The sequence below is a fragment of the Amphiura filiformis genome, chromosome 1 (genome assembly GCF_039555335.1).
Source record: "Amphiura filiformis chromosome 1, Afil_fr2py, whole genome shotgun sequence".
Classification (NCBI taxonomy): Eukaryota; Metazoa; Echinodermata; class Ophiuroidea; order Amphilepidida; family Amphiuridae; genus Amphiura; species Amphiura filiformis.
Genome location: NC_092628.1, coordinates 71,634,526 through 71,701,953, shown reverse-complemented (window position 1 = coordinate 71,701,953; position 67,428 = coordinate 71,634,526). Strand labels below are relative to the sequence as shown.

Below are 67,428 nucleotides of genomic sequence, written 5' to 3'. Positions count from 1 at the left end.
AGATAATCACCATTATGCACAACTAGAACTCATGTAATATGTTAGCAAGAAAGTTTATTGTAGTGACAAGTAGATTTCATGGATGAACAAAATTCCTCTTTAACCCTATATTTGTGGAAGAAGGGCCCAACTCCATGGAGTTGGGCCTTTCTTCCATGAAAACCATGATTAAGTGTAATGTGGAAGACTATTTAGAGAGTGGATTTTGGCTCATCTTTCACACACAAGGAAGAACAGTTTGCTGGCAATAAAATGCTGGGTCTAACTCATTTTTGTAAAAAATTGGAGTTGGGCCCTTCTTCCACTCAGGTATTCAATTGTATCAGACATAATTCAGGGGTGTGAGAGTTCAGATTAAAATCTGAATTCAGACTTTTTGATCTTGATTTATATCCATTTTTCTTCACTTCCTCTGTACAAAGTATAAGAGCTTTCCAAATTTCAGAGTTTTTCAGACTTTTTATCTGTGGTCACTCACACCCCTGATAATTATGGCTTTCTCATTTGAAGCCATATTATAACATTTCCATAAAAATAGTTCATTTCTTTAACATAAACTAAAACTGTTAGATTTTAAATGTTAGATTTTAATGCCAGATATGTCCCCATTCAATTTGAGCCAAACAACTGAGGTAAAGCAAAGAAAATTAAAATTAATAATAATAAAAAATAATAATAATAAAAAATAATAATAATTAAATTATGTCCCTGCGCTTTATTCAAAATTTTGAATTTTGACAACACTACAGCACCTGACATTTGCAGGGTATGTTTGGTTAATAAAGTACATTACAATTGTGCAAAAAAACCTCACAATTTTTGAAAAATGAAGATGCACTAGGGCAATTACTGCTTCATGTTTTCTTCTATTAGGATTTTTAGGGGTGGGGGCATTCTCCCACGGAAATATTTAGGGGGCATGTCTCCTCCGTCCCCCACTTCCACCGTCTATGCCAGAGTCCTATGCATATGCCATATATGTGAACGAGGGGGGAAAATAGGTAGATCCAGAAGTGAAGAATATAATTAACTGCTGAGTGCCAGAAGTGGGTAAGTGCTATAAATTGCACTGTGAACATTTGGCAATTTACACACAGTATATTGTACTCATCTACACATGGCAGCTCACATGGCAGCTATTGCATTTACCCACTTCTGGCACTAAGCAGACAATATATTGGAAGATTTACAACCACAACCTGACATAACAATCACTGCTCATTTTTTTTATGATTCCCATTGCTCATTTGCTCATACTCATTGCTTCTGTGTGCATTGTTGCATGTAGTCAGGTAGTTCATCAAAAGACATGTTTCTCTCTTCCAATGGTGTATGTTTATGGTCTTCATTTTCAATGGCATCATACTTGTCATACAATGTGAAATCTAACAATTCATCCTTGTAATTCTGCAGCAGGTAGCATAGACATTCATGAATGCCGCCCTCATCTGTGCAGACAGACTCCTTCCCAGAGGTATCTTTGTTAATGTTGTCGCTTTCAGTAACCATGGCAACATGTATTGGTTTTCGACAATACACTGTTGGATGGCCTTCTAAACCATCCAAGAAATTTAACTTCTTTTCATCAACTTGAAATAATTCACCCAAAATTTGCTGTTTGGAAAAGCAAAGAAAGAAACAAAAACAGTTTAGGCAAATATATTCTGATTGCATAAGGAGCAGGGCATGAAAGCTCATTTTAAGACCTATATTCAACTTCATTATAACCAAAATTAATTAGTGATGGGCCTTATTTGTGCAAATTTTCCTGTGCAATTGTTTCAAGGATTGAGAAGGGGGGGCACCACCATTATGTATCTTTAGCACTGGGTGCCATAACCCCTAGCTTTGCCACTGGTTTTAAATAGGTTTTGGTAAACATATTTTAATAACATTAAATATTGGGTTTTATAAAGGCATAATGAAAACATTTTGTACAAAACACATCAACAACATTTCTAAAATGTTATTATTTTGCCAAAAATGTTTGTCAAATATTTCATCAATGCATATATTTTACAGTAAGTTTTCATAAAATGTTTTTGAATGTTACGAAAAAGTTTTATACCCTTTATATACCCTTAAATGTTTCTGGCAATATTTCCTAACCTTTTGCGAATAATGTCAAAAATGTTTTATGTTTGCTGGGTTACCATGATGAAATAAATAAAATGGTAATGGCTTATTTAAAGACAAAAACAGTAAACAATTGAAGAAAACCTTTAATTTACTTACATGTCCATGTCCTGGCTTGTCAAGTACGAACGGTATATTGAATTTAGTTGCTATAACCATTGGCCATTTTTCTACAGTCTTAGCCTCCCCAATAAAGGTGGCTTTCCCAATTTGGTTGGTCATATAGTATTCATGAAAAGGTTGACTGCACTTCAAAGTCCCGTAAACGAATATCAGATGGCTCATGTTGTGTAATTTTACAGACATTCAAAATGCAATGTATTGGTGTTACACACACATACAGTATTAACACATAGTCAAACAGTTCAGTACATGTACCACATGTATAATAATGGTACAATAATATTGATAATCAATGACATGTCAAGCGATGGAAATCCACCACAGCAAATTAACTGTGTGGAAAATAATGCACAAAAAGGCAAGCGCCCACCAGGTAATAATTAAAATGTAGTTTAGCGTGACCAGAAGTTAATTGAATCAAGGTCGTTCCCCCAGTAGTTACTAGTCTAGGGACAAGCTGTTTTGAACGCCCCAGCAACTGTGAGGATGTTTTTCACAGATATATGCCAGTCTGCAATGGTCTAAGGGGCTGTGCAATAAATATCTGTTCCCCAAGGGTGGGCAAGAAGCAAGGGGGAGCCATGGCCAGGCAAAAAAGGGGGAGCAGTAAAGAGATTTATGGCACATATTTATGGCACCTTTTAAATAAAATGTTCTAAAAAGGCTTATGAAAACAATACAGAAACATTTTAAATATGCAAAATTCTCTGCTCGATATCTTATATTATGTACAATCCATTCACTATAAAAAAGCACATGACCTTTGGAAAAGTACACAGGGTCCCCAGCGAAGAAAAAGGTCAAATGGTATAAAACTTTTGGAAAATGTGTGGTAGCTTTAGTGAATGTTGCTACAACTTGAACATGTCCTTTTGTGAAATAAAACTATGAACAAATATACATGGAAAGTGAAGTTGGTCATGTGTAACCTTACTGAATAGAATATAGACCATTTTAATCTTTGCAAATAGGTTTCCAAAAAATTTGCCATGTGCAAAAAAAAAAGGGGGGGGGTGATTTGGCAGACCAAGAGGGGTGAGCATTTTTGGCATGTCAAGATTAGGGGTGGGGCAAGGTGTTCATGCCAAAAGGGGCAAAAGCATTTTGAATTTTGCCCCTTCCCGGACAGATAATCATTGCACAGCCCTAAGAGGGAAGAGGGATACTTTTTTTTATACAGGCTATACCATTCATTATCAATAAATTGAAAGATATTCTAATATCTTAAAAGTTTGATTAGAAATTTTACCAAGTGTCTGGCCGTATCAAAAGGATACATATAAAATAATGTAACTTGGATGGACAGCATTAACACAATTTTGTGAAATGGTTACAAAATTTCAATTTATTTTTGAAATTTGGACTCCAGTTTGATACTGTTTTTTGTTTTGTTTTTGAAAAAATTGAAAAAGTACCCAGTTTTATATCAAAATTGACCTAAAACACCAGAAGTCAAAACATAAGACCCATATTTGCAGCATGTAATCATTTCTATTAAGTGCACCATTCCCACCTGTGTACATGTACAAAAAATTCAACATAATAAATTCATTGCATGGATGGATGAAACAAACACAAGTTTCAATGGGTTTTAATGCATCTTTGAAATCTGAAAGAAAGAAGTTTTATTTCAAAAGTTAAAGCCCTATTTTCAGTGCACTCAGAGGAAATGTCTAAACCGTCCCTTCAAGCTACACTCAGAAACAGGTCAGAAAGTTACACTCAGAGAATATTTCTAGACTGTCCTTTCAAGCCCGGTACATCCAGGTATAGCTGGTGATAGTATGTTGGGGATTCTCGGTTTCGATTATGAATAATTTATCAACCCAGTACAGTAAAAAAAACCCATGGAGATACATTGAGAATTTACTGGTTCCCGATCCCTAGCTTATTTTCAGACTTCCTATCTATGTGTTTCCCTGATGTTTTTAAGCTTTACTAAAAAAAAGGAGTACATTGCTACTAATTCAGGGACTTTTTTTTTATTACTATAAGGCTAATGAAAGTCGATTCAAAGTTTCCCGTTACCCTACTCCGCTCAAAACAAATTGCTGGCCAAATATTTCATTATTTTGAATAAATGTTGATTTCTAACAAACTTTTTAATATACAAATAAATAATTGTGTTTTTAAATTATCATAAATCTCTTTCTGTTGATTTTCAGGGATTTTCTTTGCAGTAGGAGCATGGTATATGGCTAATAATGAATTAATAATGAATACCTACTCAATTCTCTGTCCCGCACTGATCTGCTCTGATCTCATCCCGTAAAAAATATTGTGAAACTTTTGATAAAAGTTGTACAATCACCTTCATGTGGTTGTAAACTACATCTGTAAACTACAAACTGTGATTTATCACATGTATACATGGGCAACTATTGGTTTATGCCTGTAACAGATGCAATAATGAAATGGTGCAAAATAATGAATAATGAAATGGTCACCTACACAGTCATGAAAAATTATGTAACGGGAAACTGGGAATTGACTTTCATTAGCCTAAGCTAAATTTTTACACGGTAAACAGGATGCAAAATGGGCATTTATGATGAAACCTGCATTAATTTCAATCGGGGGAAAGAAGCTGTAGTGGCATACTGGAAATCTTCTCTGGGTCTCACTGCAATGAATATTATTTTAATAAATGATTTGTGCTAATTAGGCCTAAGGTTCATTGCTTCATTACAAATTTTGTCAAATAATCTTTCAGTTCATCCAGGTTCATGTCTATTTCTTCCAGTGGTGTGTAAGCATGGTTTGGATTCCCATAGGCATCATACTTCTCATTGAATGTTAAATCTAACAATTCATCTTTGTAATTCTGCACCACATAAAAGTAACATTCTTGGATGGCGCTGTTGTCCTTTGTATCCATAGACTTTCCACTAGTGTCAGCTTTGTTGGCCACCGTTTCCATGGTAACTGTTAGGCATTTTCTTTGATACCATTCCGGGCAACGTTCTACTTCATCTAAGATATGTAGCATCTCTTCATCAACTCTGTAAACCTCACCCAAAATATGCTGTTTTTAAAAGAATTAAAACAGAATTAATTGCTGCATGAAATAAAAACTTAATGGAACACAAAACTACTGGGGTAAAATGTGTCCTATAAAAGTTTAATTTTCATGTGATTAATTATTTACACATTCACTAAAGAAAAATGATTAAATTTGTGTACATTGTGGAACATTCAACTACGCTTGTTACTCCAAGCGTACAGCGCTACTCTACGCGTCCATATTGCGTACAACAGCTAACTACACACAGCCACGCAAAAGAGTAATTTTTCTATCGTCAAAAACTCATTAGGGGGTAAATTCTATATTAAATTACCTTATTAAGGGGATAAATTTGCTGGTAGGGTAACACTTGTTTAGGGGCGTTTCAAAAATTGGTCATGCATGCGTACACTATCATACTTGAGTAGCTCCCTGGTCCATCACACTCTTCCCACCTATCAGTGATAATAGATATCGCTCATTCTACAAAATCCGGTGCCAATCCACTAAAAAAATAGAAAAAATAAAAGTTGTTCAAAAAGACCTGCTTTTTGTGTTTTTTAAAAGTAAATGTATCACTACTTTCAGATGTAAAAAATTGCCAACACCACTTGCATATTTTTCTTTCAGGAAGTCATGATGTTTTTTATCACTAAAACTCAATGTAAAGGCTGGTTCAAAGTGAATATTCGAAGGCGAATATTCGGCTTCGAATACGTTTTGGGCGTTAAAATATATGCGGCTTCGAATATAAAACTATGAACCGGAGAAAGATATATTTCTACAGTTCATAGCGTTGTCCGACTGTTAACAAGTATTGCCTGTTGACCAAGGTAAGCAAAATTTAGAGAATTTCTTTAACGAAGTTAATAAAATCATAATAGGTAAACTCCATTGAACTATTGTCATGATTTAATGTCTGTATAAACATGATAAATGGGTTTAAATAGGAGCAGTGGCGTAACCAGTGGGGGCAGGGGCACAGTGACATCGCCCCGATATCTTCACGGTAGAAATCGCCATGGTAGGATGAATCCACAGCCACCCATGGCTATTTTATTCGGACCTTATGAGATGTATAATTAGCGAAGTGACCTGACTAAGGCTACTGACAATAGAAGGGGTAATTGATTTCTCGCTGTGTGAGTAAGCTTTTATACGACATTGCGGTCAATGGTTATACTGTCTCCACTTGAGTGAGTGCCGCTATAGCCTGCTGCGCGCTGTAGTCCATACAGCTCTGATACAGGACCAACGCAATATAAAATTAGAGTTTTGGTCAAATTTTGAGTTCAAAGCGCACGGCCAATTTTCAAAGCGCACGCTAACGACTATCATATCTGTTCAACACGTATTTTCAAGTGTATGAGACCACATCTGGTTTCTTGAGAAAAATTCATTTACGGAGATATTCATCATTTTCTAACCCAGTATCCGAAGATTTTCGTCTGATATCAAAATCGTGCATAGCAATTCACGTGTATCGATCCCGTGTATTCATTTTAATGTAAGCTGCCCCCCGGACACACAAAAACCTGGAAGAAGAGTCAAAAATTGGGAAGGGGGAAAGAGAGAAAAGAGGAAGGAAAAGAGGGAAGAGAAAGGGAAAGAAGAGAAAAATGGGAAGGAGAAGAGAAAAAGGGAAAACAGAGGGAAGAGAAAGGGGAAAGAAGAAAAGAAAAAGAGGGAAGAAAAGGGGAAGAGAGAAGAGAAAAGGGAAGGGACTCAAGGGAGAAGAGAAAAGGGAAAGAAAGAGAGAAGATCTATAGGCCTACCATACTGCAGTTACTGTCCGTTTTCCTATACACAATACAAAGTGCTCTCACCATTGACGTGTGACCTCAACAAATGATGTATGTTGGGAGAATGGACACTTGCCTAGTTAACATCACTGTGTGAAAAATAACCAGCCAATATTTTATTTATTCTCCAAAACTTCTAGCAAATATATTTCTCTAACATGACCTAAAATTACAGCTAGGTTAGATGTTCAGAAATGGTCGTACTTTTGTAAAATATGAGTGAGGGCAAGGCATAGCTAGCCAACTCCCGTGTTAATTGAATGGAGATTTGACCGAAAATATTGGTATCGGACCGCTCACTTCTGAAGGATGCCACAAAAAACCGTAAAAAGCTACATTTAAATTAGTCTAAATAGGTTATAGAAAATAAAGTTTTGTAACATGTCCTAAATTTTAGCTAATTTAGATGTTTGGAAAGGGTCGTACTTTTGTGTTTTAGGAAGGATATGTAAACGACAGATAACACCAAAAATATGAAGAAATTATTTCCAAACTGTGTTAAGTCAACAATCATTATGTTGCTCATTTTGAAGAATGCTGGTTAACAAAAAGCAGTTCTTTGTGTCATTTCGTGAACAATGGTACACATACCAATGTTTCCTTTCGTTTCCTTTATAATCGGTTACCCAACTGAAGCTGTAATACCAGCTTTATTGCGATGTCGCACATTGAAAACAGACACTTGTACACAACCAGAGAAGATCTGATTTAATCAGTTGAGCTGCTTCAATGAGTGTTATCTTGGTTTAATAGCTTTTAATGGGGTTTAAGTCCTGCAAAGGTCGAGATGAATTCTACTGTAGACATGACTGCATCATGCTACTTTCATTGTGAAATTTGTACTCTGAAACACTGATATTTTCTAATATGCCAAAAACCGGGAGCTTCATGGCGCTCAGCCCCCTTGACCCCCGCCTGGGCTTTGCCCCTGGACCCCACCGACTCCACCCGCTTAACGCTTCGTGTGCGCGTTCTCTCGAATATAAATACTAAAACTTTTGATCAGAAATTGGGAAATTTTTAAATCTTGCCCCCCCCCCCATGAAGGTAAGGTCTGGTTAAGCCCCTGACCTGAATAGGAGTCAAAAGATTTGCTTTTCGGGCATTTACGACCTGCCTGTAACAGGCGCGGAGGTTGACCCATACCTTCTTGTAGGTTTCAACTGCAAAGCAAATCAAGAAATGAATAAGTAATAGATAAATAAATAAATAAAATAAATAAATAAATAAATAAAAAATAAATAAATAAGTCAATAAATAAGTCAATCAATCAATCAATCAATAAATAAATAAATAAATAAATAAATAAATAAATAAATAAATAAATAAATAAATAAATAAATAAATAAATAAATAAATAAATAAATATATATAAATAAATAAATAAATAAATAAATAAATAAATAAATAAATAAATAAATAAATAAATAAATAAATAAATAAATAAATAAATAAATTAATTAATATAAATAAATAAAGAAATAAATAAATAAATATATAAATAAATATATAAATATCATAAGATATGATTGAAGCGACGACAAATATGACAGCCCTCACAAGTGTTATATATGAGACCACCCACGGTGACCCACCAAATATATATCTGTCTAGTTCAACAAAATTCAACTCCCACAAATATATTTCAGGTGAATACTTTTTTCATTGGCTGATATCCACTTGAGATCGGTATCATCAAAGTAGTATTGCTCTCATTTCATGATTCATTGAGCAATCAATTTTGGCATTTGACCAAATACGCGCGTCAAAAGATAAAAAGTCTCGTTCGAACTTGTGTAGGCCTACATTGCTAGGGCCTAAGTGTGTTTTAATGCCTGATTCACAAATTATAGAAATAAACAAGAATTTATTTTAAAAGAACACGCAATGATAGGGAACCAACGCTCGTGGTTTTGGTTGTTCTGCATAGTTTATGAAGAGATTCATTGCAAAGCGCTATATATCCATTCCTACATATTACTTATTTTGCCCTCTTAATTATTAATTATAATTATGAATTTGACTGATAACAACGCATTACATCTTTATTCGGCCCAATAATAACAAAAATGGGTGAACTTCCATGGCAAACGCATTTTTATACCAATGATTTACCACCCCGGACCCTCACACGCCCTCTGCCAGGGGCAGATGCATATGGGGACCTAGAACTGGGGCCAAACATTATTTATGTAAAACCGGGTGGAGGCATAAATCTGCATCAGTCGATTTAAATAGAGCTACGTTAATATGGAAACATTCACTTGTACATTTAGGTTATGTTTGTAAGCCTAAATATCATATTATTTGCTTAAAACATTACTAATCATATAAAAATGGGTACTCTTGTACCGCACTAATAAGACTTATTAATCAAAAAGAGTGGCGAATTATAGCTTAAATAAAAGTGGAAAGCCTATACATAAATTTGAGTCACCAAAAAGTAGCATTTTATAATTATTGAGAAAATAGGTCCGCTGAATTAAAAAATGGCAGAATCGGGTTTGCAGTCATGAGAGCATGTCAAAAACAGTGAGGGTGCTGTTCGCGGCCTCGTAGCGGGAAAACGAGGTGGAAGGACCCCTATACATTGAAACATATGTTAAACGTAAATTTCATCGATTTACAATCGACTGGTCATCATAAAAAAATTTTAAACGAGAAAACCGGTGTTTTTACACGTATTTCAATGGGAAGATTATTTAGTGGTGTGCGCCCAAAGCATTTTCTTTCAGTTCGTTATCAGCCCTGTTGGAACTATCCAGGCGTATTTGACAACTGGGCAGGTTAAGGGATGGGGTATGAACGTTTGGACAGTAGGTCTATTTATTGTGGGACATTGGAGCACATCAGACATATCGAATAGGATTCAGAATACGAAGAATGTCCTTCTGATATCAAATAATTTTGATTTTTTGAAATTCGCAATGAAATACACATTTTATGGCAAATGATTACAAATTGATATTTTTGATATTTAACAGTACTCGGTTTAGGATATGGATTCTCTTCAAACTTACATACAATGTCAAATATTGTCCCCTTTATCAATCTATGTGAGAAAACGGGAACAATTTCAGCATAAATGTGAATAATTAGCATATTAGCAAGCCAATACACTGGTACGCGTGAATTGCATTCTGGTTAGGCCCCGGGTCAGGCATCCCGAAACAACAGCCGAGCGCATGTCCCCAGGACCGCGACACTCCGGCACTTGTTGGAAGACATCTAGTACAGCAGACAGTACATGTACAATGTGATTCTTTCATTTATAATTAGGATTACGTCATTGCCAGAGCTTGTTTATTTGTTCATTAGAATGATTGACAGCGGTGGGCGGACTTATACGCTTTGTACCGCTCACAAAACAAAGCTCTGGCAATGACGTAATCCTAATTATAAATGAGAGAATCACATTGTACTGTCTGCTCACTCTGCTGTATTAGATGTCTTCAACTGCCGTATAGCATGGTATAGGCAGTTTGTACAGAGTGTCGCTTCTCTATCTTTTTTTCTCGGATGTCCCGGTGGAAACAGGAAGTGTTCGCCTTGGCACTGAAAACCGGCTCGCCCCTGTACACTTTTATACCCTCTATTCGTACTGATTAATCTTAAAAAACATTACATATCACTGCGCTCATTATCATTCTTGACAAGATAGACCATGCTGTATTTACTTCGCTTAATTATTTCTTTATTTTTAGCTATATGATGCACATTTTCACATATTTATGATTTTTCTTTGTTTTATTTTTTAACTAATTTTTAATGGGGGGGAGGTGCTCTCATAATTTTTTTTATATTCCTCGTATCATGCTTGACAATATAGGTCATGTTTCCTTATTTATTTCGCCTCTTATGTATTTCTTTATTTTTGTTTTTGTTTTATATCATTATAGCGCCATCTATAGTTTGACATTAGGGGGCCTATTTGATGTATTTTTGCTGACGAATTGGTACTGGGGTGAAGTCGTCCGAATCTATTCCGATTTTATTCTATGACTACCCAAAACTCCCGTGTCGTGTAAAATGCGAACAACTGGTAGCCTGTAAAAACCGATGTGTTTCATGATTTCTCCGGAAATACATCGACTTGGAGCATCAAATTTCAGGATAGTAATGAGAAAAATAGTATCTATCATGTGATACCAAAACCTCATCAACAATAAAAAAATCGGGGGGGATGATGCTGTCGATCGGGTTACGGACCTTTAACAGTAACTTAATAAATCTGATGATTTATACTTATAGTGTATGTAGGTGGGATGAAAAGCCGACAATCAAGTGACAATTTTGACCTTTCGTATTGAAGATATGGATTTTTTCCCCAAAACACCAAAAAAAATTAGGTCTTTTTGGGAAAAAATCCATATCTTCAATATGAAAGGGCAAAATTTTCAATTGATCGCCGGCTTTTCCTCCCAGCTACATACACTTTAAGAAAATATCATTAGATTTATACTATTTACTTCGAGGACTGTTATATATCAATATGTGAAAAATACCGCTCACAAAACAAAGCTCTGGCAATGACGTAATCCTAATTATAAATGAGAGAATCACATTGCACATGTACTGTCTGCTCACTCTGCTGTATTAGATGTCTTCAACTGCCGTATAGCATGGTATAGGCAGTTTGTACAGAGTGTCGCTTCTCTATCTTTTTTTCTCGGATGTCCCGGTGGAAACAGGAAGTGTTCGCCTTTGGCACTGAAAACCGGCTCGCCCTGTACACTTTTATACCCTCTATTCGTACTGATTAATCTTAAAAAACATTACATATCACTGCGCTCATTATCATTCTTGACAAGATAGACCATGCTGTATTTACTTCGCTTAATTATTTCTTTATTTTTAGCTATATGATGCACATTTTCACATATTTATGATTTTTCTTTGTTTTATTTTTTAACTAATTTTTTAATGGGGGGGGAGGTGCTCTCATAATTTTTTTCATATTCCTCGTATCATGCTTGACAATATAGGTCATGTTTCCTTATTTATTTCGCCTCTTATGTATTTCTTTATTTTTGTTTTTTGTTTTATATCATTATAGCGCCATCTATAGTTTGACATTAGGGGCCTATTTGATGTATTTTTATGACTAATTGGTACTGGGGTGAAGTCTTCCGAATCTATTCCGATTTCATTCTATGACTACCCAAAACTCCCGTGTCGTGTAAAATGCGAACAACTGGTAGCCTGTAAAACCGATGTGTTTCATGATTTCTCCGAAATACATCGACTTGGAGCATCAAATTTCAGGATAGTAATGAGAAAAATAGTATCTATCATGTGATACCAAAACCTCATCAACAATAAAAAAATCGGGGGGATGATGCTGTCGATCGGGTTACGGACCTTTAACAGTAACTTAATAAATCTGATGATTTATACTTATAGTGTATGTAGGTGGGATGAAAAGCCGACAATCAAGTGACAATTTTGACCTTTCGTATTGAAGATATGGATTTTTTCCCCAAAACACCAAAAAAAATTAGGTCTTTTTGGGAAAAAATCCATATCTTCAATATGAAAGGGCAAAATTTTCAATTGATCGCCGGCTTTTCCTCCCAGCTACATACACTTTTTAAGAAAATATCATTAGATTTATACTATTTACTTCGAGGACTGTTATATATCAATATGTGAAAAATATCACATTCTAATAATTTGTCATAAAATTTGTATTATATCGTGAATGTCAAAAAATGAAAATTATTTGATATCAGAAAGACATTCTTCGTATTCATAATGTAATTCGATATGTCTGATGTGCTCTCATGTCCCACAAAAATACTGTAGAAACGCTCAAAACGCTCATTCCAGATCCTTTAATTTTCATTGGGGATTTTTGAAATCATCGTTCGTCGAACGATATTCAGGTGACCTCGAGCCTTTCATATAAATCAATAGTATCTCGCTATCAGTTGCGCGATATTTAATCCGTTCAACTCATATTTTATTTGTTGCCGTGTATATTTTGACGTCACAAAAAGTATTCGAAGCCGAATATTCGTCTTCGAATATGCACTATGAACCGACCCTAATGTGAGCTACGTTACCGACTATAAATGGGCTGGTTTTACTCAATCCAAGGTCATAAAAAGCAAATTAAAGATCACTTGAGTGAAATGTAAAACAGATTTCACCATTTCATAGAAGTTTTGAAGATGCTTAAATGAGTGTGTAACGAGCTCACATGTAACGTAGTTCACTGGTTTTAATGTTTTTAATGTGATTTATAACGTTAGAACGTTATGTCGGTTAATTCTAATATAAATGGGGTTCGACCACTGGTAGCTTTCACATATTATTAGGAAGTACATGTAATACAAGTGCATACTATAGAATCCTGGTAACGTAGCTCACCAATCTTAACATGGTCGGTCGAAATTTCAATGTTTACAACATTTCTATGCCAAAAATGCTACAGTATCACGATTTTTACTGTGTTTTTTAAAAACCGCAAATTACATTGATACCTCTGTTTTACTTCTTTCCAATAACGTGTGTTAAAAAGGGGTAACGTAGCTCACAGCGTTTTGGTGGAAAGTGCAATTTATTTTAGAATTACACAAAGACATTTTAATCACTAAAAAATAATGTTGATAAACAATATGATGGTGCGTTATCTAATTAAAAAACAACAAATATGTAAAGAAATCGCATTTATTCAAAGAAAATATTCAGGGCTAGATGTGACACTTAAGCTGTGGAAACGCATTTTTAGCGATTTTTGAGCCTTTGCAAGGGTTAATCAGGCTGAAGAAAGCATTTAAAGTATGGAAAACTATATATGTCCGTGTAGATCTCGTTGAGTTCTACCAGAAAAACAACATATTTGATGCCCCAAATGCTCGACAAAGTTTTTGTGGACCAAAGAATGGAAAAAAAGCTATCGGCACCGGATTTTGTAGAATGAGCGATATGTGACTCCTCGGCACAACTGAGCCCGGATGTCGCCAGTGCCACTATTGAGATATGCTCCATCGAACTTAACAATAAACAATAGGAAACAAAGGATTTATTGACTGTTTTATTGATTTTTCACTACTTATATGTCAAGTACTATAGACATGATATACATCATTTTAAAGCTAATTTCAAGCAGAATATTTTGGTTGAATATCTCAAAAATGATGATTGGCGACTTCAGGGCTCAGTTGTGCCGAGGGGTCACATATAATTTATCAATTACAAATTTGCAGCTAATTTTCAAGGGACTATAACTGACTAAGTTACTTACATGTCCAACTCCAGGTTTATCAAGCACAAAAGGAATGTTGAACTCTGAAGCTACCACCAAAGGCCATTTCTCTACAGTCTTGGCTTCCCCAACAAATGTGGCATGACCTTTTTCTGACTTGGTCATCAGCTCATGATTTGGCTGGCCATTCTTAAGCGTTCCATACGTAAATACAAGGTGGCTCATGTTGTTGAATTCAGTACCTTATTCCAGTTATTTGTTCACTATACAGTATGTATGCCAGCAGGTAAGCTTATTTGCCAAGTGAAGCGTGCTGGTAGCTGCTGATCATTGAGTGGTTGCAGATAATTATATGTGTTACATGACTAGTCATCGGTGAATAATAAGCCAGGGATATATGAAAGAACCCCAGGTTAAACACACATTTATATAGAAAACAGGCAAAGGCTAGCACAGCAAAACCAAATGGAAATTGATCAGGGATGAATCTTAGCAGTGGTTAGTATTTTCACTGGCAGATTTTGCTGTATGTAGCCAGCTCTCCAGACTATAACTTATAGCACAGTAAACTTATAACTCATTCACTAACCTTTTGATCTGGTGTACTGTGCAATGATACTCTGGCGCCTTAAGGAGGCTGTGTACTCTCAGACATGCATGTAGTAAAAGTGCCATAACTTTGCAATTATTCATGCAAGACACATAAAAGTATACATTTTTATAAAGGCAAGACATCAATGAATCTCAATATAAATACAGATTTGGTGTAAGCAACAGTTATGAAGAAAATCACAAAAAAAGTGATTTTTTAGCCATTTTTGTTCGGTACATCATAAGGGGTGGTGCAATAATTATGTGTACCCCCGGGGTGGTGAATTATAGGGGGGGCAAAGGTTTTTTGGCAGGCCAAAAGGGGGGGGCAAGCATTTTTGGCAGGTTGAAAGGGGGGGTGAAGCAATTTTTGGCAGGTCGAAAGGGGGGGGGGGGGAAAGCGATTTTTGGCACAGATATTTTGGACACCGTTTCTATATTACGCCCTAAAAAGATGTAGGAAAACATTAGGAACACATTCAAATATGCAAAATTTCCTGCTCGCTGCGCTCGCATTATATGATAAGAAAATTTAAGGTTTTAAATTCAGGTTCCCCAAAATCTTGAATGTGTAAGGGGGGGGGGGGGGCAAAGTTTATTTGGCATGGCAAAAGGGGGGGGGCAAAGATTTTTGGCACGGCCAGAGGGGGGGGGCAAGCGATTTTTGGCAGACCATTTTGAGAATTCACCACCCCGGGGGTACACATAATTATTGCACCACCCCTAACAAAAAAATGCTCTTTCCAAAAATGTTTTTTGTTGTTATTTTCTTAGTCTTGAGGCACCATTCCAAAAACAGTTTTTTTATTTTTTTGATATTGGCCTTATGTTTTGAGATATTGACCATATAAGGCATCAAAATGGACTTTTTAAAATTCACAAACGCCTATTTACACAAAATGATGCCTAAAATCGGAAATAGACCAAAATATAAAAAATGAGAAAAAAGTCGATCATGCTTTTTATGATGGGCATAATTGCTTACCTATACTGTATTTATTGAGTTATCGTGTACCTAAATCGTCATTTTATCGAGAAAATGAACATTGAAATAAAGGCTGTTGAAGTTTAAAGTGGTCACATTTTGCACTTTGATCGAAGCTCACAGTAGAATGCGACATTTCTCGTTTTTCTACCTTACATTACGTGAACATCGAGTAAATCCACAGCCCCTTGAGAAGTTTGGGCGAAATCTTTTCATATCTTTATGTTTAAATCGGGGGAAAGAAGTTGAAAAAATTCACATTTTATCAGCTAAAACGGAGCCATTTGACCGCTAGATTTTTGTGAAATCAGCGTTGCGTATGCGTAGCGTATGTGTGCGTTAACAAATTGCGCGACTACAAAACGCGAAGCGTTGTTGCGCGTGTGTACCCCGATGATACAACAAAGATTTTCTTTCCTTTTAAATTGTGGAAATGAGTGAAATAGTGAAATAAAATCCATAAAATAGAGCAGTTAGAGTTAACAAATCTGGATTTTCTTTTCTTGTATAAAAAACATAACAAAGTAAACACCTTTCAAAAGAGCTCAATTTCGCGAAAGAAACAATGTCTAGAGTACACAGCCACGTTAATATGAGTGGCCAAGTGAGTGTTGGTACATATGTGAGCCTATGTGGGATGAAATTCTCATGCAATATGTTTTCCCAAATTGAAATTGTGCATCTTGTTATGCCGCTTTAGATGTGATTTTGTTTTGGTCTTAAGTTTTACTACAGAACAGAAACTTCTCCTTAATGTTTGTACTCATTCTCTGATATATAACACTAACACGTATAAATGTTACAAAATCTTACAAGGAAAACCACTGCGCATGCATGCATTTCATTGTGCAAGCACCCTAAGTCATTTATGGGCACCAAATCGATGGCCGGACAAGCCACTCCCCCGTGGCATGAGGTCGGTGATCGTGTGCATGGCATTCGAGGGGTCCCAGGGTCAATTCCTGGGGTTGCCAAGTGAAATCTTTCATCTTCTCTCCTTTTTTGTTCCTTCTCTGCCTTGCTTCCGATAGCAAAAAAGCATGTTCCTTGTTAGGGTTAATGCCTTTTTATATGGGCATTCTATGACCTTTAATTTTTTTGTCATATTTTACAAAGTGCCCCCAGAAACACCACGATAAGTGTTCCCTAGTAAGTGCCCCTTAATAAGCACCCCAATAAGCACCCTTATAGTTTGATCAGCTCTTAAATACCTATTCAGTGATCCCAGCGCAAGTGTAAAAAAAAATTAAAATTGTTTATAAATTGTTTAAAAGTGAAGGATATGTCATTCAAATTGTCATTTGGTATTTTTGAAATGACAAATTTGGCAAAAAACCAAGAAAACAGCAGTACTGACGAAGTTGAAGCCCCATTCAAATACATGTAGCTAATTTAGATACTGTCAGTATCTAAATTACATATTCGTGTAAAATGTATTATTTTGTCTTAAATACACGGCTTTCGGCTGAACCACTCACAGGCTATGTTAGCACATCTATGACAATGACAAAGGTACAAAAATCTGAATGTTGATGATTTTTACGATTGTCCGGATGAGCAAATCACTGAATGGGCCTTTAATCGGCGGACCTTAATCATCGCAGATTAATGTCAATATATTTTATTTGGAGAATTGTCTTGTGACATCTCGCCAGAAATATCACAAATTATTAATTGAAGTCCTATAGGCCCACTTTGTGTACTTTTAACATGCAACATATAGACCACACAGATCAACTACATCACTCTTAACGAAGGTCTACTTTTCGGCGTAGTGGTAAAAGCCTAATAATTCCCGCCGATTATAAGCTGATCAAAGTATAATACATGTTTATCAGTTTCAAGATTCTAATGTTACACTGGTCCATATTTATGTGACACTTTATAGACTGGGGCTGCCTAGCAAACACAAAAACGTTTTAAAAACGTTTTAAATAAGTTATATTTTGGGTTTTGGTTTAGGTAAAACGTTTTAATAACATTAAAATGTCGGGTTATATAAAGGTCATGAAATCGTTTTAAAACGCTTTTGTATGAAAACACACTACAACAATATTTTTAAAATGTTTTCGAAATGTCATTGTAAACTATTTTTGCAAACATTTTTGGCCAAATATTTTGTCAACACTTAAATTACATTATGTTAAAATATTTGCACCCAGCAAACACAGAAATGTTCTTAAAATGTTTTTTACAAAACGTTTTAATAACATTTAAATGTCGGGTTATATAAAGGTCGTGAAAGCATTTTAAAACCGTTATTGTAAATATTTTGGGCAAACATGGTGAACAAAATATTTTTTCAACGCCAAACTAACATTCTGTTAAGAAAGATTTGTACCAAGTTTTCAAAAATGTTTTTGGAATGTTATTAAAACGTTTATATACCATTTATATAACCCAACATTTAAATGTTTTCTGTAAAACATTTGTGTTAGCTGTGCAGTAAATTACCAACAAATGTTATTTACTGTTATGAAAACGTTTTATACCATTAATGTACCCTTTATATAACCCGACATTTAAACGTTTTCTGACAACCTTTTATAACTTTCCAAAGCTGTGTTATAACATTTCTATAAACAATAATTTGGTATTTCTTTTCCATAAAATGTTAGCTTTTAACTGTCAGATATGTCCTCTTTTAATTTTGAGCCAGACAACTGAGGTAAAGCAAAGAAAACTGATATTTACTACCAGCGCAGATGTCACCAATGCATGTCGCTCTTTCAGTTTTGCTACTGCACGGGCCATTGATGTGTGTGTACCACTCTGCACGCCGTGTAGTACTGTGATGTAAACCGCATCATGTACGTGTTCGACTAATATTTCCATCGTAATATGCCTAATAAAACAACGGTTCCTGCGTTTTATTCAAAATCATGAATTTTGACAAAACTACAGCACCTAAAATCTTGATTTTTGCAGTACAGGACATGTTAGTTAAACAAAGTATATTACAATCGTGTAAAAAAACAGAATTTTGAAAAACATTGAGGGCGTTCTCCTCAGCAAATGTTATAATATGGCTTTAACTTTGCACAATTGGGCATATGTAATTTATATCTTTGGCCTTGCTTTCAGTTTTCCTCTCTGCTAACTCCAGCCTAATTGGAGTTAGCAGAGCCAAACGCCACAATGGCAACAAAGTAGATTACGAAAAAGGTGAATAATGTGAGTATACACAAAAATGACAATAGAGAGTTTGTACAAGTTGGTTGAAAAAGGAGGTGAGACATGATCAAATCTCTCCAGGTAACAAAATGTAATGTGCTGGCCTTTGGGCACAGCACATGATTGGCCCCGGCTCTTTGGATCAAAGTGTTACCCATCCGGTCAACCACTGTAACCTAACATTTTCGAAGCCTGTTTGATAGAAAAGTGCTGGAAACCCCGTCATAATTAGACTTGTTTTAGAGATATGGCCATTTCAGTTTTGCTCAGATCAATAAAATACAATGAAAGTCCAATATATCCTGACATCCGACTTATTATTTTATTTGATCATATGCACAGAGTTCTATGCTGGCTGGTGCATTAATTTGTTGGCAGATTTTGCTATAGCAGCTCTCCAGGCTATAAAAAATAACTTACTACTAACCATGCTAACTCACTAACCTTTTGGTCTGAAGTAGGGGAGAGTGGGGTAAGTTGAGCCACTTTTTACATTTACTTTTACTACGCTCAAATAAATAAAGCAGGACCCAAATGCAGTGTTACATATGAAACATATGTATGTTTACTTGGTTATGATACCACAAAATTGTAATCAATATTTTGCACTTTCGCACAGTGAGACGCCAAAAATCATTTGCAAATTGGCTCAACTTACCCCAATGGTGGGGTAAGTTGAGCCAGTCGCGGGGGCAAGTTGAGCCACCATAGAAATGCACAGTATATGCCATAGCTGTGCAATTCAATTTTGCCTTTTTTTCAATTGCTGTTTTCAGGTATTTATGTCGAAAAATAGTTTGATATAGAAGTAGTTTGATCTAAATATTGCATACAAGTAATTTCTGACAAGATTTTACTTTGAATAAAAAAATTGGGGAAATTTCTGCAGGTTTTTCCTATGCTCAACTTGCCCCATGTGACCCTTTTTGTCAACAACCAAGCCTCCCGCCTGACTAAAGCTTGTTACAGTTGTAAATAGTTTTCTACAATAGTGTTCATATATCACATCCTCAATACCCAGAATGCTATCATTTTAGCCTTTTTCTTTCTGGGTGAAACATGACAAAAATTGGTTTTTGCCAAAAGTTCAAAAAAAGTGCGAAAAATGAACTTTCTAATGCAGCTTTCTTACCCTATGTGCAAATGATTCCATATTACACTTGAGAAGCCTCTGTTATGTCATATACAAATAAGTGGAACTGCAAAGTAAGATAAGTTTTAAATTTTCTTTCTAGAGGGGGTGGCTCAACTTACCCCCTGGCTCAACTTACCCCACTCTCCCCTACTACTACTGTGCAATACCGGAATATCCTGGCAAGTATTATGAGTGACTTTTAAAATGCTACCAAGTGAGCAAGGGCGGATTCAGGACTGCTTTCCCCCCGGGGCGCTTTAAGAAAAATATTGTATGTGGCCTTTGGGCACAGCACATGATTGGCCCCGGCTCTTTGGATCAAAGTGTTACCCATCCGGCCAACCTCTGTAACCTAACTTTTTTCCAAGCCTGCTTGATAGAAAATGAGTCAATAATCTCATTTATATTTCCATGGATCTATTTTATAGAACCCATACCATTGTCAACTTTTATTTTGTCTTAATATTAGAAATGCAAACACCTAGGGACCGTTCAAAAACACTTGTTGGGGGGTGGTGGCTGATGCAAATTGGGGGCCCTTAAATGTTTTGACCCTCCTAAAGAAGGAGGGGGCTTGAACAAATTGACCACACATTTCCTGGGAAAATTGAGTTTATATGCTTTTCTATGGGGTTGACCCATAATTTTCATGTCACAAAGGGGGGGGGACTCAAATTTTTGAGATCTGAAAGGGGGGCAAAACATTTTCGCGATGAATTTTTTTTACATCAGGTCCCCCCTAACAAGTGTTTGTGAACGGTCCCTATAGTTTGAATATTAACTCTGTTTGCAAAGATAGATGATTTAAAATTAATGATTCAAGAATGCAAACCTGATATCATAGCTCTTATGGAGACCAAAATTAATTACACAATATGTTCATCAGAATTATCAATCATGGGTTACGATTTCCATCGAAGGGACAGAACACGCGATGGCGGGGTGTTGCAGTTTACATAAACAGCCAGCTTCCATACACCATGCTTGAACCCGATTTACCACCATCATCCGAGACTCTGTGTATAAAGCTTTCATTACCAAATACAAGACCGATTTTAATTGGAGTGATCTACCGTTCGCAAATTGAAACAGATTTTTGTGAGACTTTTAGTTCAATATTACATGAATTATTAGAACCATTGAACAAGGGAAGAAATCCATGTGAAATTATATGTGTAGGGGACTTTAATTATGATCAGTTTGAAACCAATAATGCTAATTGGAGAGAATTTGAAAAAACAATGAGTAATTTTAGGATGCAGCAAATTATAACAAAAGCTACTCGTGTCACAAGTAATAGCTCAACTTGTATTGACCATGTTTGGACAAATAGACCACACATGTATATTAACAATGGGGTGATCAGTTGTGCGTACAGTGATCATAGATTTATTTATACCAGCAGAAAAGGCATAAGAACAAAACGGGATCCAAAAATCATTGAAGCCCGCTCTTTTCGTCAGTTTGACGAGAACTCATTTGTCGATGATCTTTCCAATATTAATTGGGATGAAGTTTACAGTGCCAGCTCACCTGATCATGGATGGGATTTGTTCTTAAAGCTTTTTTTGCCATTTTGTGATAAACATGTACCAACAAAAAAGATCAAAGTCTCAAATCAACAGCCTAGGTGGATCACTGATGAATATCTTGATTTGCGACGTCAGAGCCAAAAGTCCCGTGAAATTGCAGAAAAGACCAAATTAGATGCAGACTGGGTCAAATCTAAAATGCTGCGACGAAGAGTAGCAAACTCAGGGGATAAGTTAAAGGCCAAAGACCTCCACCAGCAAATCAATGAAAACAAAAGTGATCCTCGTAGATTGTGGCAGACTTTGAAATCTGTTTTACCTGGCAAAAGTCATAGTGATATTACATCTTTGAAAAGTGAAAATGGCATAGTAAATGACAAGCTTGTGATTGCAAACACTTTAAATAATTTTTTCTCCACTGTAGGAGAAAATCTCGCCAAAAAGTTTGGTCCATCAAATGATTTTCAAAAATCTGATACATGTTCTAGTAATTTCAAATTTGTCAAAATTACAAATGATCAGGTTTTAAATCTCTTCAAACTTTAGATGACAGGAAGGCGACAGGTTTAGATGGTGTGAGTAGTCGTCTGTTAAAAGCAGGGGCTGGTCCCCTAACACCTGCTTTGACCCACTTGTTTAACTTTAGTCTTTCTATGGGACAGGTTCCCCAACCTTGGAAAACGAGTAGAGTTACTCCTCTTTTTAAAGAGGGTTCTAGATCTGAGGTAAATAACTACCGCCCAATATCCGTCCTTCCTGTTGTCATGAAGATTTTTGAGAGACTGATCCATAATCAACTTTATTCATACTTGAGTGAAAACAACCTTCTTTCTTCAAACCAATCTGGTTTCAGACCAAAACATTCCACACTCACCACCTTAGTTGAGGTTTCTGACTACATCCTTACAAACATGGATGCAGGTCATCTTGTTGGAGGCATTTTTATTGATCTCAAGAAGGCCTTCGACACAGTCAGCCATTCTATTCTGCTTCACAAACTCAAATCTTTTGGAATTGCAGGTCTGGAGCTGGATTGGTTTAGTTCATATTTGTATGATAGGAAGCAAGCCACTAAAGTTGGAAATGTTGTTTCTGAATTTGAAATAGTCCAGTATGGGGTGCCTCAAGGATCAATACTTGGCCCTCTCCTTTTCACAATGTATATAAATGATCTCTCCCTTGTTGTTTCTAAGGAAACAAAAATCAACCTTTATGCTGATGACACTGCCATATTTTTCGCTTCCAAAGATGTTCATAACATTAATGATCATCTCAATTCTGACCTTTCTCAAATTGCATTGTGGATGGAAAGAAATAAACTCACTCTTAAGGAGGCACACAGGATCACTAATTATCCATTATTATTCACCTCATAACTCGAAAACTATTTATGTAAAGTATATAAAAGTATACATTTTTTGAACGGAAATGAGCTCATAAATCCATTTAAAATGTCAGTTTTGGGTCAAAAAGTACAATTTTCGAAAAAATCCCAAAAACAGCTTTTTTTGACCAAAAATTTTGGTCCGCCATAAAAAAAAATTTGAAAATCAAAAACTGTAAAACATGAATTTTATTAATTTAGACAAATAAATCTAGAAAGTGTTTTTTTTTTTTTTTTAAATTTTGCTTAGTTTTTAAAATATATGCAAAAAATCAGTAAAAACGTGTGACCCGTGTTCAAATTTTTGAATCATGGGTGATAAAAAAGTTTTAGGCCCTAATTTAAAAAATGAAAAAACACTATCTAGATTTTGGCCATATCTAAACGCTTGACTTAAAAACTTACCTCAGTGATGCTTCATTTAGACGCTATGGCGGACCAAAAATGGTTAAAAGTGGTCAAAAGTGAACTTGCCGAAAATCGCGATTTAGAAAAATACAGCCGATTTTAGGTCCATTTTGAAGATTATTCCATAAATATATAATCCGTGACTTGTGACGCTTTGGTCAAGTTAGAAAATGAGAAGGGCGTCCAACTGCAGCAGATTGGCATTTTTTTGGTGATTTAGAAGGTTAAATATACAATATGACAAAATTATCCGTGCACATTCGGCAGATGTTTATCCACATGGTGCAGCCATTTTATTTACTGCAGTCTTGTTTCCATGGTGCAGCAGAGCTTCCGCAAGGTCGCGATGTCGCGTCGGCGTTTGAGGAGCGACAGGGCGCATGGGACAGACAGACAGGTTACGCGAATAAGTTGCACAGTGCATGGTCGTGTTGTCATGAATCGAAACCATGATTATTTTTGCACAATTTTGTCCTGTTCCGATAAAAAAAAAGATCATGCTCTGTATTAAAATTTATGGACATCAGAACATTAAAATTAGCATAGAATAACTTACAAGCAATTATTTTAGCAGATAATCAGGAAGTTTTATGAAATGAAGAATAAATTGAGACATAATCATGATAATTGCGATTTCTGTTTTGTACTAATTTTCATAATTTTGTTTTAAAAATGCAATGTTTTTGGTGATTTTCTTTCTTTTTTTTGTTTTTTTTGGTGTTGACAAATTACTACTGTTGCTTTTTCTTTTTAGTTGGTGCTTGAGAGGCACCACAGCGGCCCGTCGCCGCCAAAGATAAAGCTAAAGCTAGGCCTACACCACAGGAATCCCAAGTAAAATTTTAAAAGATTCTGATGGGTCGCTTTACTCAATATTACGTTTTTGCTATTGTAATTGTTTGTTACGGAATATCAAAGTTGTAAAATATTTTGTACCGCATAAAAAGTGAATAAAATACAAAAAAAAAAAAGTGTCTGTTGTTGTTTTCAATCAAATAAACGTGTAAAAAGTGGGGTAAAAGTTGTAATATGTCTTGAATAAACTTCTTGTAAAACGAACAAAAAGTAGGCCTATATATATATGTTAAACGGGCAAAACACGGAGAGGTCACAAGAAAACTGAAAAACACGGAAATTTACATAGCCTAACAAAACCGAATTTCAAAAGTAGAAAACGGAACACTTATGGCTTTAAATTAGATTGTGGTTTATGCAGTAGGCCTACCGTGAGGCCTATATAGGCATCATGCTATAAAGAGCGCTTTTAAAACACTGCATGAAAACATTCACGCAAAAGCATGCAGAAAACGTGAAAGTTGAAAGCCAGACAAACATTGCAAATAAAAAGGCATTCGCCAAAACATTCGCAAAAAGTGTTGTAAAACCAAAAGGTCAGTTATCACAATCATGGCATGGTAGACCTAATAGGCATACTAATGGAAATGTAGTTAAAATGGGTTATGAAAAAAAAGCACGAATAATTTGCGTTTTCGATTATATTTCTCGCTTGAAATTATTATTTAGCATTAAAACATTCATGAAAATGCTTTCATAAACGCTATGTGCTCGCTATGCCGATTTCAAATATCGACATTTTTGACATAGAGTTAGGCCTAGCCCTATGCCTAGATGGTCAACATGATGTAGGCCTATTGAAATGTCAACGTTTTTGACATTGCGTTAATGGTCAATCAGGAGTAGAGAACGTTTGAAAACGAATCTTAAATCCGTGTTTTAATAACACTTTGAAACATTATTCGGGTCCTTTTGGTATCTAATATAGGCCTACCGGTAGTAGGCCCTAACTGCTTGCCTATTTTTTATGGTCTTCAAAATGAAGACGATACTGAACGACCGCAGAGGCTCCCGAACCAAGGCTGGGACTGCATAAAATATAAGCTAATATAATAGGCCTATTATTGTCCAACTACACCAACTTGGTAAATCAAATACTAACAATGAAATGAATGAATGAATGAATGAATGAATGAATGAATGAAACTTGAAAAACAAATTAAACAAAAACAAACAAAAAATTCACTATATGTTCATATAAAAAAATTGGCCACTCCAGCGCCTCAATCAGTAATCACCTCGCCCATCCAGTTTACCACCGTCCACCACGTGTGCGTGTCTTTGCTAGCTGTACGCCGCAGTACGCCAGCGTTACGAGAACGCGATCTATTGCGGGAAAACAATGATTTATTTGCTTTTGCATTTTGACGAATTTTTAATAAAAAAGGGTCTTTAAAATAGCTTTTCTTATGGTTCAAATTTTAAGATTTCTTTAAAATCTATTAATGACAACATAAAATACGGTTTGAAGATGACATTAGTGATGAAAACTAAATTTTGGCCATGTAACACTTCAGTGATCCTGTGTGCATCCTTAATGCAAAAAAGACCAAAGCCATGCTCTTTTGCTCAAGTCGTAATGTTAGTAAATCTGATGATCTTAGTTTATTTTTGAATAATGATGTCTTGGAAACTGTAAATAAATGTAAATACTTAGGCCTCACTATGGATCAAAAAATGTGCTGGGAGCCTCACATAAATCAAATTTGTTGTAATGTTTCAAAATATATTGGTCTTCTATATAGAATTAGAGAGTGGCTATCAGCTGACAATTTAAATACAATTTACAAAGCTCTTGTGCTTCCCAGACTCAGTTATTGTGACATTGTATGGGGTAACTGCAATTATACTCTCCAGAACAGGATAGAACGTCTTCAGAATCGGGCTGGGAGAGCTATACTCAGGGTCCCTGTTCGCACACCTTCTTCATTTATTAGGGACAGGCTTGGCTGGAAGCTCCTAAGTGATCGTGAGACATGATAACTTATGTATCACTGTCTTTAAATGCCTAGCCGGGCTTGTTCCTGAAGGCCTAAATGATGTTTTTACTCTTATTAGAGACAATCATGGCCATAATACAAGAGGTAGCTCTCACGGTAATATAGCTCTCAATTTTAAACCCAGAACTGAAGCTGGAAGACGTTCTTTCCTGTTCAGGGGGCCAAAGCATGGAATAATCTGAAATCTGATCTGAAATATCCAATACCAACCAATACTTCCATTTTCAAAAACAGGTATTTAAGTGTGTAATAATATTTGCAATATTTAATAGTGTAATATGACCATTTGTGTAATTAAGTAGCAAACCTTTAAAAAATTTTTTTGTGAACATGGCCTTAGGCTTGTATTTGGCCAATGTTGCAATCAAAATTTTAGTTTTCAAATGTGTATAATAATTGAAATGCCGTTAAAATTTCTTACTGTATCAATTTTAGTGTGTTAAAAGTCTTCGATTGTTTTATAATTTGAGAAATATGTTTATTTAATTCAAATACTAAATTTTCTTGTTATGTAAATTCTATTGTGTCACAAATCTCAAACCGTGTAAATTATTTAGTTTCCAAAACATGTCTTTTATGCTGTATTTTGGCAAGTATAATGGAAATCTGAAATCTGAAATTTCTTTCTTGAAAAAATTATGAATTCTGAATTCTATATTTGATAAAAACAATTTGTTGTTAAATTTGATGCGCTGTGTTGGTTATGTATTTTAAAATTATGTATTTTATAATATGTAAAATATGGGTTAGTTTCCCCATTTTAAATTTATGATTGTGTATGCTTATATATTTATGTATCCTATGTATTTAAATATTTTGTTTCATTATTTTGATGTATTTTAATGTATATTTTTATGTGACCCCTGGGCCTCATGGAAGAACAGAGGATACCTTAAAACATCCACTGAATGAGTAACCCAGGCAAAAGAAGAAATAAAACAAACAAACAAAACAAACAAGTGCTTGGCCATGCTCCCCTCTGGACCACTTCAAGTTCAAGAATAATTATTATGAATAAAGATTAGACTGTAATAATGATTTACTTCATGACAGTGTCAATAAGGCTTATTGTTTCAATACAGTTTTTTTCATATGATCAAGTCGGTCATCCTGGTTCAAGTCAGTGTTTTTTCGTAGTGTGTAAGCTTGGTTTGGATTTCCATAAGCGTCAAATTTCTCAATGAATGTTAAATCCAATAATTCATCTTTGTAATTCTGCACCACATAACATTCTTGGATGGCGCTGTTGTCCTTTGTATAGAATCTGTAGACTTTCCACTGGTGTACACGGTAAACAGGATGCAAAATGGGTATTTTGGATGGAAACCTGCATTTCAATGAACATCGGGGGATAAAAGCTGCAGGGAGTGGCATACTGGAAATCTTCTCTGGGTTTCACTGTAATGAATATTATTTTAATTTAATGATTTGTGCTAATTAAGGCTTATTGCTTCAATACAAATTTTGTCAAATAATCTTTCAGTTCATCCATGTTCATGTCTATTTTTTCCAGTGGTGTGCGTGCATGGTTTGGATTTCCATAGGCATCATACTTCTCATAAAATGTTAAATTTAACAATTCATCTTTGTAATTCTGCAATGCATAGAAGTAACATTCTTGGATGGCGTTGTTATCCTTTGTATCCATAGACTTTCCACTGGTGTCAGCTTTGTTGACCACCGTTTCCATGGTAACTGTTAGGCATTTTCTTTGATACAATGTTGGGCAACGTTCAAATGCATCTAAGAAATGTAGCATCTCTTCATCAACTCTGTAAACCTCACCCAAAATATGCTGTTTTTGAAAGAATTAAAACAAAATCAATTGTTGTATGAAAGAAAAGCTTAAAAGGAACACAAAACTATTACTGGGTAAAATGTGTCCTATAAAAGTGTTAATTTTCATGTGGGCTACAACAATTTGAACATTTTTGCAGAATGAAACCAATTTTAATCAAGAAAGCACTGAGGGACTCAGGTACCAATCTAAGCCTGTCAAATCACACTATCACTTTAAGACTTTATTTTTGTCAAATTGCAATTTTCAAACCTTTGCCGTACATATATAAATGGTCTAATAAAGATCTTTTATCTCAGGTTTGGTCATCTCCAACAAAGACTGCCATGTCAAAATTTTGTTTACACCCAAAGTTAAAAGAACTACCATTTGGATCTTAATTCCCCTCATCCTTATAATCTTGTATCTGCGTTAGAAATCAGGTGTGCTCTCAGGCCAAAGCCTGCGAAAATCATGTGCAGACCTGCTGTTAAATTTTGTTACCAAAGTCATAAGATGAACTCAATGCTCACTATTGGGATTATCATCGTTGATTTATTAGGCTGAAGTCTTACCAAGAGTTATAAATGTAGTTAATGGTGCCCATAGACTATGCCACAGTCGAATTTTGTTAAAAAATATGTTATTATTAATAATGATGAACGCATTCCGTTGAACTCAAAATTATACTGATGTTTATTAGAATTAAAGTGTTCAATAGTAAAATGGTCATAAAGAGTTTATATAATTAGATGATTAGTGACAATAAGTTATATTGAATGAAACATATCTTGCATAATTATAATTGCTCACTTCATATGGAAAAATTCTGATTTTGGAATCTACCAGTTTATTGATCGCAAAAGCCCGAGTAAAAAATCCGACTATGTACTTTGACTTTTAAGCAGAACATTATCCCAGGACTTTGCTCTCTAAAACACACTGTCAATCATACGTGATTTATTAATCCAATTTAACCGCAAGTACCAAGCATGGTAGTAAGATGTGCTAAACATGCCGCAAATTCCATAGATTGCTTTGTATGATGTAGTTTATGGTAATGGCACGTGCCCGGAGGATTTAAACCATAGCGAGATCTAGGCGACCGATCACAAGCCAGATCCATTTAAAGATGCATTATTGTACATCATGGCCAATTTTAGTTAGGCCAGAAATTGGCCTAACTCTCCATAGAGTCCCGTGTTAAGAATCTTAACCGCAACCCAAAGTAAGTAGTCCACTTGCGAAGCTAACAAACAGAGGGAGTACAGTGACTGAAAATATCAGATGTGAAAATCTATCAATTGTTCACGTCACAAATTAATACAAATCAGCATTTTATGCTCAAATGTAATAGCCAGAGTATGCAAAATGGGCAAGTGGACTAAGGAGAAGTCTATGATGCCCATAGAGTTTTTCTAAACCTAAGGGCCCAAGCCCCTGAAAATATTTCTTATTTCTAACACTGCCTTGCCTGGTACCACCGTGCACTCTTCCATCTATCATACTCTCCCATCACCTATCAGTGATAATAGATATAATATAATATTATCAATTATAAATTAGCTAATTTTCAAGGGACTATAACTGACTATAACTCATAAGTTACTTACATGTCCAACTCCAGGTTTATCAAGCACAAAAGGAACATTGAACTCCGAAGCTACCACTAAAGGCCATTTCTCTATGGTCTTGGCTTCCCCAACGAATGTGGCATGACCCTTTTCTGACTTGGTCATCAGCTCATGATTTGGTTGGCCATTCTTAAGGGTTCCATACAAAAATACCAGGTTGCTCATGTTGTTGAATTTCATGTATAGTATTCCAGTTAAGTTATTTGTACACTACACAGATGCCAGCAAATAAGCTTTTTTCACAGTGAAACCTGCTTGGTATTAGAAATGGTTGTTATAATTGTTCCTACCCATGCACACACGCAGTGCGTTTTCCTCAGCCATCTGAGGCAGCACTTATAAGGAAGGAAGGAAGGAAGGAAGATAATTATGTATTACATGAATTTAAGCCACAGATAATATCATGAGGTTAAACACACAAGGCAGGGCAATGGCACAGCAAAACCAAACAGCGATTGATTAGGGATGAATCATTAGGCAATTTATCATTCCAATAAGTATCAGCTCATAATTTTTTATTAACAAGCTGCATGTACCAGTACATCTACATGATGCGATCAAGCTAAAATGAGTCCGATGTCGATCAAAATTAAAATTCAGTTCTAAATTTCATTACATGAGAGCTTTATTTTGCTGGTAATCCCATCATAATTAGACTTGTTCCAGAGATATGGCCATTTTAGCTTTGCTTGGAACAATAAAATACAAAGAAAGTTGAATATTTTCAATGGCTATATCCAATACTTCCTGACATCCGACTTATTAGTTTATTTGATCATATGCACAGAGTTGTATGCTTTTAGTCAAGGCTGCTGGCTGGTGCATTAATTTGTTGGCAGATTTTGGTGTATCCTTCATGTAAGAGAATACCAAACAAATCCCAACTCTAATCCTAACCCTAACCTAAATCCTAACCCTAATCCTAACTCTAATCCTATTAGTATTTTGTGCTCTCTTACACTAAGGATAACCCCAGATTTTGCTGTAGCCAGCTCTCAAACATATAACTTACTAACTCACTAACCTTTTGGTCTGGCGTACTACTACTGTGCAATACCGGAATACACTGGCGAGTATTATGAGGGGCTTTTGAATGTTACCAAGTGAGTGCTGGTACATGTGAGTGTGGGATGAAATTCTCATGCAATATGTTTTCCCAAATTGAAATTGAGCATCTTAACTTGTTATGTTTAGATGCAATTTTGTTTGGTCTTAAATTTCACTACAGAAATAATTTCTCCTTAATGTTTGTACTCATTAAAAGGGCATTCTCTGATATTAATGCCTTTTTATATGGGCATTCTATAATTGTTTTTTTCATATTTTGTTTTTAAAAAAATCAGATTGCACCCAGAGTAGTGCCCCTAATAAGTGCCCCCAGAAGCACCCCAATAAGTGCTCCCTAGTAAGTGCCCCTAATAAGCACCCCAATAAGCACCCTTAATACATGTTATCAGTTTCAAGATTCTAATGTTACACTGGTCCATATTTAAGTGACACTTTATAAATAGCCTGGGGCTGGTTGCATAATTGGGCGTATGTAATGTAATTTATATCTGTGGCCTTGCTTTCAGTTTTCCACTCTGGCCTAATTGGAGTTAGCAGAGCCAAATGCTCCCAATGGAAACGAAGTAGTTATTTACGAAAAAGGTGGATATTGAGCATACACAAAAGGGAGTTTGTACATGACAAGTTGAGTGCTATGAGCGATGTTGCTGTCACTATACTCTCACTACTTTTCACCAGGGCCAGATTTATCTTTTGCTGGCCTTCGGGGCACAGCAACATGATTGACCCACTGCTCTTTGGATCAAAGTGTTGCCCAACCACTGTAACCTAGGTTTTTTTGCAAGCCCGGTTAATAGAAAATGAGTCAAGGAAGCCAATAATCTCATTTTATATTTTTATAGATCTACTTTAACCCATATCATTCCTTTTGTCAGCTTTTATTTTGTCTGAATAGGCCTATAAGAAATGCAAATTAACACCTAGTGCTTGGCCATGCTCCTCTCTGGCCCAATTCAAGTTCAAGAATAATTTATTATGAATAAAGATTAGACAGTAATATTAACAGGCCTGTAGCCAAGATTTTTTGTGGGGGTGCTGATTTTGAAAAAGTGGACTTTTTTCCAGGGGGAGGGGACAATTTTGTGAAAAGTGGAATTGCTTCTCCAAATTTGGACTTTTTTGACCAAAAAAGCTTTGAAAATCTGATTTTTTGGCTTGCTACGCCCGCAAATTCTTAAATTTTGTGATTTTTTTGTATACTTGCAAATTGGGGGGAGGGGGAGTTGTGCATCCTCCCAGGCTACAGCTCTGAATATTAATGATTTACTTCATGACAGTGTCAATAAGGCTCATTGTTTCAATACAGTTTTTTTCAAATGATCAAGTCGGTCATCTTGGTTCAAGTCCTTGTTTTTTCGTGGTGTGTAAGCTTGGTTTGGATTTCCATAAGCGTCAAATTTCTCAATGAGTGTTAAATCCAATAATTCAACTTTGTAATTCTGCACCACATAAAAGTAACATTCTTGGATTGTGTTGTTGTCCTTTGTATCCATAGGACCAGTGGACTTTCCACTGGTGTCAGCTCTGCAATACATAGAAATTGTCTTTTATAAATTTGCAGCAAAATTAATATTCAAGGGACTAAGTTACTGACATGTCTGACTCCAGGTTTATCAAGCACAAAAGGAATATTGAACTCTGAAGCTACCACCAAAGGCCATTTCTCTACGGTCTTGGCTTCCCCAGCAAATGTAGACTACCCCGTAGTCCACTTGCCCATTGTGCATACTCTGGATATTGTATTTAAGCTTAAAATTAATTGATTTAATTAATGTGTGCACAATTGATAGATTTTCACATCTGATCAGTCACCCTACTCCCTCTGTTTGTTAGCTTCCCAAGTGGACTACTGACATTGCCTTGCGGTTAAGATTTTTAACACGGGACTCTATGGAGAGTTAGGCCAATTTCTGGCCTAACTAAAATTGGGCATGATGTAATGCATCTTTAAATGGATCTGCCTTGTGATTGGTCGCCCATACCTCGTTATGGTTTAAATCGTCTGGGCCCATGCCATTACCATTAACTACACCGTAAACAACTGTCTGTGGTATTTGCGGCGCTTTTGTGTAGACGCGAAAGTTAATCTCTCATCAAACATCTAGCGCGTACTTGTGGTTAATGGACTGATAAACAAGTATGCTTGACAGTGTGTTTTTAGAGAGCAAAGTCCAGGGGGTAAAGTTCTGCTTACAATTCAAAGTTCATAGTCGAAATTTTGGGGTTCGCTATCAATAAACTGGTAGATTCCAAAATCAGAATTGTTCAGTATTAAAGTGAGCCGTTATAATTATGCAAGATAATGTTGCATTCAATTACTTTTATTGTCACTAATCGCCTGATATTTTTAACTCTTTATGACCATTTTACTATTGAATACTTTAATTTTAATAAACATCAGTATAATTTTGAGTTCAACGAAATGGGTTCATCATGACTAATAATAACATATTTCTAATAAAATTCGACTATGGCATAGTCTTCAACAAATGTGGCATGACCTTTTTCTGACTTGGTCATCAGCTCATGATAGGGCTGACCATTCAGAAGGGTGCCATACGTAAATACCAGGTGGCTCATGTTGTTGAATTTCATGTATTCCAGCAAAGTTATTTGTAAACTACATAATGTTTGTATGCATGCCAGCAATTTTTTAATAAGCTTCATTACACATAGGCCTATATTATACACAAGTGCACTAGAAATTCTGTATCATTTTTGACACAGAAAACAGCTAGCTTTTCTTTAATGTTCACCGAGGTATGGCAAGCTAGCACATGTGGCCTTCAACACATAAAATCAAGCACAAATCACATGGTACTAACCACTGCCGGGGTTTCAACCCACAACCTCTCGCACCATAGTCGAACACTTTATCGATTGAGCTTAGTGTAGTGTATTTGAAAATGGATGCGAGATATTTGAACCAAAACTATTTTAAAGATATTGATGTACAAATCAGAAAATTGACAACTCAGGTAAGCAACTACTTCAATTTTTTTTAATGTGTGATTTAATTTGTAAAATCTTTCATGTAGAAAATTTTCTTACGTGCATTATCACCAGTGCTAATTAAAAGAGGGTTACTGTAATCAACCCAATTAGCACCTGGGACACTTACGTCAATTACTGGGAGGGGGGGGGCACTTATTACAATGATGAAATGCAAGTTAAAATTTGGATTTGCACAATAATCAATAAAAATGCTATGTATCCGAAGGCAAAATCATCATAATTTAAGCCAGAAATTTAAGATGGCAATTTTATTTCGATATTTTACAGAATTTAATTGTACAGGTGTGTTGAATAGAGGAATTATTAAACAGTTGTCACTTGCAAAAACTTCATAGGCGCTTATTAGGGGATGGTGCTAATAGGTTGAATACGGTGCATTATTTTCCTTCTTTATTATTACTGATCATGGATCCACATTATATGTGAATTTTATTTCGATATTTTAAAGAATTTAATTGTACAGGTGTGTTGAATAGAGGAATGATTAAACAGTTGTCACTTGCAAAACTTCATAGGCGCTTATTAGGGGATGGTGCTAATAGGTTGAATACGGTGCATTATTTTCCTTCTTTATTATTACTGATCATGGATCCACATTATATGTGAATTTTATTTCGATATTTTAAAGAATTTAATTGTACAGGTGTGTTGAATAGAGGAATGATTAAACAGTTGTCACTTGCAAAACTTCATAGGCGCTTATTAGGGGATGGTGCTAATAGGTTGAATACGGTGCATTATTTTCCTTCTTTATTATTACTGATCATGGATCCACATTATATGTAAATTAAATATTAAAGCGGCGGTCTAGAGGCACTGGCCTCTTGAGTTCCTCCCTAAGACGTCTCCAAAACAAATACTGTCCATACCCATCACCTGGCCATTTAAAATACTGTACTCTACAGAATAATTGTCTTAATAACAGAGTCATCTTGTTATCTGGGACTTCTTCTAGGATGATAATAATCATCACATTGCGGTTCTCTTCTAGTACTCGATGATGCGCCATATTCAATTCAAAATAACACCAGTTATTTTCAACAAATCGCGGTGAGAGTATCACAAGAATTTTGCGACTTCTCATTATATGAAGAGATAATTCACTAAAAATTGGCCTCCCAGCGCGTATATCTCGACTCCGTAGACAAAGTCTGAAAGGTTCCTCACCTTCCTCAATATTGGGTAGAAGTTCTCCATCTACCCAGTCTTCATCTTCTATATGGTAGGGGACATAGGCATCATATCGAGGGATGCCATTCTCTTCATCATCAATCTGTTCATCATCGTCATTGACAAGGTAGTATTGCTGTCGCCGTCTTCTGTTGAACATCAGGAAAAATCTGTACCGAATATGCCAGCGATAATGTACTATTACAATTACCAAAATGAGTACAACTACTGCACAAGTAACGCCAATGGAAATGGACTTCCATAAATGTGATTTACAATCTAAATTGATCTGAGTTATGCTATAACCTTTTCTTGAATCTGGTGAAAAACATTGATAATCATGGAATGAGTAATACTGTTCTAGGTAAACCATAATATCTGTGAGTATCCAGTTCCTAAATGATTCCACATTGCAATCACATTGGAATGGATTCTTACATAAATCTAAATAGCTTATATTAGAATGGCCTAACATTGCCTCGGGAACTATTTTAATTGCATTGTCAGAAAGCTTTATTGATCTTATATTGTGTAAATGCTGCAAATTGCTTACTGATGTCAGCTTGTTGTTGCTTAGATCCAGAAATGTTAAATTACTAAAATACTCAGCAAGTTTATCATCAATTATTGGAATCTCATTACTGTTTAAATCAAGGTGTCGTAACTTAGGTGCTTTGAAGATATACAGTATATTGGTAATATCAGAATAAAACACATGAATATTGCGTAAGACCATGTATTGCAAGCCAGGTAAGTACATGCAAACATTATCCTGGTCATAATAAAAAGAGCACTCTGACAAAATTAGAGTTGCAAGATGCGGACAAGTACAATTATTTGGGAAGACCACCGTTGATGCACTTATATCAAAAAATTGCAATTGAGTTGCAACCTCACATAAATTTGCACTAAAACCCATCTTTTTCCTTGGGTACCCTATGTCCAATAATTTCAAATATGGTGGAGAGCATGACCAATATATATCTTGATAATCAGTGCCTAATTCAGTATATGGCATGACTATATTTTCAAGGTTTGGCATATTACACAACTGCCCCCAGAATATTTCAAAACCAATACTCTGCAGATTGTATGACGGATTCAACATTGTTAAAGAGTTATTCAGAACACTGTATGAAGAAAAGTCAGTAGCGATGCCAGGTAATTTTTCATTTGAAGGTGGTTTTAACTCTTTGAATGCATTTCTAGACAAGGTGCCATCTGGTACATACACATGTCTAAGATCTAGAAGCTGTAAATCAGTAAATAATTCAAAAGCTGCACCTTCAAACTCATATTCATTAGCAAATAATGTCAACACTTGTAAAGATGCTTTCCAATTTCCCCACGAGGCAAATGTTGTTGAACTTAAGGAGACTAATCTTGGGTTATATATCTGAAGTGTTAGATTTCGAAGAGGTGAATCTAGCATGTTTAAGGCCTCAATGACTGCATATATGTCAACCTTAAGGTCTAAGTGGAGACTGGTGAGATTGAAGAGGAGCTCAAATGCTGGAAGACTGGTGGTAGTATTATACCACTGTTCAAATTCAAGATGTTTCAAAGGAATCACTCTGCTACATTTGTGACTTGCATTCAAGACATGGGGGTATTCTTCATATGATGAGCAAAACATAATATCAGGACACGATCCACCAACTGTCATGTAAAGGTACTGCAGGCTATGTAACCCAGTAAAAATCTTGTTAGTATTATCACAGTCATACATATGACTATCAATATGCAGTTCATGTAAAGACAGAAGTGAAGCTAGAGGTGTATCAGTTATTTTGTCAGATCCATCAGCAAATGAAATCCACAAAATTTCGACATTTTCTAACCCTAAAAGCGAAGTAGTGCTTAGACTTGTCATATTTTGCCAACTGAGTTTAAGTGTCTGCAGTGAGATGAGATCTTGAAATGGGAAACCAGCTACAGTTCCTAAGTAGTTTCGATCCAAGTTAAGGTTTGTAAGTTTGCCTAGGTTGCTGAAGGCTTTTCCAGATATGAAGGATATTAAGTTGTCATCCAAGTTCAAATTCAGTAGATTAAGAAGCCCAGTAAATGCACCATCATGCAAGGATGAAATGAGGTTTCCAGCTAAGCCTAAAGTTAATAAATCATACAGTTCAGCAAATGCATCATCATGCAAGACCGATATATGGTTATTCATAAGATCCAACTCTTGCAACCCTTTCAGGCTACTAAATATATTAGCTTGTATGAAAGGTACAGAGCTGTCAGTCAAGAACAAGGTTAACAGTTTCTGAAGTCCTCTAAATGCATCATCACCCAAGGATGATATTATGTTGAAAGAAAGATCCAAATATCGCAACATTTGAAGTCCATGAAATACATTATCAGAGATAACACTGAGTTGATTCCAACTTAGATCAAGTGATTGTATTGAAGAAGTATGGTGTAATGGTGGAATGCAAACTAGATGTCTCCCACTACAATCCATATTGGTATAATTCCACATTTTACAAGCAAAACTTCCTTGTGGGTAACATGATTTGGCCTGCTCTGATGGTTGTCCATTTGAGGGATGTACAGAATACAGCACTTGATACATGAGAATAGCACTCAGCAGTACAGAAGCCATGATGCCAGAAAGATTTGCTGCACAGCAAGAAAATCCGCATAAAAAAGGAAGTGAAATGCTTGTTGACACTTTCTGTTTTTAATTGCTTGTTAACACTGAAACTGAACTAAACCTTTATAATGTTATATTTTTTTAGCTTAGTTCCCTCGTTATGTACAGTGTTACCAGAATTTTTCAGGAAAAATGTAACTAATGGAAACAATTGAGTTGGCAATATATGCCAATTTGCAGTCCATGAAGAAATGAACCAAAGCACCAAAAATGTCAAATGCATTTAATTTAATTTAGCAAAAGATCACTTGTCTGTACATGCTAGGATTGAAATAGAGCCCAATTGTGTATGAATTGTAACCCAGTGTGGCAACACTGAAAGCACTTTTCATTAATTCAAAGCCAATGAACTGTGAATATACTTTTATTGTAGTTACGTCCACTTTTATATGCTTCTATTTTTTTGTATACCATTATTTCCTCAAAGTGTATGAAATTTATTTGGGAAAAACCCACATGTATTCAAGAAAGTGTCATCATTTTAAAGGAAAGATAATTTTCACTTATGATTTCACATTTGAGAGAAATGATTGTGTGCTCACACCAAAAAAAATAAAAATAATTAGGACAGTAACAACTCAGCCATGTGTACATTTGTGTAAATGTATTCACACAAACCCCAACTTGTAAAGACCTGCAAACAATGACTTTCATCTATCTTGGGGACCACAAACACTTGCAGCTATGCTCAAAACTTTTTACTATTCAAACGTTACATGACTTTACACCTGGAAACAGATGTTATCTTATATTTTTACATTGTTTGCAATATGCTGGTAGGGAAAGGGAACTGTGGATGTCCTCTGTTGCTGGGTGTCCTCAGTTATCATGATATATTACATATAATTGCATCCCCTACATAGGCACACACCTTACACAAACACATACACACAGATGGAATACATTATCACAATGTCCCCCTTTACAGCTAAAGCCAGGGTCACATTAATATCTTCTTTTCTGTTCATACAACAACTGCAGTATTAATACAAACAACACAATAATCCAAGTAGCATTAATTAGAACAATCTGTATTTCAGCCTCATTTCTCATGAATTGGCAAGGTACTGTCATCATTGATAATATAAATGATTGATGATAGCACTAGCAATAATAATACAAAAATATACATGTTTAAAAGGCACTTATTACAAAAAACAAGGCGGTTCTCGAACCACGAGTCTCGCCTGCTTTCGCGACCACCTGCTTTTGCGATTATTTTGGTAGAGGTAAATGAATTTAGCGGTTATCGGCTGGGCACGATTATCTGGCTGATGGTGACTGTACCCACCAAGTTTCATGCCCATGCAACAGTTTTTACTAATTTGACCTCAGATGACCCCTGGTGACCCTGAAATGACCTTCCGAAAATTTGGCTCTAAATGTTGACTGTACCCACCAAATTTCATGCCTATCTGAAATTTTTTACTAATTTGACCTCAGATGACCCCTGGTGGCCTCGAAATGACCTTCCAAAAATTTGGCTTTAAAATGTTGACTGTACCCACCAAGTTTCATGCTCATACAACAGTTTTTACTAATTTGACCTCAGATGACCCCTGGTGACCTCGAAATGACCTTCCAAAAATTTGGCTTTAAATGTTGACTACCCACCAAGATTCATGCCCGTTACAACAGTTTTTACTAATTTGACCTCAGATGACCCCTGGTGACCTCGAAATGACCTTCCAAAAATTGGGCTTTAAATGTTGACTGTACCCACCAAGTTTCATGCCCGTACAACAGTTTTTACTAAATTTGACCTCAGATGACCCCTGGTGACCTTGAAAAGACCTTCCAAACATTTGGCTTTAAATGTTGACTGTACCCACCAAGTTTCATGCCCGTACAACAGTTTTTACTAATGTGACCTCAGATGACCCTGGTGACCTCGAAATGACCTTCCAAAAATTTGGCTTTAAATGTTGACTGTACCCACCAAGTTTCATGCCCATACAACAGTTTTTACTAATTTGACCTCAGATGACCCCTGGTGACCTTGAAATGACCTTCCAAAAATTTGGCTTTAAATGTTGACTGTACCAACCAAGTTTCATGCCCATACAACAGTTTTTACTCATTTAACCTCAGATGACCCCTACATGACCTCAGTGACCTTGACCCACTAACCAATACAAACCGGTTCTGTCTTGGGTCAAGATGCACCCACCCACCAAGTTTGAGGAATGTGCGACTCCTAGTGTGCGAGAAAATAGGCGGAAAGCAAACTTTAACCAAAACTTTAACCAAATTTGTCACATACACACACACATACACACATACACACATACACACATACATACGGAAAAGTGATTATATAGTCTCCTGCCTTATCAGGCGAGACAATAATCTGTACACCAAGGGCAAATGATTAATTTACACTCTCATTAATTAAATTAACATCCTTAAAAAACAATAAGGAATAGTCTGTAATATATAAGTTCCAATGTATGAGATGAGATACCGACCCCACTGTAACCCTAACATTAATCTCAAGTTTCAAACTATCTCCTGACCTTATCCTACTAATCCTAACCCTAAACTTAATCCCAGAACCCTATCACTAATCTTTAACTCTTACTTAGGGTGGTGTCCCTTATTCCAAGTCTTGTCAAGACATGCCCTAAAAGTAGTGCAGTACAAGCACGCCTAGTATGTATACAAGCAAGTCTTCCAGATAGTCAATGCATTGCTGATATGTACACAACTAACTGCCAACATCGTCATAAAAAACAGTTTCTCATTATTTTACCCTGATTTAAGTAGCTGATAAAGATGATTGGACACACAGTATTAATTTTTAACTCTTCTCTATATATATTTCATATATAAATTTTGTTAGGACACACTGTCTATTATCAGTACTGTGATTGTTTTTGGGAATTTAAACTTTTCCATATCAAATAGCTCTACACCTTACATTATTATTAATGTCACTTTCATTATTGGATATAAATTATTCTCAATTTATAAGAAGTCCACAGGTGAAATCAGTTCAACAACACAAATTGATGGCTTAAAAAAAATCATTTTGGTAAATTTTGACAAATAAAAGTTGACAGTAGATAATTTAAGATGGCTATACTTAATTGAATTGCACTATACTCATTTTGATGACATTACTCAAATTATTCATGATCAATGTATTACAACAAATAAAATCCTTCAGTCAACTGATGATGATGATATGATGATGATTATAAGATGATGATGATGATGATGATGATAATGATGAATCAAAAACAATATGAGCCATGTAGCTGCTCAAAAATGTGATGTAATCAAGCATAAAGGAATCAGATGTCAAGTTAATTTCCAGATACGGACAAAACAAGAATACTGGTCTTTTCCACTCCAAAATGTTCATGTCTCTTCTGAAAAAAACTTCCATTTTGATAGCAGTTCCAGCTATGTAGCATTCCAAAGTGTAATTTAAAAATAATATGAAAGACAAAATCAAATCTATATCCAATTCACTTTGCTTGATTGCATTACACACACTAATTACCGCTACTCGTAAATATTCATGAGTGATGTCACTGTAATTGCATTTTGAATATCTGTTGTTGTTGTTGACTCCCATGCATAAAATACCACAATCACTGCCGATTCCACCATAACAAAGCCGTTGTCTGAAAAGCGCCCTCGTATACCAGGTGTCTCTAGCCAAGTGAATGGTGTGACATGGTCTGTTGTTAGGTGGATAGTGAATACATTGGGTGACTTCTGAGCTACTTTTGCCTGGAAAATCAAATTAAAGGAAAATAAATCAGTTATGGCTTCAGAACATCACACAACTTTGAGATCCATCTTAAAAGTTACAATGTCACTTGATGCGTTATACAAATATTGAATGTTTATGAGTACAATGGTAAGATTATTTTCATGAGGTGAAATATGGACTGTTCCATTCAACGAGGCTTTGCTGAGTTGAATGGAACAGTTCATATTTCACCTAATGAAAATATTCTTTCCATTGAACGAATAAAAACATTCAATATTTGTTTTATATAACTCATATAAAAATTCTTTTTCTTCCATTTAATTTTATAAATCACCAGGAATACAAAATAAATTACATAAATATTACAAACTGTATTTAACCCTTATGTCCCAGTTGCTTTTTGGCGAGGAGGAAGGAAAGAAGGAGGAAAGAAAGAAAGACAAAGAAGAGAAAACTTTTTTTCTCGGGTGCAGTTTTGAACCCCCGACCCTTTGGGTGCGACACCCGTGCACTGGCCTACCTTGCCACGGGGGAGTAGCTTGCCCGGCCAAGCTTTCCGTCCCCATATGACTGTTCGCATGATGACGCAATAGCATCACATGGGATATCTGTTTGTGCCTACGCTTTCTGAATTGAGGTTTTTTGATGTTTAGTAAGGTTAGGGTTAATTAATAATACCCACACCTATAATTGGCGAGTCAATTTCACAGGGCTAAAAAATGAAAAATGATTTGATTTTAATTAAACTGGTCTCAAATTTGTCATCATATAAATATAGATATACCAAATAAGTAATGGTTTGCATTGTTTAGAATATAACAAGAAATAAATTTATTGCATCCAGTTCCTTGCACACACAAAACTTCCATAGTATGTGGTATGTGTGTTATGTAAATTCTAATTCTAATCATAATTTGGCAATTGTACAAGCTCAACAGTAATGTAGGTTGTTTATGTCATTTTGTGGGAAAAATCAACATGACCCATTAGGGCTCATATTGAAATTCCCTTACACAGGAAGGTGTGCGCCATCCTGCAGCTTTCCTGTGCAGGGTGTATCACTGATGCATATAATCCATCCGTTTTATGACTGAGCTTTCTGAGGTGCGCTGGCTGCTGCGCGCGCTTAGCGAGGGAATCCTGCCTTCTTTCTGTGTGAAAACGTGGTAGGGTATTTCAATATGAGCCCTTATTATTTTAATACAAATATGTGACACGATCAAGGGAAATGAGTCGGATGTCGCTAATATTGATTTTGAGATATTGGCAAAGAAAGTGTTAAAATTCTTTTGTTTTATATTGTTTTCAGCGATTGATAAATTGGCGTAACTTCAGAAGGAAAAGTCATTATCAACATGGGGTTTTCAGTTTCTGAAAGCTCTAAATGTCCTCTTTAAAAACATGTGTAAAACTCATTTTCGACCAGGGCCGACATGTGACTCATTCCCCTTGATCATGTGGTGGAAGCTCTATAGTCGGACGGTTCTTTATTCCGACGGTTCTTTATTCCGAAGGTTCTTTAATCCGACGGTTCTTTATTACGAAGGTTCTTTATTCCGACGGCTCTTTATTTCGAAAGTTCTATAGTCCGAATTTTAAAAAAGGTTCCCTAATCCGAATATTAAAAGAGGTTCTTTAATCCGAATTTAAAAAACGGTTCTTTAGTCCGAATATGAAAATAGGCTCTATAGTCCAAATTTAAAAAAAGGTTCTCTAGTCCGAATATACAAATAGGTTCTCTAATCCGAATTTGAAAAAAGGTTCTCTAGTCCGAAATTGCAAAACGGTTCTATAGTCCGAAGCGGATACCGTGTTCTTTAGTCCGAATTGGTAAACGGGTTCTATTGTCCGAATTTTATTTTTATCATTTGTTTCAGTTTCAAATCATCACTTGTTAAATACAAATCCGCTGAAGTTCAACATGGTTGGTTTCTCTGGATATTTTTCGTAGCATACATTAACGTTCACCTTTATTCTGGTGATATTTTCTTCATTTTTATCCATTTTTCATTCCATTATAATATTATATACTACGACTATTCGGGAATTAAAATTCGGACTAACGAATGCTATGAACACGTGTTCGGACTAGCGAACCTTCGGACTAGCGAACCTTCGGATTATAGAACCTTCGGATTATAGAGCAGTCCCCGATCATGTCACATATTCAAAACATTCAACTTACCATAAAACGTGGCTTTGCCAATCCACTTGCTTCATTGAATGAATACAAGAACAGTGAATTCACAGGGGAAATGACTTCAGAAGTTGACGATAAAACTTCAAATGTTAGAAAGCAATCCTTTGTCTTGTCGGAGCAGCCGCTTAGCTTGATTAGGTCATCTAAACTATTCTTATATTGCACTATTGCTGATTGATGAGACTGGAAAAATGATGGAAAAAGACATAAAATTAAGTGTGTTGATTAAAATTAGGTATGGCAAGGCATTAGTGGAATGCTGTGAACTTCAAATAATTCTGTAAGATCCACAAGGTGAATGCAATATTTATGTCATATATTTTGGCAGTTACAACTGAGAGTATTAAATTGTGAGAGGCAAAATTTATTTATTTATTTTATTATTTATAACACTCTGATCGCAAAATTGAGGACAGTGTCAGAGCTGGAAGAACTGGACAGTATAAGAGTCTTTTCTTGACTTCTTCAGCTGATCTAATAATGAATCTCTTCCGTCAGTCAGAATTAATAGGTAAATTTTCACGGGAAAATTTCCTGGACATGTGACATCTATGGGCGCAGACATATTAGCATTATGGAATGTGACCCCGAGCGCAGCGGTTGGTCTACCAATGTATTTGAATAGGAAGAATTCCTCCTTTGATGCAAAATAAGTAACTTGTTGTAAGTTAATAATATTATGGTAAGCGTTTCCGTAGATAAATATTTTTTTCCGTAGGTAGATATTTTTGATGATATTGTGAAGAAAGTAAGATCGCATGATATTTAATAAATATGCAAGACACAAATTTCTATCGAAATTGCAGCCAAGAATACTATTCCAATTCAAAATTACTAAGACTTGAATAGCGAGGTCACCGCCGGGGGTCAGAGATCAGGCTTGAGGTCACACTTACATTGATACACATTGGTCACGTGTCCAGAAAATTTTCCTGTGAAAATATACCCATTAATGTTGACTGTCCGTAGGTTATTACATTACCTTTAAGAAATAAAATGTGTTATAGAGACGCCTATTTAGATTTTTTAAACATTCTTATCACTGATTATCTGTGGTATCTTCTCAAGTTCTCATTGTACGGTCATTTTGTGACTCGACTTCCTCCTAATGGGTATAGGCATTTTGCAAAGAGTGTTGTGGGCCTGGTTACACTCAAACCCAGGAGTGTACATCTCATTTTCTTGTGGGTCAGTTTCAGCTTCAGGGAGGTAAACACTACAGTGAGCTAAACTTTCCATCTCCTTAGCAAGAGCAACATTGACAGATTCACATTTTTTTGAATGATTACAAAAGCTTTTATTCAAAGTAATTATTGTTTAATTTGAGAACACAGTGGCTCAGTGGTTATGGCCTTGGAATCATATCTGAGAGATTGCTCGACGTGCGTGGGTTCGAGTCCCTGTCCCACCACCATGTTGTGCCCTTGGGCAAGGTGCTTTGCCTTGCTTGCCTCACACCACCCAGGTGCAATGGGAAGCTATTAGGGGTAGTCACAGTCACTGTACTGATGAACCCTGCGCCGTTTGTAGACAGCAAACGTGGTTCCTACATATTCTAATGATGGCGAAATAAATGTAAAGTGCTTTGAGGCGCTATATAAATATTTTAAAAAAATAAATAAAAAATAAATTCCTCCTATGTTATAATTCTAAGTTCAGCAAAACTGCCCACTTTAGAAGTAGTAATAATCTCACCTGGTTAAATTGTTGAGTTGTTATTGTGTCCATAGGTTTGTCTAGCGTATCCCATTTGTGGATGTTTATTCTCAGCTTACAATTTTGTAAATCCTGTACATCGGTTATCACATAAACATAGAGTTGTTTATCCTGAACCATGCCAGATGCTAGAACAGGTGCAAAGAAATTCTTGGCATAGTAGTGAAGCATTTTCCATTTACCACCATATTCTGTGTGGAGAGATACAAAAAGAGAAGAATGCCTTTTGATAAAACTAGATTTTTTTAGATTCTTGAGCGTCGTCCTGGCTAAAAAATTGTGGTCTGCAATTCACAATTTTATTAGGCAAAAAATATTTCCATCGGCAAAATATGCTGTACACCTCCCCAATCCGATTGGTCTAGCAACGCCCCTGACTAGTGATAAAATTGGTTTTGAATTGTATGCAGTGTTAGAAAAAACCTGGTAGGCCATTTGGTCAAAAGCATGCGGACACTACTGTCTGGAATTACTGCGAGCCTGCTGATATGCTATCTTATGGGCCTGTGATTTGTTTACCATAGTCAGCAAGGTAGACTTACGGGCGCAAAAGTTATTGCTGACTGCAACAGTTCCCTGCTATTTGGCACCTGTTGTTGACTTGTGGGTATGAAATACCAAAAAAGCACCTTTGTGACTCAAAATCTTACTGTGAAATTTCTTGTATCCCGTTAACTTTGGTATCAAAATGTAGAGAGATTAATTATCTTTTAAATGATAGCAATTGCATTATGATCATGTATTGATTTTGAAAGTTATGATCAAAATATTGCAGTATGTGGAAGTGGGGATCATTTTGGAAGCCATTTTGGATTTAGAGGTGACTGAAGTAAACAGGTAAATGCGCAAGAGTACACATACACCAAGCAAATATTGTGTCATAAGCAATAAGCAAGAGAATAAATGAGGTGTACTTAGTTTGTACGCATGGTGCAATGGGACACAAAATCTGAGCACGTTTTTGAGGATCGATTATGTTGTAATGAAGTATTGCTCTTTTTAAGTTTCCTTGTTTTGTCCTATATTAGAAAGTGTCACAAAAAGTGGACCAATATAACATTAAAATCTACAAATTGCTAAACATATTAAGTGTCAAATTTACAATTGACTTTGATACAAGGGCCTCAATTTGTCTTATTTCTAAACTAAAATAAATCAGACCTGCAACATGTTCATTTTTTAAATAAATAAGCTAACACCATATGTGTACATCCATATCAAAATGATGCACTTGTCGGCTGCTACATGTGTCTCATTTCAGATAATAGCTAGGAATAAATACCAGACTCATCTCCAAAGTAGAGGTCACTTTAAATCATCCCTAAGTCACATAGTTTAGGAATACAGAGAACATTCCTTAACTACATGTATGTGACTTGGGCATGATTTTGAAGTGACCTCCACTTCGGAGATGAGTCTGGTATTTATTTCCAGCTACTATGTGAAATGAGACACATGTAGCAGCCGACAAGTGCATCGTTTTGATATGGATGTACACATATATGTTTTTGTACCATGTATAATTTTGAATAATGAAGCAATGAAATTTTCCAATTACACAGCACTTTTATAGGCAAAATTTCACCAATTGTATGACATGTATCACAAAGCCTTGATCTCAGAATTAGATCTGCCCACATCGACTGGTCTCATAGAAAGGATCAAACATTAGAATTTATAGAACATCTAAATATGATTAAAAAACTCAAACATTTCCATTTTACATTGGCTGTATACAACATTTCATTTTTTATCCTCACCGATTGAAGCCCATGTTGGTGCCTGCCATATGTCATTGAGTTGCCAGTATAGCGCCCCCATGGTATGTCCTTCTCCATCAACGATTGTGCTCTGCAAGCGACGATAATGCTCTGTTTCTGACTTGATGCACATAGCCTGGGATATCTGTGGTCAAATTGGACACATAAAATTATCATTAGTCTTTTAGACTTAATAATGTGGATGTCAGTTGGGTGTCAATATACTTCAGATTACCAATTTAGAACTAATAATACACAGTTTATTTGCTATTTTTCTGGATAAACCCATCTCTCCTCATATATGAACCAACAAAACTGCTCCATTGACACTGTAATGAATTTCGATTGGCAATCTGGGCATCCATACTTTGAAATTTGCATAGCTAACAAAAATTTGGCCAATGCATATGGATCCTGGCCAATGCATATCGATTCCGCTGCAAGGTACTTGACAGTGCTGTCTGCTGAATTCATAATAGGGCTCTCAAGTTGCCCAGTACCAAGTGCTTGGATTTTCCCAAAAATCCATGAAGCGAAGACATCATTACGATCTGCCTTATTTAGCTTATGATTTACCAGTTTTGTATGTGATATGTAACACATACATTTTATGATAGGGTTCCTTGGAACTAAAATGAAATGTTGATGTTATAGATCAATTACTTTTAACAAATATATGTGACACGATCAAGGGAAATGAGTCGGATGTCGCTAATATTGATTTTGAGATATTGGCAAAGAAAGTGTTAAAATTTTTTTGTTTTATATTGTTTTCATTGATTGAAAAATTGACGTAACTTCAAAAAGAAAAGTCGTATCAACATGGGGTTCTCAGTTTCTGAAAGCACTAAATGTCCTCCTTAAAAACCTATATAAAACTCATTTTCGATCAGGGACGACATGTGACTCATTCCCCTTGATCATGTCACATATGTCACTTTTATTTGAGCACAGAAAACAAACAGGGTAACATCCTTTTCTTTTTCTTTAAATTGTGCCATGTACAAAAGATGAGGTTTGTATTTTATTTCATAATCATAACATCAGAGCTACATTTCATTGAAAAAATGTAAAATGAAAATGTAGCTACAGTGCTGACAATCCATGCTATATTATGGGATTTTATTATGTGAGCTTAAAAGCTTCAATTGGATGTCACGATCATGCAATACAACAAAAACCTTATATACTGTGCATGGCACAATTTAAAGTAAGGGATCAGATGATTATGATCTTTAGGCTTTTTCAGAAGGTGTAAACTCTGTATTCTTTGTAATAGCCTAGAAGGGGACACTATTACAAACAATACCAATACACCTTCAGCAAAAGTCTAAAGAAAGCCCTGACACTGAAACATGTGTTTAGTGGAAAATGTGACTGTTGGATGACACCATTATTCTTTGCAGCAACAGTACAATTCTGGTTTACCCTGCATACCCTATTTATTAGGGTTAGGATTAGGATTAGGGTTATACTTGTGCACAGGGTATACCAAAATTATTCTGCAGCAACAATCCAACCAACAGCCATAGTACCATAAAAACTCAATGGTTAACATATGTGCTTACTATCGTGCACTTTTTCAAAGGCACTTGATAGCAAGCACATATGTGACTCCTCGCCACAACTGAGCCCGGATGTCGCCAATCATCATTTTTGAGATATTCAACCAAAATATTCTGCTTGAAATTAGCTTTAAAATGATGTATATCATGTCTATAGTACTTGACATTTAAGTAGTGAAAATCAATAAAACAGTCAATAAATCCTTTCTTTCCTATTGTTTATTGTTAAGTTCGATGGAGAAAATCTCAATAGTGGCACTATCGACATCCGGGCTCAGTTGTGGCGAGGAGTCACATATGTGATGTGATCAAGCAAAATCAGTCGGAACTCAGATATATTAAATTTTCAGTTTCTTATATGAAAGTAAACAGCATTTACAAAGCTGCATTTTGCAGAAAACCCCATTGAAATTGAACAATCAGTTCCAACGATATGAGCAATTAAAGAGTTTCCAAAACAAGAGGAAACAAAAGGAAATATTTTCTTTGTTTGGCTATATCTCAAAATCAATATGTCCGAGTTCCTACTGATTTTGCTTGATCGCATCACATATGCTAACTAGCGAGTTTTTACGGTATATACAATGGAAGTGGCTATTTACCTGTGTTAAATAAAGGGTATCTTTGTACATCTGTAGAGGATCAGTGCTTGATGGCAAATTGAAATGTTTCTGGGCCAGGGCAGTCATCTCCTGATTACCTGCAAGAAATTGGGAAAAAATCTTTCTTAAAAGCAGTCCGATTGTAATTTTGACATATGTATAAGAAAAATGCACACATATCATTGTTTTCATGGGTATTATTCAAATGTTACCAGAACAGGTATTTTTCTGTCAACATATCGTCATGGGCACAACTTAACTAAAGATGGATATCTTGCTCATTATTAGAAATGGTAATTGCTAATTGTGAATATCTTTGTGTGACAAGACAGCTTAAGAAATCTATTGTTGATGGGGGTAGGGCATTGTCCACAGATTCTTATCCATAGGTTTTGCTTTTAAAAGGGCATTTCATGATCCACAGCATTATCCCCCCCACTTTTCTCAAAAAAAGTTGCGATTTTTATATCACATAATGTTTATGTACAAAAATTTCTTGCAGATTAATTTGTTTAGCAAAGATATCGTGGAATTTGAATTTCATTCTGGTATACCAGAACACAGAACAAAATAATAACACATTGTCTATGGAGCAGTGTAATACACATAATCTTGCATAACTCACAATGCAAAATCGTAATCAACCAAAATTTTGGGAATAAGATTTCTTCTTGGATATCTACTGAAAAATGTCATAAAGAGAGGATGCTAGGATCACGAAATACTCGTGTCATAAGAAATATTTGTGTCATAAGAAATATTTAAAATCAACACAATTGTCAAAGAAGTATTTGGAATCAAACACTTTGCACATTCAACAAAAAATAGATATCTGCAGTTTCATTGTAATTTTCAGCCATGCCATGTCAATTCAGATTTCATACAATGGAGGCGGAGATTGGCCATAAAAAAAAATAAAAAAATGTTGGTATTTATACAGCGCCTTTCACATGTGAACATGTACCAAAGCGCTTTACATTTATTCCGCCGTCGTTAGAATATGTCAGCTGCCATACAATGCCCAAGGCATGCTCATACCTTTAGGCGGCGCCAATGGACAGTATTCATAACAGCTCCCATTTCACACCTGGGTGGAGAGGAGTAATCAAGATAAAGTGCCTTACTCAAGGGCACAACACGATGGCGTCACCGGGGCTCGAACCCACAACCTTCCGATTATGAGTCGTAGCCCGTTCCGCTCGGCCACTGTGCTCCCTATATTAAAGTGTATGCCGAGTAGGAAATGTTACTCAAAATACTCTAGTAACTCACCTAGCAAATGATGCTGTCTATGCTCACTGAAATTACTGCTATATGACCAGTCTGATTTCTCCGATACCTTGGCAAGAGTTTCAAATGATGCCCATGATTGGTAGCCATATTCTGAAGCAAACCGTGGCTTTGGGAAGGTACTAACATCCCAACAATCTGCACCATAGTTGTAATAATGGACTACAAAAGAAAAATATCATAATTAGTGGTGTGTTTGTATGTATACATTTGTGTATGGTGTGGGATGTGGTGTGCTTGTGCATGTGCATATGTGACCTGCTACCACGAAATCAGCGTAAAGTCGCAAGGCGTTAGTCACTTAAAATGCCCTGGCTACTGCGTTGGTGTTCACTCACCTGTTAAAGCCACTAAATATGTCTGTATGTCCATTGTGAATGGGGGCACAATGGGCCATTCATGAAGGATAATACTACTGGCTTGTACAGGTGGCGGCAAACAAAGAACATCAACTTAGTCAGACCAAATATCTCCAAACTACCAACTCAACAAAATGAGTATAAAGTCGCATCGACTTTACGCTGATTTTGTGGTAGCAGGTCACATAATGTACACATGCCTTGTGGATTTCATGTTGTCCAAGCTTTGTCCTTTGCCTCCAATTCACTTGAATATAATGACACAAGTGTTGGACTAACAAGTCAAATATTTACTATATTATCTTTCTATTATTGGGCTTAAACCTCAACAACTACTTCAATTAATTGCCCAAGCTCCCAAAACCTCTTCCCTCTCACATGATAATGTCAAAATCAATCATTAACATATTCATAACCTCATAAATATATGTGATGCACAAGACCCAACCAAACTTATTTATTTGCCAAAAATAATGAAAGCGATGTGCGGTTACTAATTAACAACAACAGTGGACCCCCCCCCACGTAACATTAGTAACTTCAGTGTGCATATTCTATATTACGCACACGCAACTACAGTACTTGTACATTGCACGATTAAGCACTGTGGGCTATGTGATTTTTAAAATGCAAATGATAGGTAAAGTTGAAATTGTATTTTGTTTTTACAACAAATATGATAATATTAATCAGAGGGAATCACACAAATTGGAAAGTGATGGTTATGAAAGAGGTTAATGACTTTGCATCAGTTATTTTTTGGGTATTGTGAAAAAATTTAAACATTTTGCTTGGACTTCGGAATATCCTTCCAGTCTATGCCCCTCAGGATATTCCTCGATTCCAAAGGCAAACGTTTAGATTTTTCGCAATACCTTCAAAACAACTGACGAACAGTTATTAACCTCTAAATCTCCTGCACATAAAGAAAAATAAACGTTCCAAGAAGCTTTGACGTTAATCCACCATTAATGGTTATCTCACAAAGTAAACACTTACCATCCCCATAGTGAGTGTCTTGTGGATTCCAAGCTACCCAGTCTTCTTTCTCCGTCTCCAATCCATTTAGATGGACTAGATACTAGAAACACTTACCATCCCCATAGAGAGTGTCTTATGGATTCCAGGCTACCCAGTCTTCTTTCTCCGTCTCCAATCCATTTAGATGGACTAGATACTAGAAACACTTACCATCCCTATAGTGAGTGTCTTGTGGATTCCAGGCTACCCAGTATTCTTTCTCTGTCTTCAATCCATTAGATGATCTATAGATACTAGAAACACTTACCATCTCCATAGTGAGTGTCTTGTGGATTCCAGGCTACCTAGTCTTCTTTCTCTGTCTTCAATCCATTAGATGGACTAGATACTAGAAACACTTACCATCTCCATAGTGAGTGTCTTGTGGATTCCAGGCTACCTAGTCTTCTTTCTCTGTCTCCAATCCATTTGATGGACTAGATACTAGAAACACTTACCATCTCCAAAGTGAGTGTCTTGTGGATTCCAAGCTACCCAGTCTTCTTTCTCTGTCTCCAATCCATTAGATGGACTAGATACTAGAAACACTTACCATCTCCATAGTGAGTGTCTTGTGGATTCCAGGCTACCCAGTCTTCTTTCTCTGTCTCCAATCCATTTAGATGGACTAGATACTAGAAACACTTACCATCACCATAGTGAGTGTCTTGTGGATTCCAGGCTACCCAGTCTTCTTCCTCCGTCTCCAATCCATTTAGATGGACTAGATACTAGAAACACTTACCATCCCCATAGAGAGTGTCTTATGGATTCCAGGCTACCCAGTCTTCTTTCTCCGTCTCCAATCCATTTAGATGGACTAGATACTAGAAACACTTACCATCCCTATAGTGAGTGTCTTGTGGATTCCAGGCTACCCAGTATTCTTTCTCTGTCTTCAATCCATTAGATGATCTATAGATACTAGAAACACTTACCATCTCCATAGTGAGTGTCTTGTGGATTCCAGGCTACCTAGTCTTCTTTCTCTGTCTCCAATCCATTTGATGGACTAGATACTAGAAACACTTACCATCTCCATAGTGAGTGTCTTGTGGATTCCAAGCTACCCAGTCTTCTTTCTCTGTCTCCAATCCATTAGATGGACTAGATACTAGAAACACTTACCATCTCCATAGTGAGTTTCTTGTGGATTCCAGGCTACCCAGTCTTCTTTCTCTGTCTCCAATCCATTTGATGGACTAGATACTAGAAACACTTACCATCTCCATAGTGAGTGTCTTGTGGATTCCAGGCTACCCAGTCTTCTTTCTCTGTCTCTAATCCATTTGATGGACTAGATACTAGAAACACTTACCATCTCCATAGTGAGTGTCTTGTGGATTCCAGGCTACCCAGTCTTCTTTCTCTGTCTCCAATCCATTTGATGGACTTGATGATACAAATGGCCTTCTCTCATTAGGATCATGTAGTAACACCTGTTCTCTTATTGTGTCAATGTATAGCTTCACATAGTCATCTCTATAGAGGGAGTAGCTCACATTGGTCCCATACCTGTGACAAATGAGATTTTATGTAAATATAATGTATTGCATCCATTATTGTTTGATCCCTTTTACTTGACTTAGAAATACTACATATTTAAACCAAGAATCAGGTTAATGTTTTCATTGGCTTAATTGGTGGGTATGAAATAGGTTAATAAATGCGTATCACTTATTATTATACAAAATAATGCACTTCTACTGAGATGTTGATGCATCTAATACACCCCCCTTAGGGGATCGTGTATTAGATGCATCTCAGTGCATTTGCATTATTTTGTACAATTTCACTCCCAACAAGTGATACACATTTATTAACCTATAAATGGTGTGTTGGCATGTTGCATCTTGGCTAACACCTTCAATAACTCCTTGACTGAATAAATAAGAGAGTGCAAACTAGATACAACTTGCTCCTGACATGGAGTGCAGTTGTCTCTATCAGAGACAACTGCATGTAAGGAGCAAGCTGCATCTAGTTTACAGGACTGACTCAACAAGTTGACATAAACCAGGATCGTCTACTACTAGCTGAGACTATTATAGTCTCAGCTACTAGCTACACTTTTATCCTGTACATATCCTAAATATGTCGATGCAATTAAAGCCATTTCAGCAAACCATACCCTACCATGGTTTAATCTCTCCCTATAGGCATGTATATAGCATATTGAGTGAAATTGTTTTATACACTAACAATACATTGTACATACCAGTCTTGTTGCAAAGCACCTTCATTTTCATTATTTCCAGCCCAAATCAGTATACTAGGGTGACTGCTAAGACGACGAATCTGAACAAAACAAACAAACAAAAAGAAATCAGTATACTAGGGCGACTGCTGGGATGACATATCTAAAAGAAACAAATAAAACAAACAATAACAAGATTCAAATAAATTTAAAAAGCTGGCGATAACATTAATACTGAAACTGATATCAACACCAAATACTGAAAAACTAAAATTGAAAATCTAAATAAACATGGTACCTGCTGTGCAGCTTCTAGTTGAACACTCTTCAAGAATGCATCATCAGTAGGGTACATAGCACATCCAAACATGAAATCCTGCCAAATCAGGATACCTATAAAATAATTAAGTAAATAAGGCTTTGTTGTCTTATGTACAGCAAAATACAGATTTACATGTGACCATCCAGCACAACTGAGCCCTGAAGTCGCCAATCATCATTTTTGAGATATTCAACCAAAATATTCTGCTTGAAATTAGCTTTAAAATGATGTATATCATGTTTATAGTACTAGTAGTGAAAAATCAATAAAACAGTCAATAAATCCTTTGTTTCCTATTGTTTATTGTTAAGTTCAATGGAGCATATCTCAATAGTGGCACTGGAGACATCCGGGCTCAGTTGTGGTGGATGGTCACAAATGTAAAATTTGGGCTTAACCCTAATGCCCGGATCTTGCTTTTGCCTTTCATCAAAAAACCCTCATATAGAGGCATATATATGCTTGTAAATGGAATTCTACGATATGAATATTTACGCAATTTCGTACTAATTAGCATAAATGTGCATATATTATTATGTTACACACATTGTACGGAGTGTCATCTCTCCAAGGATGGTACACAACTTACAATATGTCGTCATAAGGTATGCGGTCGTGTGTCTTGAGCTCGCCACCAAAAAAAGGTGGCAGCGTTACATTTTGCCAAAGTCGACTCAAAACAAATGATGATATCTCTGTCAAGCAAGAAGGTATTGTCAAGCTTGTGGTCTCATTTTATTGCTAAATAAAATGCACTTTCAACCCTGTAAAAAGAAATACTTGAACTTTTTTAATACTGACACTGTGCTTCATAGAATTCAGAATGGGCAGGGTGGCGGTGGTGGGGGCTGTGGTGTGGTACACACAAACTCTATGGGATTGGTATTTTTAGTGCGTAATCTGCTTCTGTAAAGGCGGTAAATTGGATTTGGACTCTATTTAGCATCTAAAACACTCATGGCCTTACAGCTAAATAATTCTACTAATTGTTTTTAATAATTTATGATTGGTTTAGTCTAGAAAATACAAACTTTTCCATACAAAACTACCCGTTGTCATATTAAACACTGTAGTAAGTAATGCAGATGTCTTCAAAATCTAAAAATTACTGTAAAATTTTAATTACTTATCCTATCATAGTCAAAGTATAGATTTTCTAAAGGGAAATTTGACAAGGAATCTAAATATGGACATATTTTTTCTGTATGGGTTAGGGGAAAATGATTAGGTTCAAAACATGTTGAATTGTAAAAAAATCTAACATACTTTGGGACACCCTATATTCCGAGATTACCAAACAGCTGTGATTTTGGTTTCTTCCAAAGTCAGTTGGCTCTCCATATCCTCTAACCAAATGAATGTTGTTTACTTCCAGTTTATTACTGTATGTTGGTAATAAGCAATGCATTGAGTGACCCATTTTTATCAAAATCTTTTTATTCCACCCAGTATAACTTGCAGGTCACCCTGTATAATGAGTTGAAATGTATATATTTGAATTGCTTATGCCTTCAGCTTTCCAAAAATGTATACTTTTGCTAGTTTAGGGTTGATGATTGTCGAGATAATCTAATTAGAAACCCGGTTGGTGTAAAAATTCATAATATTTTTCATGTACAGCTCAACTGATCATACTTTTCCTACATTCGACCTTGCATGATTTTTGAGTTGACACAGTCATGAAAATAACTATAGATACTTGACAGACCATTAGTAGCCCAGTTCTGAACCTTTTCATTGATCATTCATAACAATAGGTATCTGATGGATCAGTGAAGATAAGAAGGGATTATAATATATCCATAACCTTGATATTATAGTACATCTCGAGGAAAAAGTGCAATGGACATGTTTTCATTTTATGTTGCAAATATCCGTATGAAAATTGAGTATTTAACCCAAAATGGAAAATTTATTGGAAATCTGTTTAACAGATTTTTTTGACATCTTTTTCTGCACTGTATTATACCTAAATTAAGAAATTTGATAAATATTCAAAGAAAATATAGGTCATCCAAAAATTTTTGATTTTTACACATTTTGGGGCAAAAAAGGAAAAATAAGCAAAAATATCAAAATCTGTTTTAACAGCTTCATTCATCAAGTCATAACAACGGCCTACATGCTTAATTTCTAATAAAATATTGAAATTGTGAAAAATATAGGTATTTATTGATTTTCATGTTTTTTCTTGCAAATATGCTAATAATATGCAAATTATGAAATTACAAAATAAAGTTTCTACATAGCATACATCTTTCAAGTGTGATGTTCAAAATGACAGACATCAAAAAGAGATTCGATAAAATGTAAAGGTGTAGTAACAATTTTGGCATGGACTGTCTGGTTAGGAAAAGTACGGTAAGTTGAGCTGTAACGCTAAGGGTGGCGAGTTCAGGACACACGGCCATGCAGTTTCATACACACAAACATACCCTCTCATAAACATACACCTGAAATACTATTTTCCTTAAAAAGTGTTTTTCTTCCTTACCTAGTTCATCACATATTTCATATAATATGTCCTGTTCATAGACTCCGCCTCCCCACACCCTCAGTGCATGCATATTAGCATCTACTGTAGACTGTAACAGGTTCTTCAATCTGCTCTTATCAATTCTTTCCTGGAAAGCGTCCGCTGGTATCCAGTTGGATCCCTTTAGGAATATTGGCCGATTGTTGATTTTGAAATAAAATGATAATCCTGAAAGTTCAAGATCAAAGAAACCATGTATAATTAGGAGCAGTTGCGTAGCCAGCAGGGGGGCAAGGGGGGGGGGCAGAGTGCCACCCCTGACAAAAAATGAAAGAAAAAAGTGCCCCTGTGACAAAAAAATGAAGAGAAAATCTGAAGGGCAAAGGAAAAGAAAAAGGGCAAGGAGTCCCTTTTCCACCAAAATTCAACCAGATCATGGGTGTAAAAGACAAAATTTTTGCGCGCTGTGAGCGCACATTGTCACAATAGAGCCCCTTTCATCCTAATTATGGGCAAAAATAATGTACAATACAAAACTTTTCCGCGCTACGCGCGTACATCGTCCCAGTAAAGCCTTTTTGCTCCACAACATGCATCATACAGTCTCTTGAAAAAACAAAACCGGTTCAAGTGTAGGGCCTATGTATGATGCAACTGCAATTTTTGTTCAGCTGTGCCCTCGAAATTTTATTTTGCCACTGCTGACTAAGAAAGCTGGCTACGCCCCTGATTAGGAGTGGTGTTAATTTGAAGTAGTGCAATAGTAGACTTGCTTTATGGTGAACTTATACTTTGCTTTCATGCAAACATTTCGACAGATAAAGAATTCCAAACAGCATATTTCAGAAATTACACAGAGGCTGTTCCCAACTCTTTTCTGTCACTTACCTGTGCTTCCTTTGATAGTTTCCTGGACCAGTTTTACCTCTCGGAATCCAATCTTCAATTTTCTACTGCATTTCTCACCAAGCGTTTGGTTTTCAAATGCTACATTAACAGCATACAATCGTTGTTCTCCATAACCATTTGGCCACCATGCCTGGACGAAGTAGAAGATATTATTATAGGTCAAAATGTTGTGCTACGTAAGATACATTAGTCAGTGTACTTGTTTTAAAGGTATGGACTCTATGGGTATGTGTAGGTGTTGGAATGATAGAGGGCGTCACTGATACAAGACAGCACAAAAAAGCTCTCGGAAAATCCTGTCTTTTTTTTACTGTTTTAGCTAAGTTTCATCCATCAAACCTTCATTATCTGCTTGCATAATATGCTAAGACTGAGTTAGACTGAGTTAGACGAAAATGGGAGTCTCTTTAGATTCATACCGCAGAAGAATTGGTGGGTTTGTGCAACCGATGTCATGGAGAAATGTAACACTACCTGATGTATACAACATAGGCGGGAAATATGAACCACATGATTCTTGTTATGGACTAGTGGCCGGTGTTATTGTTATTGCCGTTGTTGTATATGGTGCCAATGGCTTACTATGGTGTGTTGACATTTTCCCTGATATGATGGAATATTTCTATGGCAACACCACAATATATGACATGCATTTATAACTGAACTGTGTCATGGATAATTGTTACTCTTCTGGAATGTCTACAAGCATGTTTCCTTTCGTCCCCTTGCTTCTGACGATGTCAGGGGATGTGGAGTTGAATCCCATACCCGAAACACAACTGGCTACCAAGGACCAAGTTGAAAAGTTGACTACCCTGATCATGAGTATTGATGAGAAACTTACCGACCTTGCTGATCGCATTACAGGACTACAAGAATAAACAAAGGTAAACACAGATAAACTTAAAAATTCAATGATCTTGAAGCAGAGCTAAAAGCAGAAAGAGACCAAAATTATTTCAAGATAAATTACAAGAAATGACCAACCGATCTGACGAGAGTGAAGATAGATCATGTTGAAACAATCTGATGTTCTGTGGCATTGAAGGTAATCCAAATGAAAAGTGGGAAGAAGAATTTTTTTCTACATACTCCATTGTCAATATTGAGACAGGTCAAACACAAACATCACCATCCTCCAACTACTGTGACCCTAGGACAGAAAACAATTTTGTTCAGCTGCAGCCCTTCAATATCTTCCATGAGGTGCCGAACATTCCTTCACTGGCCCATCATTTGTCAGATGAAGTATACGGCCCCAACATTAGAGTTGGCGGGTCCCGACCTATCAACCAGTGGGACGGTTTTGGTCTGATTGTAGATGTTTCATTTGGAATTTGATTCATATGTTTGATGCTTAACACGATCCTGTAGCAAAATGTTGCATTCTAGTTTCCAGAAAGCTGCCCAGGTTAGTGCTTTTCTTCTCTTATAAGGTCTCCATCACTACAACCCATCCTGAAACCCATGTACTTCAAGTTTGTGATGGTACTACCATAGACGTCAAGAGCTGGCTCAGGATTACAGTTGGCAGTCATATACTCTGTCTTAGATGCACTGCTGACAAGACCTAGATCTGCTGCTGCAACTGCAGTCTTAGAAAGCTGTGACTTGGCCTGGGGTATTGCAAATTTCAAAAGAGCATTGTCATCAGCAAAATCCAGATCATTCAACATCCTAGCAGGATACCTTCACAATTGATGTGGATGGGTCACAACTCCAGCAATCAACTCCAGAAGACGACCTTTACAGTGAAGGCAATACACCAGGACAATGAACAGGAATGGTTCTGACACATCAACCCATAGAATTTCAGCCGCCACACCTTGTAAGGCCCAGAGATACCCCATTCACCACAACAGCATCACCAGAGTCACTGCAGGACACTCAGATGGCACCCATCACACCAAAACACACACATACACAAGTCAAGTTAAATAAATATGAAAATTACCTTGATTGATTGTAAATGTTTCACCAGCATAGACACATGTGATGACTTTGATGACAGAGTCAGGTTCATGTGTGATTTGATATTCAATTCTGGTATTTCAACTGTTAATGTGCCTTCAGCTTGATTGGTTGGATCAAAGAACACTGTGACATTGATGCCCCATGGACCTGCAATACCTGTAAAGGAAAACATGTCAGTAATGAGTATTAATGGCAGACATGAGAATACATTTCAATGAAAAAAAAACAGGAAAATTTTGAAAAAAAAAGGATAAATAATCTAAAATATGGCAAAAATGCTAAAAAACTGACTAAAAAGAAATAAAATGTCAAAATGTGTGTAACAAAATATAAAGGAATTCCAGAAAAAGAGGAAAATTCCCATGCCTGTAACAGATACGGTATGTGGTTTAGTATTAATTGGACGAGTGGATGACTGGGTGAGTGAGTGAGTGAGTGAGTGAGTGAGTGAGTAAACAAGTAGGGGTGTGGGTGAGTGAGTGAGCTGGTGAATGGTAACTAAGTGCATAATGATTGAGTGACTGAGTAAATTATTGAGTGAATGACTGAGACAGTATATGTATTAACATCTCACCATCTTTTGTCATGAATGTGTGGACCATAACATCTCTGATTACAGCTGTATTGTAAGCTTCAATGCTGATGTTTTTCCTACAAAAAACCCAGATAAATAGAGGAAAGATTATGAATCATTGAGTTCAATTATGAAATAATTCTTAATGCAACAGCAAAAGTAGCAACCAAAAAACACAAGCAAGAAACTTAACACCATCCAGGCCAGGATTCAATGCTGATGTTTTTCCTACAAAAAACCCAGATAAATAGAGGAAAGATTATGAATCATTGAGTTCAATTATGAAATAATTCTTAATGCAACAGCAAAAGTAGCAACCAAAAAACACAAGCAAGAAACTTAACACCATCCAGAACCATTCCTGTTCACAGCAACATGATTGCCCCTGTGCACAGCAACATGATTAGCCCAACCTTGGCTCTTAAAAAGTTCAGATTTTACAAATGCGCAGAAAGTGCACAAACATATTTCCCATATTGAAGCTAAAATGGTCAAATATGGTTGAAACTGGAACAAATTTATGTGAAGCATGCAAAATGAGCACTTTTAAAGTAACAAGACAACATTAGATGGTTCACTACATGTTTTTATCACATTCATTCATTCATATTTTCCAAAACACTACATTAAGGGGGTACTACACCCCTGCCCAATTTTGTGCCTATATTTGCATTTTTCTCAAAAATTATAGTGCATTGGTGACAAGTAAAATATGTATATTATTGGGGCAAGGACTACCACTACTGCACTGGAAATTTTATTTCAGCACAGACAACAGTTGTGGAGTTACAGTCAAAAATGAGGGAAAACCAATATTTGATCAATAAATCAATAACTACTTGCCTTGAGTTGCTGAATTTTCAGTACAGTAGTTGTAGTCCTTGCCCTATAATATACATATCTTACTTGTCACCAATGCGCTATAATTTTTTTGAAAAAAATGCAAAACAGGCACAAAATTAACCAGGGGTGTAATACCTTTAAACACAAACACTATTCTTTATTTACCATATTCCTTGAGGTGCAAATGCTGGTCCCCAGTCCCAACTGAAGGAACACTGTTCTTTTCTGATAAAGTTTGGATGACATATCCCATGCTGCACTGCGGGTGGACATTCTGGTGGTACTTGATACTGATGTGATGTTGACTTTTGATTGGCATAGCTTGGAGCTGACTGGAAAGCTATTGTTATTGTATTTGCTCCAGACTAATCAAGAAAAAGAATGCATTAACATGATAATGGTATATGATAAACTGTCTTTATTATTTGAATGTCTTTTACAGTACCATTATTAGACTTCTCCGTAGTCCACTTGCCAATTGTGCACTACTCTGGCTATTACATTTAAGCTTAAAACTCTTAATTAATGAGTGCACAATTGATAGATTTTCACAACTGATCTTTTCAGTCACCGTCGCCCTCTGTTTGTTAGCTTCCCAAGTGGACTACTGACTTTGCCTTGAGAGTTAGGCCAATTTCTGGCCTAACTAAAATTGGTGATGATGTAATGCATCTTTAAAAATGAATCTGGCTTGTGATTGGTCGCCCAGATCTCGTTATTGTTTAAATCCTCCCGACGCGTACTGGAACCATTATAACTATACATGGTACACAACTATCTAGGGAATGCTGGCGCTTTTGTGCTGGTGGATGAGCGTATGCATCTAGCGCGTATTGTACCACCATGCTTAGTCTTGTGGTTAGATTTTATTGATAAACAAGTATGATTGACAGTGTGTGAGTCCCGGTAAAGTTCTGCTTAAAAGTGAAAGTCCATAGTCGGTTTTTCGGATAATAAACTGGCAGATTCTAAAATTAGAATTGTTCAGTATTGAAGTGTCATTATAATTATGCCATTATGATATGTTGCATTCAATAATATAAGCCTACGTAGTGCCTATACTTTACTTTTACTGTCACAAATATAATTATATAGCCTAAACTTTTTCATAACCATTTTATACTAGTATTTTGATGTAGGCCTACTAAATATCAGTATAATTTCGAGTTCAACTGAATGCATTCCTCATGATTAATAACATTTTTATTTATCAAAAATCGACTATGGCATAGTCTATACCATTATTTGACTGACTTTTATGGTACCATTATTTGCTGGATTTCTTTCAGAATGCCTGGCCTTACCTACAATCAACGAAATTAATAGTTGGCACACCTTGACAATATGTTGGAACTCTTCATTGCCGCTCTGATAGTTCAGTGAAATTAGTATAACTATGTTTGATGAGAAGTACAAACCTTCCCCTTTCCCCTTCCCTCCCCATTCCCCCTCAATGTTGGGGAGACTGGAGAGCCCAATGGAAAAAAGTGCTTTCATCAACATTGAACTGGGGGAGAGGGGTGGCAACTTACATTTAGTATGCCAACATTAATTTCCTTGATTGTAGCATTTTGTTCATTTAATACAACTTCTACTTCTAAATGAATCATGCATACACCAAAATGTACAACTACATGGTGTGGGATGATGGTGGTGGTGGTGGGATTGGGGGGGTTGTAGTGTATGGTGTTTTTATGCGGCACAATGAACATGTGCTATATTCTTCTTTTCTAAACAGTCTTGCTGCTTGGTTTGCAGGAATGTTTGTGGCTACCTCCAGATGCATTTAATGGATACAACTTCCCATTGCGTGTCCCCAGACCTTTTTATATGGCAAACCAAACATGAAAAAATACATATTTTAAAACAGGTAGGAAAATTATTTCAGCTCAAAATGAAAAGGGGACATATCTGACAGTGAAAACTAACAGTTTATAGAAAAAATAGAAATCTATTTTTATGAAAATGTTACAATATTGCTAAGTAGACTTGCCTTCAAATGTTCCTTGATGTCAAACACATAGCGTATAAACATGTTGGAAGAATCACCCACCACAGCCCCATTAATGCTAATGCTGGCTACAGTATCAAGTCCATGACACACTAAAACTACCCTCTGCTTGGACAAAATGTCTTTGGAAACTGAAACATAACAGTAGAGTAAGACAATGTAATGTATTATGTACATTAACACATTTTTTAAAGACCTAGGGAGAAAATTTTGGTATTTTTTCCCTGTCTTGGCCTGAGACTCTTCAAACAATTTCCTTGTATGATATCAATGCTATGTCACTGCTCAATACAGACTCTGAAAAGGGAACTTTTTAAGCTTATATCAATGTTTTAGTTGTAAAATATTGCAAATTTGTGATTCCCCTGATGTTTCAAACTGAGCAAATTCTTTATAATCTCAATACATTGTGTAACATTTAGCAGGTGTGGCACAAGCTAAATTATACCTCGTCCAGAATTATTTATTAAATTAAGTATCAAACCAAAAGTGATGAGCATAAGCAAACTAAACACTTCAAAAAAAACCATTTACATTTGACCTTATTTTGATTGACCATGGATCTTGTGCACGTCATCACGGGTATCATGCCAATATTGACGGAAATTTGAACCCAACAAGTGCTTTCATATGACTGGGCTTATATTGAATGACGAATTACCCCGTTTTAAAAGCTGCCAAACAGTGCAATACAGTATTATCGTCAAGGGGAACTTACTTTTTTGGAAGTGTTCAGTTTGCTTATGCTCATCACTTTTGGTTTGATACTTAATTTCATTGCTGATTATTCTGTTTAGTATGATTCCCTGAAATGAGTGCCCCATATTTCAGCTGTTTTTATGATTAAATACAAAACTTATAGTAGAGAACAAACCACTAAATCACCTGTAAAATCAGTTGTGTATGTCCAATTGTCATTAGCTATCCAGCGATAGTCCACATCATTGAGACGATAGTACGGGTCCTTGATGACGCTGTTTTCCATCAGAGCAGTATGAACACTCCCTGGGACTGAGCCTTTGATAGATATACCTATGTAATGTAAATTGGTGATACAATCAATGATTATTCATTTATTATGGCAAATTTATCATATGATAACAAATCATTATTAAAATAAAATGCAAAACATTGCCTCTACTAATGCTGGTTTCATACTTTCTGCAGCTTGCCGCCGAGTGCTGTCAACTGCTGTGATGCTTCATCATGCCGCTTGTACTTTTCTGCAAGCCGAGCGGCACACCGCTGAGCGGCAGCGGCATGACTATGAAAGCCAATATTACCACTCAGCACCGCCAAAATCGTTTCCTGTTCTCATACTCAGAACGACGCCGCTCCCGAGTTGATTTATTTAACTCCTGGTGATGCTGCCGCTTGGACAAAGTGGTAGAGTGATCGATATGTCAGTTTGCCGCTGGTCACCACTAGCGTTTCTGGTGCAACTGCGTAGTGAAGCAAAATCGTCGTCAGAGCGGCAGAAAAGTTCGGCATTCATGAAGCAGAGAAATGCCCCAATGACAGACTGATGAGAGAAAAACAAGTTGAGCTGTATAATGACAACATTACAGGCACTATACAGAATGGTTAGTACAGTATTCACAAAGATGATTGGAATTTAACACAAAAGCATTACCGGTAACTTAAACACTTACTTTTATTGGCATTGACAACTTGCCACATCCCATTCAAATTAATCTCCTGTATTGGGGCTGCATTACTGTTTGTCATCGACATCCACTGAACTATAACAAATGCTGCCAATAACCAAGTGTGGTGGAAGTTTCTTTCAGGAGCCATTCTAATCAGTATTGATGGTCTGGTTTACTGAAAATACAAAAATAAAGAAAAGTTGCTGATATAAAGTACCGTATTCTTAAACACTTGAGAACGTTCCTGCAATCTCATTGGTTCTTACCCGTGTGATATGATACGATATCACACGGGTCAGTGCGTGTGCATCAACGCGATACGCGTGCTCGCTATTTGAACCAATCGGAGGCGCATAGCAACAACAGGACTGATCGATTTTAAGCCCTAGGTAGTTCCTTTTTAAATGTATAGGATTTAATCCCGGGATTTAATTTGATTAAATTGTGTAATACTTATGATATTTTTATTTGAATTGAAGTGTTTAAGAATGAGAATAAAGGTATTGTTTTTAGCCGCTGTCGTGTATCTACATGTATCGTCTCATATAACACAGGCGACATCATTATTTTTGGAGTAAAACAACTCCGCTTCGCCTTGTTGTTTTACTTAAAATAATGCCAATAATAATAATAATGCTAAAACCAATACCTTTATTCTCTAAGTAAAGTTTACAACTAATTTGCATTTAAAATATGTTCCTAAAACAGCCCATATGATTTTATTGTGCTTATCATGTATCTTACATGATTTGTTAAATCCAGGAGGGGTCACTTGCGCTGGGATCACTTGAGTCTTGAGTCTTGAGTTTGGTACTGTCCAACACTCCAAGATGGAGACAAACGGCCAGGATGTGTGATCTGCGCTGTGGTTTTTGAAATTCTTGCTTAGTCTTGGTTGCTTAGATACTTTGTTACTGCTGTTTTGAAGGGTTCCGGTTTTGTGATGCTGATTAGGTGAGGTGGAAGAGAGTTCCAATCACGTATTGTCTTTGGTATGAATGAGTTTTTGTAACAGTCTTTGTTGGCTGATATGGTTGAATAGGATTCTGGATGATGATGCCGCGACTGGCGCTGGACGGGCTGTAGAAGGTTTCCGATGGGCAGGGACAGGTCGCCTAGTCTTGCTTGCTGGAATACGCAGAGTCTTCTAGCCTTCCTCCTGGTGCTGAGTGGTTCTAGTTCCAGATCTTTGACCATCTGGGTCGCACAACCGGAGATTTAGATTTATAATCATTGAAGATGAATCGTGCCGCTCTTTTCTGCACTCTCTCCAGCTGGTCTATGTTCTTTTTGTGTGCGGATCCCAGACGGATGAGGAATATTCAACTTGCGGCGGACTAGTGATCTGTATGCTGTAAGTTTGGTGGATTGGTTACATGAATAAAGATTACGTTTTATGAAGCCTAATGGATGGTTTGCTTTTGCACAGATATTTTGAATATGACTGTTCCAGTTTAGTTTGTTGGATATGGATACACCAAGATATGGATGATTACTAACAACAGACAATGTGACGCCGCTGAGTGTGTAAGAAAACTGCTTAGGAGCTCTAGCATGAGTTAAAGTCATAACAAAACATTTTTGGCAATTGAATTTCATTTCCCACTTTTTCCCCCATTCCCCAAGTGTATGCAAATCTTTCTGAAGAGTGCGAGCGTCAAACTCATTTGCTATTTCACGGTAAATGATGCAGTCGTCTGCAAAGAGACGGACGGATGAATGGATGTTGTCGGGAAGGTCATTGATGTAGACCAGGAACAGTAGCGGCCCCAGCACCGTACCCTGAGGGACGCCAGAAAGAACGTTAGACCAGGCCGATTTCTCGCCGCTGGCGACAACTCTCTGAGTACGGTGCTTGAGGAAGCTACTGATCCAGGTCAGTGTGGTGTTTTGTATGCCGTATCTGTGTAATTTAGTGATGAGTTTGTTGTGGGGACTACGTCAAAAGCTTTGGAGAAATCCATAATGATCATGTCTACCTGGGACTTATTGTCGAGAGAACTTGCCAGGTCTTGTATTGTGAGGATGAGTTGTGTTTCGCAAGAGTGCTTTTGGCGGAAACCATGTTGTTTGTCAGTGTGTATTGTGTGTTTGTTGAGATGATGCATAATGTTGGAGTGTATGATGTGTTCAAGGATCTTGCTAGTGATGGAAGTTAATGAAGCAGGGCGGTAATTAGCTGGGTGTGTTCTGTCTCCTTTTTTAAAAATGGGCGTGATGTTGGCTCTCAGCCAAGAAACAGGTACTTCTCCAGAGATTTCTGGAAAATAATGGAGTGGGGTGAGGCAAGCTCCTCTGCTGCCAATTTTAAAATTCTGGCAGAGATCCCATCAGGACCTGATGATTTATTAGGGTCTAATTCACTGAGAAGCTTGAAGACACCTGCTTCAGAAATGACAATATCAGGCATGGGTGGGATATTAGAATCATCCAACGTGGGAACCTCAGGGTGTTCTTGAGTAAAAACTGAACAAAACTGTTCATTGAGGATCTCGGCTTTTGACTGGTTGTCAGATTCTAATTTGCCATTTCTCATAAGGGCTGGGATACCAATTGAATCAACCTTGAGGCTCTTAAT

General features: G+C 36.3%; 3 protein-coding genes across 3 annotated transcripts; all 3 read right to left on the bottom strand.

The window, feature by feature from the left end:
* Positions 1–4,768: 4,768 nt before the first annotated feature.
* On the bottom strand, positions 4,769–14,714 carry LOC140152646 (gamma-glutamylaminecyclotransferase-like). Its single transcript, XM_072175079.1, has 2 exons — positions 14,315–14,714; positions 4,769–5,284 (listed from the first exon to the last, which is right to left on the bottom strand). Exons 1-2 carry the CDS (start codon positions 14,498–14,500, stop codon positions 4,934–4,936), a joined length of 537 nt encoding a protein of 178 aa, XP_072031180.1. The 5' UTR covers positions 14,501–14,714; the 3' UTR covers positions 4,769–4,933.
* A 12,589-nt stretch (positions 14,715–27,303) lies between these two features.
* Positions 27,304–30,925, bottom strand: LOC140152638 (gamma-glutamylaminecyclotransferase-like). The gene is made up of 2 exons (XM_072175065.1): positions 29,730–30,925; positions 27,304–28,134 (listed from the first exon to the last, which is right to left on the bottom strand). The coding sequence occupies exons 1-2, from the start codon at positions 29,928–29,930 to the stop codon at positions 27,784–27,786; spliced, it is 552 nt and encodes a 183-aa protein (XP_072031166.1). The 5' UTR covers positions 29,931–30,925; the 3' UTR covers positions 27,304–27,783.
* A 9,084-nt stretch (positions 30,926–40,009) lies between these two features.
* LOC140152628 (beta-mannosidase-like) lies at positions 40,010–65,026 on the bottom strand. Its single transcript, XM_072175054.1, has 17 exons — positions 64,854–65,026; positions 64,087–64,233; positions 63,184–63,332; positions 61,356–61,555; positions 60,348–60,424; positions 59,754–59,929; positions 57,779–57,929; positions 56,909–57,118; positions 54,391–54,485; positions 54,114–54,193; positions 53,214–53,410; positions 50,499–50,678; positions 49,227–49,324; positions 47,060–47,204; positions 45,279–45,490; positions 43,569–43,766; positions 40,010–41,400 (listed from the first exon to the last, which is right to left on the bottom strand). The coding sequence occupies exons 1-17, from the start codon at positions 64,996–64,998 to the stop codon at positions 41,170–41,172; spliced, it is 2,691 nt and encodes an 896-aa protein (XP_072031155.1). The 5' UTR covers positions 64,999–65,026; the 3' UTR covers positions 40,010–41,169.
* Between the last annotated feature and the right edge of the window lie 2,402 nt (positions 65,027–67,428).

What these genes read in the sequence shown, in the direction of transcription:
- LOC140152638 (XM_072175065.1), bottom strand. Translation starts at nt 29,930, where the DNA reads ATGAAATTCAACAACATGAGCAACCTGGTATTTTTGTATGGAACCCTT. An exon ending in ATAAACCTGGAGTTGGACAT is followed by an intron (nt 28,135 to 29,729) that starts GTAAGTAACTTA and finishes TTTCAAAAACAG; the next exon opens with CATATTTTGGGTGAGGTTTA.
- LOC140152628 (XM_072175054.1), bottom strand. Translation starts at nt 64,998, where the DNA reads ATGGCTCCTGAAAGAAACTTCCACCACACTTGGTTATTGGCAGCATTT. An exon ending in AGTTGTCAATGCCAATAAAA is followed by an intron (nt 64,234 to 64,853) that starts GTAAGTGTTTAA and finishes TACATTACATAG; the next exon opens with GTATATCTATCAAAGGCTCA. An exon ending in AGACACTCACTATGGAGATG is followed by an intron (nt 50,679 to 53,213) that starts GTAAGTGTTTCT and finishes TTTCTTTTGTAG; the next exon opens with TCCATTATTACAACTATGGT.
- LOC140152646 (XM_072175079.1), bottom strand. Translation starts at nt 14,500, where the DNA reads ATGAGCCACCTTGTATTTACGTATGGAACGCTTAAGAATGGCCAGCCA. An exon ending in ATAAACCTGGAGTTGGACAT is followed by an intron (nt 5,285 to 14,314) that starts GTAAGTAACTTA and finishes TTTTAAAAACAG; the next exon opens with CATATTTTGGGTGAGGTTTA.